Source organism: Camelus dromedarius, chromosome 33, assembly GCF_036321535.1.
Source record: "Camelus dromedarius isolate mCamDro1 chromosome 33, mCamDro1.pat, whole genome shotgun sequence".
In the NCBI taxonomy this organism is placed as follows: Eukaryota; Metazoa; Chordata; class Mammalia; order Artiodactyla; family Camelidae; genus Camelus; species Camelus dromedarius.
Genome location: NC_087468.1, coordinates 13803524 through 13864471, shown reverse-complemented (window position 1 = coordinate 13864471; position 60948 = coordinate 13803524). Strand labels below are relative to the sequence as shown.

Here is a 60948-nt window from a genome sequence, read left to right as displayed (position 1 = left end):
TGCTTCCCAGACACATAACCTGTCATGCATGGGTCCCAATGCCCGGGCCAGGTTAATTTCATCCTTTGCCCCTTGTTGAAGGCCTGGTCAATTCCATTTCTCCATTTCTCCGTGTGTATGCCCCTGGTTAGCCAGAGGGAGGAGGAGTCTCTGTTTGACCCTCTATTCTGTGTAGCATCGTAAGCACTAGAAGACAGAATTGTGTAGGTGTCAAAAAAGCAGACTTAGGCAGGTCGGGATTTGATCCTGGGCCCACCACTTACCAGCTGTGTGGCCTTGGCCTCCTCTTAGCCTCTCTGATCTGTAAATTGGGTGGAGGATATTTCTTTATGTGAGCTTATCTTGAAATAGAAAACGCAAACAAGAAAGTGTACTGAGCATAATTGGACAGCTCAATACATTTTCACAAAGTGGCACACTCATTACATAACCAGAACCTCAGAAGTGTGCTAGGCACCACCTCACCCCCACCCCAGCCAAAAATAACTTCTATCCCAGTTTCTAATTGTATATTTCCTGGTTTTGAGCTTCATATGGATGAAAATAATCGGAGATATCTTTCGTGCTCGGTTCCTTTTGCTTTTTGTCATGTTGATGACATTCATCTATGCTCTTGGGTAGAGCTGTGGTTTATAGGTTCTCCTGATGGAACAGTATTCCAATGTGCAAATGTGTTACAGTGTAATGATCCACCCTGCTGTTGGTGGACACTTGGATTGTTCCTAGTTTTTGGCTTTTATAAATGAAGCTACTCTGAAAATTCTTGCGTAAGTTTTTTCGATGGACAGGGACACAGCCGTTCAGGGGTAGGATTGCTGAGTTATACAGTGTGAACATCTCTCAGCTTTGTAGCCCCTGACCAGCATTTCAATGAACGTTTTTAACCTGGCAGTGCAGTGAGAATTAAATTAGGTTGTGAAAAGAACTCAGTGTGGTCCTTGGCAAATAGGAGGCCCTCACTACGTACATATTGTGTTTAAAATGGAATGAAGACATCATATAGTCCCTTAAGTTGAAGCACTGTACTGGCCCCAAACACGTCCCTGCTGCTTGTTCACGGCTGTTGTCACTGTTCTGTTCTTTTACACAGTGTTGCAATGAATGACTCTCTTTCTTAGCTGTTCCCTTCTTTTGAAAGATTTGCTTTGGGGTAACTGGATTCAACTGGATCAAAGAATATGTGACCGTAAGAACTGTCACCCTTCAAAGGACTCTGAGGGCTGGCTGAGGGGGGAAATCAAAGAAGCGATTGGCCTGGGAGAGGGGGGTGAAGGTAGGTGCCTTGTGGGTTCCTTGTAGAGGACAGCAGGGCAGGGGAGAACGGAGGAGGAGGATTTTTATAACTGATGGTGTACTTTTTAGCAACTCAGGGTTTGGTTCCTTGGAAGATGAACTAGGTAATTAGAAAAACAACGTATAAGAACCTGAAATGAGGAAGGAGAGAGAAATCACAGGTGCAAAGATTCACTTTATTTATTCACCCCCCCAACATTAGCATGATTAAAGCCAAAGGGGGGAGGGGGAGGGGCGGGGAGAGGGGCTGGTGGATTGTCACAGGGGAGGGTCTCCAGTGGGGAAAGGGCCTGAGGAGGCCCGAGGGAGGGAGCTGGCGGAGGCTGGGGCGGAGCCCGGTGCCGGAGCCCGTGGGCGCTGGCTCAGCAGTGTCTCCGGTCGAAGCTCCTGACCTCGGCGGAGGACAGGGTCCTGTGGGTGACCTCGCAGGCGTAGAGGTTGTGCTGTTGGTACTCCGAGCTGGGCAGCGTCAGGTAGCTGCTGAGGCTGTAGGTGTTGTCCTTGCTGTCCTGGTCCGAGATGCTCGTCTGGACGCCGCTGCTCTGGCTCACCCCGTCCACTCTCCACTTGACGCTGATGTCTTTGGGGTAGAAGTTAGACACCATGCACACGATGGTGGCACTTTCGGTCTCTAACTGTTCTTTAGCCGGTGGGAAGATGGAGGCGGATGGCTTGGCATCAGCCCCTGAGGAAGGAAGCAGGGAGAATGGTGATTAAGTGACAGGGAGGTTCGCCCCTGGGGTGCGGGGTTTGTGGCCCATCCCGGAGCCCGCGGGCAGACGCACAGAGAGCAGCTTGCTTGTTCTATAGGATTGAGGGAGCAACTAGGAAGCGTATTTCTAATCGCCAGGATTTTGAGTTCTTCCCTCTCCCCTGCCCCTTAGGAAAGTTCTAGATTGTTTTATTGGAACTCTTTGCAGCCATTCTGAGGCCTCTTTGTGTGCTTTTCTGAGCTCACCTTTCTTTCCTTCATCTATGGTCCCTGCCTCTGCAATAAACACAGTGCTTCAGGCAAAGAAACAAAGAGCATTTCATCGGGCGCCCTCAGAGTTGAGAAGCAAGAGCAGGTCCTGCACAGATCATTTCCTCCGTGCCTCTCCTAGGACTGTGCAGTGATGGCAGGCTGCCTTTCCCTTCCTGGCCGTCCTTTGGCTGTTTTGGGGCGAGACTCAGCCTGCAGAATGAGCCCCAAGCCCTGAGTCTGTGTCGGGGTCGGGGTCGGCCCCTTCGCCCTCTGTGACCAGGGCAGCAATTCTCCCACGGCTCACAAAGGGAGACCCGGGCCCTGGCATGATGACTGTCACCGTATGGGGAAATATTCAGCCAGACCAGGAGGGGTCAACTGTAATTAGGCCACCTGCCTGAGAGGAACTGGCTAGTGTCACTTGTGACCTTGAGCAGCTGCCAGATGGCCTGCTGGAAATCCCCTTTGTGGGACTTCAGAGCCTCGGTTGGGAGAGCAAGGGTTAAGTAACAAGTCTCCTTTGCTGGGAGAAGTCAGCAGACGGCGAGCAGGTTTTTTATAAAGCTATACACCTTTATAGAGCCATAAACCTCCATGTTAACCAAGCAGTTCAACATAAGCTACTGAATTTTTAATGTTTCCGTATTTTCTTCTCTTTTAACCTTCATTATTATTTTTTTTTCCGAGAGTGTTATAAAATAGCCTTGGCAGCAAAATAATACGAATTCTAGAGGAAAACGAGGGGAAATAATAAAGAAAGATAACTTCTATTTGGGTCATTCCTTGATAGCTTTAAATTTTCTATCCTGCGTTAAAATAGTAAACAATGAACATACTGCATATAGAAATTCTTGCCGGACATTAGCTTTTAATATGGTTTAACATTCATTCAAGAGTTTTAGAATAGTTAAAAATACTGAAATAGTTTAAATAGTTTGAAAAGAGTTTTAAAATGGCCCTAAAACAGTCCTGTCAGGCTGTTGCAAACCAAAAATAATCTTTTTTAAGCATCACGTTTGAAATTAGCTGGAATAAACACCAATGGCAATAACAAATCACTCAACTATTTCGGAGGGTGTGCGGTTAAAATACCCAGATTGAAAGTTTCCTATCACAGGATGAAGGACTGCAAAATATATTTACATTAGGTTTTATTAATGGCATCTAAATATGTTTAGATATTTTGTACACCTGAAATATAATCCTACCGAAGCCATTACATTTCTGAAAATTAAAAACATGTTACAAATTTATCTTTTTTTTTTCTATCAGCTAATATACCTTAATGGTATTTACTTTGAACTTAGCAAAAATTAATTGACTAAAAGCTGAGCAGCCAGGCTGCTGGCCTTCAATTAGATTTTTGCTGATGAGGATTTTGCCCTGCAAGAGTTTATATATACATGTATTTCTATATATATTTCTTTCTATACACATATATGCCTTTTGGATTGAGCTTTAAGTACTTAAATAACATTTGATGAGAGGATATCAAAATTATTACATATCACTGAAAACAAAATAGCTTTAAGTTCTTACAGTCCCCTAATGGAAATTTTTATTAAGAGGATATGATAACATGAATTTTATTTATGCAATCTCTTATAAAAATCAGGCTTTTCTGTTTTCCCCATGGTAGCTCCTGTCCATTTCTATTTCCCTTCTGTTAGCGACATTGTTTGAATCACTGTGGCAGGAAGGAGGCCACAGCGCAGTTGAACGGGCGATCGCGGGGCTGCCGCGGCCTTTAGCGGCCAAGGGCGCGACCCCCGGAGCCCTGGGGCCTGGCGGCCAAGGTCGTTCTATCACGAAAAAGACCGCGGTGAGGTCTACATACCCCGCTAGCCGTGCCGCGGCCTCTGGCGGTATAAAAGCACCGCCAAGGAACAACAAGCAAGTAAAAGAACATGCTCATTAAAATATCTCCTATTTTTCTACAAGCCTGTGGCCATTTAAAAATTCAATTATTTTATTTTCTTTCATTTAAACAAATTTTTTTCAAAACTGAGATTTTGGGGGGCAACGATCTTTTCTCCGTTACAAGAAGATCATTTCAAGCTCAGTCTAATAATAGAAATTGGATTAAAAAAAGAGATCTCTGTCAAGATCATTCCTAGTTTAGACTCAAATAGAAATTAGACTTTTAAAAAAGGAGCTATCTGTCAAGAATCTGTGTAGATTTTCTGAATAGTGACAATTGATCACATTTTAGACTAAAAATGACATTGCTATACTTTTCCAACTTCTGATTTTTTAGTGCATCCTACTGATTCTATTGTTACCTTATAAAATAATAACAGAAGACAGAAAACAGACTAAGAAATACATTTGTCTTCTTTTCTGTACTATACTTACAAGCAAAAATCAATACAATATTTGGCCAAGCTCAGTAAAAATTAATTCACTTTTGATCTTTAGAGCTGCAAGGATTCCTTTTTCATCTACACTAATTTTTTTTCCTTTGAATCATTCAATTTGGATGACATTAATCTTTTTGTCTGCAAATCCAGTTTTGGAGCTGAGTTTAACTTATTAAGCTGATAATAAATCTGAAATGCTTCATTCATCCATCTCCACAAAAACTCATACTGAAGCCTCTAAAAGCCAACACTGGCATTTAGACCCAAATTTCAGAAGGTGGTAGAAAAAAATTACTTACATTTAATCTCCAGATGTGTCCCCTTGCCAAAGGTGATCCACAGTATTAACTTAACTACTTGCCTCTCAGCAGAAACCTCTTTTTGCTGCTTACCTCATTAGATTGTCAGATACAGAGAAAATCTGGCGGTTTAGATGCCATGTCAACTAACTAGCTCTTTGCTCCTCCTTGAGACAAATGGATGTTCTGTCCCGTACTCATCTGATTTTCAGACGAGTCCCATTCTCTCCAGAATCGACCTTAACTCATATCACAAACATAAAACCCCTCAAATTTCACAACTCTATAAGAAAAAGGAGTAGAAAAGTGCACTTACGTTTGAGTTCCAGCTTGGTCCCCTGGCCGAACGTAACCCACAGTGAGGGCTCTAATACACTCCCCTCGACAAAAACCTCCTTGAGAAGCCAATTACATAAGAAAGGCTAATTTGGAGAAAAATCTGGCTATTTCTTCCTTTTTGTCTCCATACCTTATGCTCCTCGCAAACTCGACAATTTGTTTGCTCAGCTTAAAAACTGGCTCTTTTCTGGTTTTCTGCCATGTACTTTTGGGTCACCGGGCATGGCTTATTTAACCAAAATGCCATAAACTTGCACAAATGATACAATAGGACAAAAAACTTCACAAATTATTGCATGAAGATGTACTTACGTTTGATCTCCAGTTTGGTCCCTGAGCCAAAATTGAACCACAGTGATTCACCCTTAACTCCCATGCCTATAAAAATCTACCTTGAATAGGAAGCAAGCCATCTCCCCCAATTTAGTGATTTTAATCTGGAAATCTTAAAAATTAGTCATCAGCTAGCCTTCCATGGAACAATTTTTCCCTCCTTAGCACCTGATCTGGGAATGGAATTTGCTTTATCCCTGACACCTAATTAATGAAAACATGCAAAAAAGAGCAAAAAGCAAGCCAAGTAGACAGAAACAGCAAAGAATCAGCTGAAAGAAGTACTCACGTTTGATTTCCAGCCTGGTCCCACTGCCGAAACTATACACACTACAGTTCCTCTTAACCTCTCTCCTGTACAAAAACCGGTTCCCTTCCTGACCATCGATCAAAGCTCTGTTCAGAACATAGGCTTTGCTCCCCAGGCAATTTCTGAAAAACTATCACTCTGACCAATTATTCTCACCCAACGCCTGGCTCTTGTTCATCACAGAAAATGTGCTACGAGCTCTCCAGTTGGGCTACAGACTTAGCTCTAGCTTTGCCCTGGAGGATGTCAGTCCGGGTTCAAAGAGTCAGCTTGTGGATCACATCAGAGACACAGGGACCATGAGACACAGGCAACAGAGCAAGGAAAGTTTGGATTTTACTCACGTTTGATTTCCAGCTTGGTTCCCTGGCCTAACGTCCTCCACAGTGATGGCTCTCTGTTGACTGGCTGTGCAAAAACTCGTCTCACCCAAGGGGAACAGAGCCTCGGGTCAGCTACTGAAGCTTAACTCCCTTTTCAAGCAGGTGTGGAAGCCCTGGGCCTTCTCTGACAGACAACGTTTGTCTTCTTAGGCAAAACCTAAAATCCTAAAAGATGATTTATTTATGCCTATGGTCTAATGGTCCCCCCCACTTTTTTTTTTTTTTCCAGGCAATCTACCACATCTGGACAGCTGCTTTTTATTTACTTAGTTTTTGGAAAGTAGGTTGAATGTAAATTACACAGAAAGACAAGAACATGAAAAAAATTTTGCAAATTATCATGATAATAACCCTGAACATCATTCGGTGTCATTAGAGGAAACCTTAGCTTCTCTGAGTTAGTAATCAGTAAAGAACGTTTTCCTATTTGAGCCTTGCTTTGTCACAATGTTGTTTCACAAAAAGATAGACTAAATGTGTATCCAATCAAGGCCCATGTCTGACTTTGAAATCTACTGCGGAATGAAGCTATCACTGACGTGTGAAACAAAACCAAAGACCAACAGAGAAGAAAAGCAGACTTGACTTGGTTGGTTGTCTGTGGTCACAGGACAGGTACCCCCCAGGGGTACCCACCGTGTCTCATTGAACTGAACCGGGTGCATGAAGTTTTTGGAGCTGCCAGGGAATCACTGTGTGCCTTGGTGTTTCCATAGTAACCCCATCAAGGACGTTGAAGACCTCATTCTGCTGTGAGTCCAGCTTCATTTATTGAAGTTCTGTTTGCCTCTTAACCTTCCATCCTCACCTCAGCATCCGTTGTTCCCACCACCCGAAAACCCTTACAGTCCTTCACCTTTTACAAAACTCTCCATCTGCTTGGAAACACCTTTGCTCACCTGGATTAACTTGTGAACAACTAATTGTTTTTCAGGACTCAACTCAAGAGAGACCTTTTTGTGGATCGTCCCCCAGCAAGTGACATTGTGTTGAGTACAGAGGCAGGTCACTGGGCCTAGAACACCTAACTGCTCTTCTCTGCTTTAAGATTCTTGTTACGCTCCTGGACTGTAAGCTGTTTGATGTTTCATTGTCTTATATTTGGAAGACCCAGGCCAGGTTCTTAACTTGGCAAATGCTCAGCAAACATTTGCTGGAAAAAAGAAAAAAAAAAAGCCCCAACAGCAAATAATTGAAAATCAATAATAGATCGGAGCTGATAAAGGGCGGATGCTGACTGCTGTGATAGTGAGGTTTACAAGAGAAACTGTGATTATAATTCTGAAGATTAGAGTCGGCCTGGAGAGCTTTGCTAGTTGCCTCGAATAGCAAAGTCAGCAGTGGGTCTCACCCGAAGATGAGGAAAGCGAGACATCAATTTGGAGGTAGAGAGAAGAGGGTGGAAATTAAGTGTGCAAAATAGTTGCCCGAGGACACAGTCAACATGAATAGTAAAGAGGATAGAAAGTGGCTTTCTCTGCAGAGATGCAAGCAACACCAATTGTAATAGTTGAAATTTATTGAGCATTTACAAAGGGCCAGACATTGTACATGGATCGCTATTGAATTATCCCCCCAAATCTAGGAACTGGAAGCTAATATTATCCTTTATTTTGTAGATGAGGAACCTTGAGTGCAGAAAGGTTAAGTCACTTGCTCATGGCGGAGAGTGGTAGGGCTGGGATTTGAACTCAGGGCTCAAGCACTTAATTGCACCGTTCTGTAGACCAGACTCTGGGGGTGAAGTCCCCCAGGGGAAGCAGTACACATGGTAGGAAGCACCGGGGTGAGGGGAGAAAAAGGAAACTCCTTAGACTGTCCTAGGGTTGGAAATGAGTAGAAAAGTAGGCTCAAGTGTATACACAAGACTGCTCATTAAAGTGTCGCTTAAAAGGTAAAAAAATAGAAAAATAACTGAAATCTTCATCATAAACTAATTATCATAGACAGAGCTTTGCAACGGAGCACAAGGCAGCCAATAAGAAGATGGAGTGGGTTTCTCTATAGTCACATGGAAGGTGATTGTTAAGATACAGGCTGAGTGGCATATATTGTATGATGTTATGAATCCATTTTAATTGAATATATATGGATGTAAATACAGGCTAATGGTTGAAGGAATTACGACAAACTGCTCAGCGGTTATCTCCTGAAGACAATTACAGAGGCGTGTTGTTGTGGAAGAAAAAGGAACGATGCCTTGTTCCCTTCCTACTGTTCTGTATATTGTAGCTTAGATTTTTAAGGTTACGTGAGTACATTCATTTTGTGGTTTTCAGAAACAATAAGGCTGTACCAATTCTGATAAAAAATAAACACTGATATTGCCTAATAGAATTCTCAATATTCATGAGCAATGTATAAATACAATTTTAAATGATGTATACATATGCTTACGTTTTCTTTGGTGTGACCGTACAAAGGATGTATGCTCCTAAGTGAGTAAACTGGACATTGGAGAGCACAAGTAAATGACTATTTTAAAGTAGTATTTGCTACTGCTTTAAGTAAAAGATGATTATCAGAAAATCACACACAGTAGGATCATAAGGGATGGTTGCTGTGATGTTTGCTGTAACATAACACAGTCACAAAGCGGTGGTTGAGACATCCTTTGCCCTCAGATACAATGAACAACATACATATTAAGGATCTCTGCACTCAGGGTTCCTCATCTACAAACTCATCACTGAAGCAGCTTCCCATGTGGCCTCTGGCAAAGTTAGATCTTTGAATAAATTCTAAACTGCTTGTGGGGGAGAGAGAGAGAGAAAGAGATAGGAGGAGAGAGAGAGAGTGGGAGAGAGAGAGAGACAAAGTGCACATCTATAAGTCATCCTGAAAGCGATTGATATGCAATCTTATCAATGTTCCTTAGGTCTAACATTTCAAGAAGCATCATTTTTGCTTTTTATTTGACATAATTAATCAGCATATTTGAGAGGTTAGCCTCCCACCATTAACATACAGTAAATCACCCAGCGTGTCAAGGATGCAATGGCCCAATGTGGCTCTTGGCAAGGTTTGAAGAATAGGGGTTTCCCTACCTGGATCCCGAACATTTGTGTATTCTCATCCATCCTGAAGTCTGTGGTTCAGTATTTTTTCCAGCTCATCAGTCACAGTGGAGTCCAAGGCAGGTGATTCTTTTGATTTCAGCTTGATTCCCCCATTAGGATCATTTCATTCATCATTTGTCCTTGACTTAAGCTGAAATCCCACAAGAGGAAGAGGAAATTCTGGAGTCTACACTCAGTGGTGCTCAGAACCTGATCAATTGCTGGTCTTCGGGCCGAGTGCCACAAAAGGACATCTGTCCTGATCCCGAGGGGCAAGGCTGGCCCCACTGGCCCGGAAGGATGGAGATGGAGAGGGTCACTTGAGAATACTCACTGCTTCTTTGCTGCTTTGAAGCTGTGTCTGTCTGTACTCATCTCTCAAAAAGAGATACTGGGAGAAGCCAAGTCCTTTGGCCGACCACGTGCAAATATGAGAGCCGTAAACATGACCCAAGATTCTGGTCCCGTTCTGGAAAATGTAGACATTCATCTTGTTGCCAAGAAGACATTAAGGCTACAGGTACTTTTGACTTTCTAGAGTGAATGGAAAGACAGCAGCCAAGTGCCAGGGCTTATGAACCCTTGGAGAGCCTCAGCCAACGAGATTTGCATGTTGAGTGTTGTGGTTTCCAGCTGGCTTTAAACAAGCAATGATCTCTTCGAGCTCTGCCTTGGAGTTCCTCAGCCCCCTGTATGTCTGCTTGGCATCCAGCCCTGTGTCCTCTCTCATCCTACTGCAGAGAAGCCCCTCGTGGACAACGACTGTGATTGGACTGGCCCTGCAGCAGACGTGGAGTCCATGAATTCAGGCTTGGTTCGCCACACTTTTTGCCTCTGTTGTCAAAATCCTCTGGTCCTTTATGGACACTCTCCTCTGCTTCCTGCTGGCTCAGGGCCCAGCACTGAGTGCCCCTTCCCACGCCTCTGACCACCGGTACACAGCCCCCCATCCTGCCCCCGACCCCGGTCTTGCTCATCTTGGGTAAGGGACCTGGGCTCTGGTTCTTTCCTGCCCGCTGCACGACATTGTCTCACACCCTCAATAGGAGGATCCTGATCCCATCTCGGAAGGATTTCAATCTTTCTGCTTTCTAGTTCCACCAGCTCTTCTGTTCAGCTCCGAGGGTCAGTTAAGCTCATCATTACTCAGCCTAGTTATTTTGCTGCTATTGTCTCTGCCCTGTTCTTCCCGTCCTTGTGTGCTTATTTCTTGGAAACAGTCTTCTTAAAAACCTTTTCCCCCCATTTTAGATCTTACTATTTGTGTTTTTTAAAAAGGGGGTATTGTGATTGATTGTGTGTGTAACCCATCATCTTATTTCATTCTTTTCATGGTTGAGTAATATTCCATTGTATATTTATACCAAATCTTTTTTATCCAGTCATCTGTCGATAGACATTCAGGTTATTTCCAGATCTTGGCTGTTGTGAATAGTGCTGCTATGAACGCTGGGGGGCATGTGTCTTTTTGGATTATAGTTGTCTCCAGATATATGCCCAGGAGTGGGATTGCTGGATCTTATGGTAAGTCTATTTTTAGTTTTTTAAGGAACCTCCATACTGTCCTCCATAGCGGCTGCACCAATTTACATTCCTACCAACAGTGTAGGAGGGTTCCCTTTTCCCCACACCCTCTCCAGCATTTATTATTTGTAGACTTTTGACGATGGCCAGTCTGACTGGTGTGAGGTGATCCCTCATTGTAGTTTTGATTTGCATTTCTCTAATAATTAGTGACACTGAGCATCCTTTCATGTGCCTGTTGACCATCTGGAGGTCTTCTTTGGAGAAATGTCTATTTAGAACTTCTGCATAGTTTTTGATTGGGTTGTGTTTTTTAAATAATTTTTTTTATATTAAGCTATATGACCTGTTTGTATATTTTGGAAATTAACCCCCTGTTGGTCGCATCATTGGCAAATATTTTCTCTCATTCTGTAGGTTGTCTTTTCATTTTGTTTATGGTTTTCTTTGCTAAGCAAAAGCTTTTAAGTTTAAGTAGGTCCCATTTGTTTATTTTTGCTTTTCATTTATCTAGGAGACAGATAGAAAAAAAATTGCTGCAATTTATGTTAAAGAATATTCTGCCTATGTTTTCCTCCAGGAGTTTTATAGTATCAGGTCTTACATTTAGGTCTTTAATCCATTTCGAGTTTATTTTTGTATATAGTGTTATAGAATGAGCTGCCCTGTCTTCATTCCCTCTGTCTCTCCAGGAGGGGGCGCCACTAACACCCGCCCGTCCAGTCACAGGTCACCAGCAATAGGTCCACAATCACCGTATAAAGTAGCAATGAGAGAAACAAGTTCATAAGCTCCTGATTCATTTGGCCCCCAAGAACATCTCTGGGGTCTCTGTCACGTCTGTGGGAGGTGGTCTGGGGCACATTTCGTCTTCACAGTCAGAGCTGGGGAGGCAGGAGATGCTCAAATTCACTGTCATTAGCAGAGCATAAAAGCCTCTCCTGGGACTCTGGCCCCAAACAACACGTTTCCCTTCCCACCGTGGGGAGGGGTTTGGGCTGCTCAAGGTCCGAGACTTCCTACTCCGTTGCCCTTTCTGCACCAGCTTTCACTGCAGGATGCTCTCCTGTGACAATGACATCTCAGCACCAGTCTCATCACCTTTATAGCAGCCCATTCACGAGAAAGGATTACTCAGTGATGTTCATAAGACTGTCCTTCATTTAGCTTCTCTTCTCTTTTCTTGCAAGAACGACAAGGAAGAAAAATTGCAAAAAGGAGGCACCGTCCCACAGAGTCCTTCTGAAGGCTTTCAAAGATGTGTGAGGTCACTGCAAAAGGAGGTGGACAATCTGAATTCTACAGCAGCTGACAGGCCTCAGAGGCAGCCCTGGAGATGCCTCTCCAGTTCTATGTCTGACAACTGTAAAGAATTTAGGTTCCAAGATGGTTAAGATATCTCTGTATTTTCTGTGAGGAAGAACCGATCTTTTCTCACCCCCCGGGCTCTACCATGAAGATTTACCTTGTACCCAGTCTCACTGCATAGACCTCGACTCATTCATGAGTGTGGAAAGTGGCTTGCACGCTTATTGGCATGTAGTCACTTTTCTTCTTTCTTAAATATCATCATATTTTACACTTTCCACCCCTACCAGTTTCTTGGGATTCAGGGCAAACTGATACAACCCCGAGTTCAGTGGATGGATTCTGACTACGGGAGAGCAGTGCATGCAATGATTTTTGCTTGTCTCATGCTGCTGCAGTTGTGGGCTGCCCGGTAGGACTGAAAGAAAGAACTTAAAAATGGTATCCCTTACTCCAGGGAGAGGATAGTGTCCCCCTCCTGCTGGCTGCCACCCTGTTGCTGGGAATGACTTTCCGATCCGGAAAGAGGCTGTTAATTGACTAGACTGAGGAAGGCAGAGCAAAGGGGTGGAAACCATTTGATCTGACATTAAGTCATGGACTTGACCAACCTTGAAACCCACATTTTCTCTAATCTTCTGTTAAGTATATGACAGAATTCCACGGGAAACTGTGTTTGCTTCTCAATGATCCGGTAACCTGAATGGGGCTGTGGACTGGGGGTAAACCGGCGTCCTTGCTATTTTTGGGTGATTGTAGATGGTCTCAGTGACATCAGCCAAAGTGGGCGTTTTCATGCCATACTCCATCTCAGAAATCAGGAGCGACAGCTCCTCTCAGAGGCAAACAGCTTCACGCTGAGACTCGTCACCTTCCCTTTCATGTCACACAGCTTTCAACAAGCGAGTGTAGCCGCGTCTGACGTAGGTACCAGGGGAAAGGGGAGGGCTGGCACAGAAGAGCCTCTCTGCCCAGCTGGCCTGAAGGGGAACTGGAGATGGTTTTACAGGGCAGGAAAGTACGAGAAGGCAGCCTCCCCACAGTTAATGAAAGTACAGACAGTGTCAGGACTTCTGAGCCTCTGCGTGCACACTGGGCTGGGACCGTTGGGTCGGAAGTCTGTCTGTGCAACTGTCATATTACGTACATCTTAGTATGTTTTCATTTTCTCCCTCCCAAATGGCCCCTGGGCCAAGGACCTTAAATACGGAAGCTTCCCTGGGTAATCCTTCCCTGTGACCAGCATCAGACAGCTCCCTCAACGTGATGCTTTCAGCCTAACTTCTCATGTTCCTTCCCAAGTGAGGAAATAGTCAATGTTTTCCTCAGGCTAGTGGTAAATTTGTAACAAATTGATAGACAAATAATACGAGAAATAGAAACCTAAAAATGCTTGAATTAGAAAAAAAATAGGAAAGATTTCAAATGAATGACCTGAACTTCTACAGGAAGAACCTTGAAAAAGAAACGCAAACAAAATTCAAGGATGTAGAATGAAGGGATGTTTAATTTAATTTTTAATAAAAATTAAAGTGGAAATCAATAAACTGTGTATTATAGCTCCTGAAGGCCCAGGCTCCTTCAAAACCAGCATGAGGTCAAGCGCTGGATGTTCTGAGGTCCCAATGAGCCAATAGTTGAGCGTCCTTTGGTTTCAGACAGAACAGTTTATTTTGCGATGCCTCACATGTAGATTCTCTTCTCTGGATGGGACTAGTGCCTACCTTTCATGGAAATATCCCTGAGGATTATCTATATTTCAGATCACACACTGGGGCGCTAGTTTCTCCAGTGCTTTGGGGGTTCCTAGGTGTTTGAGGAGACCTCGAATAACCAGCAAGGCCTTAGTTGAGGAGTTCCCAGGGAACAAGGAGCTGGGATTCTCCGATGGACATCATGTGCATACACAGCTTAGAGAAGCGCTGAGAACCTCCCTTCTTCGTATACCCGTTTAAAATTATGCAAGTAAGTGGAAGAAGCACGTGGACTTATAAGCTGGGACCTCCTCACCTACACCCTCTTGATTTGCATCTCTCTTCCGCTGAGACCATAAAACTCCCAGAGTTGTTTCCAAGTAGGGTTCTTATAAGAAGAGGTGTGTTTAGTCTGTGACAGCCTCGGACAACATCATGGATTTTCAGGCTCACATTCTCAGCTTCCTGCTGCTCAGTATCACAGGTAAGAGACAGAGTGTAGAACTCAGGACCCTGTTTCCCATGGGAGTTTGGGTCTATGATAAGTTTTGCTTTATTTTAGGTTGGAATCTTAGAGTAACTCTGCACATTGCATGGTATGAAGACATTCTTGCATCCCGATTTTTGCTAACTTCTGTTTCTTTTCATCTCTCCTATGTGACAGTGGTATCCAGGGCAGAAATTGTGCTGACCCCGTCTCCGGCCTCCAAGGCTGTTTCCCAAGGGGAGAGAGTCACCATCACCTGCAGTGCCAGCTCAAGTGTAAGCACCTGCTACTTAACACTGTTACCAACAGAAGCCCGGAGCCCCTCCCAGGCTCCTTATTTATAGCACATCCAGCCTGGCCTCTGGGGTCCCATCCCACTTCAGTGGCAGTGGATCTGGGACCTCTTACTCTCTCACCATCAGCAGCGTGGAGGCTGAAGATGCTGCAGACTATTACTGTCAGCAGTCGAGCAGCTCCACACCCACAATGTTGCAGACGGGAACAAAAACTTCCCGCAGCAGCAACTCAGGGACCAGCTGCTTCCCCCAGAGGCTGTGAGGAGGGTCTTGGGCTCTGCTTTCTGACGGGGAGACGTCAGAGCGCCCTCTGGTGGAGTGTGGACATAGCGGACTCTAGGGGTCATCAGAGGCAAGGATTAAACAAAGTTCCGGGCAGAAATAAATTCTCAGTGGGCGTCAGCTGGTGGCAGCCTGTGCAACTTAGGAAAAGATGCAGGTGTGATGCAGTTCCTCGAAATTAAGCATGAAATCTTTAATAATATTTAGGTGGATTATGTCTTACGATTTGAGTTCAAAAATGGGATCAGGAGGGCAGGACTAGGAGTTGAATGCGCCCCCCCTCCCCCATATGAAAGGAATATGATTAGGTGTAGCCACCACACTGGTCCTGGATCCTCTGGGCCATTTGATGGAAATGAGACGTTAACCTGTGTGAAAGTCCGCTGAATGAAAACCCACCCCTCCTCCTCTATTATGAACGCTAAGATTGAATTTATTTGTTTTTATTTGAAATTAATGAAATGAACATTATTTGAAATTAACGTTAGGACTGAATGATTGAAAATATTTTTTGAATACTTGATCAAATCTGAATCCTTGTAGAAGGTGATTTAACCAAAAAGAAAACTATGGAGATGTTATAAATTTCTTACAGGCTTATATCTGCTCTGTTGTTCCTACTTCCTCTCCAGAGGTGATAAAACCCACTGATCGCAAGTGGGGACATCAATTATCTATGACCCACTGTTTCAGAATAATCAAGGCCTGATAGTCCCCAGCACCTCTACGCAGAAGGCCAGAATTCAGGTCCGCTCTCTGAACGTTGTTCACTACTTTTGTGTATGAGGTTCATGGACCTAGGGAAAAGCTTCTGTAAAGCATGAGCTTTAAACAGTCCCTGTGCATTATTGTAAGTCACAGAGGCATACGTGATACTTTAGTGGATATAGAAAGAAGGGCAGTAAGAATGCAGGGGTGGAAACAGAAAAAAGAAAAGTGCAAGTAACAATTATAACCTGTATGGCTTCAGCGCTGTGCTAGTAAAAAACAGCCAGCATTTCAGAAAAATCAAAGCCCTGGTTTGTAGCGTTAACCAATTTCTGTTCTACTTCGTTAGATTCCTGATGTACATCTTTCACCTCCTGATAGAACGAGATTTAAAACAACAGCAACCAGAAAACTTGACTAATTGCTCAAAAACGGTGAACCACAAAGTGGAAGAATATGCATTCTGTTCAGGAGCATATGGGACATTCACCAGGATAAACCGCAGTCTGCACCATACAACCAGCCTAAGTAGACTTAAAGGTGTGGAGAGCCTGCAGAGAATGTTTCCTGATCACAAAAATTCTTAAATTAGAAGCAGTTACAATAAATCACGCAGAATATGAAAAATATTTTAAAAAAAAAACCCTTCTATATAACATAAATAATGTCATAATGCAAAAGTTAATATTAGGTAATACCAAAGAATAACTGAACAACAAGGAAAACACAGCTTATCAGAATTTGTGGTATGCATTTAAAACAATACTTAGCAGGAAATTTATAGCTTTAAATGTCTTAAAAAGAAGAAAAGCGTAAAATCAACGATCTAAATTGTTACCTTAAGAATCTAATTAAAATATACATGTTAAACCCAAACTAGGTAGAAAGAAGAAAATAACTAAACACAAGCACAAAAATTAATGTTATGAAAAACAGACAAATAATAAAATAAGCAAATAAAATCAAGTTATTTAAAGAAATCAATAAATCTGATAAAATTCTATTTAGACTAACCAAGAAATAAGCAAAAATATTAATTACCAAGATAAAGACAAAAAGTGGACATCTTTAGAGATATGACTAATCTTATGACCATACATTCTACAACTTAAATAAAATAGATAAGTCCTTTTCAAAACAGAAATTAGCAAAATCAACACAATAAATTCATTTAAATCGTCCTAAGTCCATGAAACATGCTGAATTTGGTATTTCCATGAGGAGCTCCAGGGACGGAAAACTTCTCTGGTGACTTCTGTTCATCTGAATATTGCCAGATATTTCTCCAGCAAAAGTAGCAGAGAATTGCAATCTGGGCTCTGCAACCATGAAGACGTATGTAGGACTCCACCCTGCATGGAAAGGAGAATTCTTTCATAGGGAGAAAGAGGAGGTTGGGTGGGTTAGAATAAACAAAGAGTCCATGGCTTTTCTTTTTTCTTTCTTTTTTTTTTAAATTGAGTTATAGTCAGTTTACAATGTTGTGTCAATTTCCAGTGTAGAGCACAATTTTTCGGTTACACATGAACATACATACATTCATTGTCACATTCTATTTTGCTGTGAGCTACCACAAGATCTTGTATATATTTCCCTGTGCTACACAGTATAATCTTGTTTATCTGTTCTACATATGCCTGTCAGTATCTACAAATTTCTAACTCCCAGTCTGTCCCCTCTCACCCTCCTCCCCTCTGGCAACCACAAGTTTGTATTCTGTGTCTATAAGTCTGTTTCTGTTTTGTATTTATGTTCTTTTTTTTTTTTTTTTAGATACCACATAAAAGCGATCTCATATGGTATTTTTCTTTCTTTTTCTAAGAGTCCATGGCTTTTCTCTGACTGATTCCTTGCTGAGAAAGTTCTACTATCACCCGGTGTGAGAGCTCCCCCTTCTGGTCCTCCAGCCCTTTTTGATTGAGGTTTTTGTTTGTTAATTTTTTTTTTACACTTCTTTAACCATTTAAGAAAGAGATAATAATTCCGATCCTGTCCTCCCAGAAAATAGGGGAGGGTGGGACAGTTCCAAAATAATTTCACAGGGAGAGAATTACCTTCATATCACACCAGACAAGGCCACATAAAAAGAGAGAGCTGTCTACACACAAAATCTGTAATAAATAGGCAAAAAAAAAAAAAAAAAGCAAGCCTTAGCAAAACATTAGCTAATGGAATCCAACAATTAATGAGACAGAGTTCTACGGGATGCCACGTGGATGTATCTCAAGAACGCAGTTACGTCATAAGGTTAATTGAGGAAATAGCTTGCAGACTATTTGTATAGATGAATCTATATTGAAAAAACACTAACCAAGGTTCCCATGCATTCCTTTAGGGTAGAAATGGACTTCTGTGTCACCCGTGTAAACATCTGTATAGGGCAGCGCAGAGGAGGGGAATTTCATGTCGTATTTCCTGGTCAGAATTTTCACTAAGACCTGCTAGTTTCATCTTACATAGGGAGACTCAAGAAAGGTTCATAAACATTAGTAGTTTTATTTAGAGCTAAGTACTGAATAATCCACACACTGACTACCTTATATACACACACACCATCTTTGAGATTAATCATCCAATTTACTGGTCTTATTGGTGTCTTTTCCAGAAAAAGGGAGAGATATTACTTCAGTTTTATTTTTTTGGAGGAGGGGGGAGGTAGTCAGGTTTATTTATTATTTATTAATTATCATTTTTTTAATGGAGTCACTGGGGATTGAACCCAGGGCCTCGTGCATGCTAAGCACACGCTCCACCACTGAGCTCCACCCTCCCCCTGGGAGATATTACTTTAGGCAAGGATGATGCTTGAGTTGGTTCTAAAAACTGACAAACACCAATGTTTCTATTCACCTCCTAAGGGTAGAAAGTCGTAGTTATATCACTTTTATGTTGTGCTGACTACGTTATGTCCTCAGAAGAGGGTAAAGAAATCGCAGTAGAAGAGAACTGGCGGAGTGAATGAGGCTCTGTACCTAAGCTTCTTGGTTTTCTCTTTAGGAAGCGGAAAATCTCTGAAACGGCATTTTCCAAAGATGTCTGCCCTTATGCTCAAAGTTTTGATCATCACTCATCCACCCTGACCTCCAGGGCTCTCGCCAGGTTCAGTGGCAGTGGGTTTGGGAAAGAATTTGCTTCCGTTCTGGTGCATATTATTTCTAGGTGTGAGGTCCCTTGCTAGCCTTCACCACACAAGAACCATAAAGAAGATGACCGTGTTTGCGATTCAGTTATCTCTTTCCTTAATAGTGTTGTTGCAGCCGACGCTGCCCTTGTCTGGCGGTTATTAAGTACTAACCTGAGGGCTCAGTAGAAGTTGCACAGTCTGGTATGATTTCAGCCGGACCTTGAAGTTGACCTGGGAGCCACAAGTTTTACAAGGATACACTAACCTCCTCCCACTGGTGGCTGCCGTGGAACAGGAGCACAAAAGCTGCCACAGGCTGAGAATGACAAGGTCAAAACGTGGATTTTAGTTTGGTTCTATGGTTGCTTTTCCTTCAGATCCAAGCAAAATGCCTTTAAACAACAAATGCTTGATGACAGAGCATTGCCTCAACGTCTGAGGGCGAAGGTACAGAGCGTCTCTCGGGTATTCACCATATAAGGTGATCTCTTTGACCTTTACGCAGGCTCACCCTTTGGAAAAGTACCTGGGATTTCAGCTGAAATTTGGGCAGTGGGACAAGGGAGTGAAGCCCCAAAGTCACCAGATATTAGCAGATGCCAAGGATATAGGGGATAGCCTTTTAATCTTAGGGTGATGGAACTGAAATGTTTCGAAAAAGAACAAAGATCTTAAAAAATACCAGTTAAGTGACAGCCTAGAGGTCGCTGTTTCAAGAGCAAACGAGGGGAAAGAGTGGAAGGACAAATTTTGGGAATCTAAAGAGAGACTGTGGATTCAGGGCTCTGCGCCCAGGGTAAGCTGAGTTCCTGTATCGACCACTTGCTTTCCCTGTATCATTGGAAATACTGAAGAGGAGCTGGTGAAAACGAAGTCGGTAGAGAAGAGTCTAAATGAGCATGTGGATGCATGTGAACATGTTTAGGGGGGAGGGAAGATCGCTTTTCCTGCTGTAATTTGGAACCTAAGCTGGATCCATCTTCGCCTTTGCTTTTTCCTGGAGGTGGAAATGATAGTTGTGACAAAGGCTAGGGACATGGCCATGTGAACTTATCTCTGCCTCAGAGTGAGACCACTGAAACAGCGGACAATGTGATCAAAGGCTGTTATAGTCTCGACTGTATTAAGTGTGTCAGGCATAGCATTGGAGGCGGCAGAAAATAAAGAAACACACAGAAAAAGGAAATAGGTATGCATGTGCTTGAAGAAACCTTATAAATCCCAGTGGGTCACCTCGTTCCACAGACTGAACATTTTCAGTAGCAGCTGAGGTCACCCGACTCGGGGCATTTGGAAGTTTTTGTAACAGGGTGTATCACTGTGAGAGGTGTATTATCATCTTGTTGACAGAAATAGTATGCAGCATCTTCAGATTTCATGTTATCAATTGTCAGGTTAAAGTCTGTTCCGTACCCACTGCCACTGAACCGGGATGGAACCCCAGAGATGAGAGTAGAAACATATTTAATAATAAGCCTGGGAGCTTGTCCTGGTTTCTGTTGATACCACATTATGTCATCATCAATGTCTTGGCTGGCTTTGCAGGTGAGCGTGACTTTGTCTCCTGGAGTCGCTGACACTAATGCTGGAGATTGGGTGAGGACTGTTTCTGCCCTGGTATCTGTTTAGGGAGGAAAACAGAAAAGATAAACCAGCTTGTTTGGAGAGAATGACAAAAATCAATGTCTTATACAAATGTAAATTTTTTTTTAGCCAAGATTCAGAGGTCTTATATGCCATGAGAAGAGGAAATATTTCTCTTACCAGAAATGCAGAGGAGCAGAAGGCTGAGGAGGTGAGCCTGGGAGCCCATAGTCTTGGCCCGAGCTTCACGTGTGGTCAGTATCCTTATCGGTTGCACAACATACATTATATGGCTTCAGAGATGTTGAGGGGCTTATGCAGACAGGAGAGATATGCAAATTGTGTGGTATGTGGGATGGGGAGACAGTGTTTAAATGGCAGAGAGTGAAACTTCATGCATGAGCTTCACATGGTGCGATCACAGCTTTGCTTCCTCTCAGTAGGACTGTGAATAAAATCTGAACTCCTGGGCGAGTGTCATTATCTTTCCTTTCCTTTGCTTTTCCGCCACCAGACTTTTTGTTATTCTGCAGGACTCAGTGTCCCATCTTCTGCCATTCTGGCGCTAAATAAACGGGGGTGGAATATCCCACGGCAATAGTCCTAATATGAGCAGCGATGGTGTCTCTTTGGGTTGCACACTCAGGACCACGTTCCAATACTTCGCTCACGGCTGAATACAGGATCCAGAGAAGTGTCTCTTTAACACTGTTTCCAACTGCACACTTGGTTCCATGATTACTTTTCCAATATGTGCACACCTATTAGTTATACCAAACCATAATTTATTATTTTTTTGGGGGGGGTTGGAGGTAATTAGGTTTATTTAATTATTTTTTTAATGGAAGTACTGGGGATTGAACCCAGGGCCTTGTGCATGCTAAGTGTGCGCTCTACGACTTGTGCTATTCCCCCTCCTCCACAAACCATAATTTCTTATGCTGAGTTTTTTTTTTTTTTACATTAAAAAACTTTTATTTTCTTTTGACTCAAGTGAATTAATGTCTACTCAACGATACTGGGGAGAACCTGAAATAATTTTCTTTGTACACCATAAACCTACCTTTAAGAAAAATTACATGCATCCTTTGAAAATGGAGACTTGGGAATTATAGCTAAATAGGAAAGTAAAAAGATGAAGGGAAATTGGACCGCTACTGTCAGTTTGAAAGGAAAGTAAGATAACTGCCTTTCTATTCCTTGATGGAATTCCGTTTACCTGATTTCATTTGCTAAGAAAGAAATGGCAGTAATGGAGCTGGGGTATTCCTTGCCGATGAAACTGAAGCTTCTGTTTTGCATCCCTGGCCATACGACCTTTGATAACGAAAGCTGCTTTTGGTAACTAGAGGTAGGGCCACTGGGGCAGAGGCATTACAGAGTGAAGAGAGGACTTATGCGGGGTGGAAACAGCCTGCAAGTACTACTCAGTTGCAAACACTTGTTCCTTTTTATAAAAAAGAAAGGGTGCCCTGGAGGGCAGAACTCAAAGCTAAGCCAGCATCCCTGGCGAATTATTCCCAGCACTTGAAACCTGATCAAGCATCTTCCAGCGTCTGCCTGGCTGGGCTACATGGCTGCTGTGGGCCAGAGAGTCCTTCGTGCCACCTACATCCTCTCTTTTCTGAACAGGGACAATTACGGGTTTATCATATGCCTGTCTTACCGTTGTAGGTTAGGCATGTGTAGGAAGGTATCTTGTGTTTTTATCCACGTATCTACAAATTGAAAAGAACTGTATTTGAGGATCTGTGTTTTGGAACCACAACCAAGGAGCCTCGTCTGCACCTCGATCTGATCTACAAGATGAGATTCTGGACTTGGAGCTGATGCTGTAATGGCATGAGACTTTTGGGGGTCTTTGGAATGGTTGAGTGTATTTTGTGTATGAAACAATATAAACCACTGGGGGCCAGATGTCAGTTACATTAGCTGCAGGTGAAACGCTCACTGGCTTCATAATATGTATTTGGGGAAAGATTTTCCAGCATTATTTTAGTAGCATACCAATTTACTCTTTTATAACATACAGAATGGTGACAAAAGATTACATTGATTTAAATTTAATTTTAATTTTAATTAATAAACAAAATTAAATTTAAATTTAAATACCACCAAGTACCTCCTTTTGATCATGCAATAATTTATCTGGCTGTGACATGAACTTTGAAGTAACCTCATACTCTTTGTCTGTTCTGGGCATTAAATAGTATGATTTTCTTTTTTATTCTTCTGTGAATCTTAGTTATGTTTCGTAGACATTTCCCACATTTTATTTATTGTTTTATTACACAAAAACATAACAATGGACAGATCAGAAGCTTGCTTATTGCTTACAGATATGAAAAAGTTAAGGAGACCCTATAAACAATTTTAGGCCCAAAATATAAAAATCTACAGGGAAAAGAGAGTAACGTACATGCACATGCAAAATTTGCCGAAAATAGACATACGAAACATTGAAAATGGAAAATGTCCTGTGTTTATTAAAGAAACTGGGCCTACAGCTAACAGAGGATAGAAACATAATAATGAAAGTCAATAGAGGTAAAAATGCATAGTAATTTCATAATCCATACTATGCAGACTGAGAAGTGATGGTCAATTTTAAATAAGCAGCTTTTATCAGACATGGTATCTGGCAGATATTGGGCAAAGTTAGAGAACTTACACTGCTGGGAAAATGTGGCTCTTTTCCTTTCCCTAGGTCACATTTGCCTGAGCAAATTGCCCTGAGTTCCTTTAGGGACATATTGGAGCAAGTGTTCTCCACACACCCATGGCAAACTTTCAGGGGCTCCTTTCTCAAGGGGACAGGTCCTCACCCTCAAACAGCGATGCTGGCACTGTGACCTCTCAGATGGAATGCTCTGTAAATATCAACTACGTCCATTTGGCCTACTGTTCAGAACTTCAAGATTTCCAAATCGAGGTAGATGTGCTAAAACTGAACAACCACCCCAGCAGCTGCTTATGAAGGAAACAGACCGGCATAATCAAAAACCCTCAAAGGTTTGTGGAGGTTTTTGTTTCATGTTGAATCACCGCAGAATGCTGATAGCAGGGATAATCTGCAAAAATCTTCAGGCTCCAGGCTGCTGATGGTCAGAGTAAACTCTGTTCCAGACCTACTGCCACTGAACCGGGCTGGGATGCTGGTGGCCCTGATGGATAGGAAATAAAATAGAAAAGTCATTCAGATCATCTAGATCATATCTGTTGTCTTCCCAACAGCGCTAGGATTGGCGATCTACGTTGAGCTTTAATTATCGTGCTTGCTGAGCAAAAGCGCAGGACCCAACGGCATGCGCAAAGATCTTGCGGACGTGCAGAACCAGCCCGTGCTCCTCTCACCCGGGAGCCAGAGTATCAGGAGGCAGAGAAGCTGAGCTGGGGCTTCCATGACCCACTCGGAGGCAGATCTGAGGCACTGACTCAAGCATAGATACGTGCTCTGGACAGCAGGGTGGGCTGGGAGACGCAGGCAAAGCAGCTGGGGCCGGGGAGCTGGGCTTCTAGCTGCAGAGAACACGTGCCTCCTCTTCTCTGCACTTGAGCACCCACCCCCAGGCGGCCATGTCAGAAAAGCCTGCTGACTCCATCTGAGGGGTGAGTTTTTCTCCTTTGGTCACCGAATTTCCTTCCTGTGTCCTCCCACTTCATTATTCCCCTAGATTCAGAGATACGGTGTTTGCTATAAGCCTGTTGGAAACAAAATTAGATATCCATGGTTCTGTTTTCCTCTTTCTATCAACAAGGTGGGCTAGCTGTCTCCCTTGATGCATGATTGAATCAACGGATTGGAGGTGTTTATCAGAACTTTATCTTTCAGATACACCTTTCATTTGCTGCTTAGTGATATTTTCCGAGGGCACTTCCCAAGAAGTCACCTTATTCTTTGTTCGAATTAGCAAAGAATAACACCAAGTTAGGCCAGACAGCATGGTTGGGAAGATGACCACAGCTGCATAGATGAGCAGGACCCTGGCTCTGACCCCCATGGTACTGCTGCCACATCATGAAGACAGACAATGGCACTGTTCATGCAGGCAGAGAACTCTTCTTTGGGTGAGTCTGTATTCTCTACCCCACACCATTCTGCCCAAAGCATCCATCTAACCCAGACTCAGGTCCTTCTCTCCTTAACAATGTAGGAAACCTATGTTCACACCCCTGATCTACATGGAGTCCAACCTGGATATCCTTGCGTTCCTCTGAACTGTGCACATGGGGTAGTGAGTGCCTGGTCCGGGAATGTTGCCTTGTATAGACTGAGCAGCTCTTTAGGTTACATTCTCTAGTTCTGATTCTTATTTCCTATAAATCTGCTCCTTTCCCTAAAGGAGTTAAATTCTATGGCTTTCCCAACCTTTCTCTACATTTCGAGGGAACAGCTGTATTAATGCCACACAGAGATCTACATGAATCTTCATCGTTCAGAAATCATAGCTGGATCCACAGCAAGATGCTATCCACCCAATGGTCCAGACATTCTCACAGCAGAATAGAAAACACAGGGCATGTCACGTGGACTAAAAGTACTGCTTCATAGATTGGATATCCTGAAGTCAGGGAACCTGATTCCTCCGGCTCTGTTCCTTCTCAAGATTGCTTTGACTATTAAGGGTCTTTTGTGTTTCCATACAAATTTAAAAATTTTTTGTTCTAGTTCTGTGAAAAATGCCATTGGTAATTTGATAGGGATTGTGTTCACTCTGTAAATTGTCTTGGGCAGTATAGTCATTTTAACAGTATTGATCTTCCAATCCTAGAACATGGTGTATATTTCCATCTGTTCATATGTCTTCAATTTCTTTCATCAGTGCCTTATAGTTTTCTTTTTCACCGTGACCTACTACAAGATACTGAATATATTTCCCTGTGCTGTACAGTATAAACTTGTTTATGTATTATATATGTATATACCAGTCAGTATCTGCAAATCTCGAACTCCCTGTTTATTCCTTCCCACCCTACTGCCTACGTGCTTCTCGATCGTAAGTGATGTCCATTCCTCACATTCCATCAGATATCTGAGATTCCCTCCCTGTGGTTAAGCTTAGGAAATGAGCATCCTTTGACAGGTCACTGCAGATCATTGCAGTCAAGTAAACGGCTTCTCTGAGAGGCTAGTCTGCTGTACATTGGCTTGCAATCGGCATTTCTAAAAGCAGCTGACCAGATAGCAGTTGAAAGCTTTGAAAAGGTAAAATAGATGCTTTAGAGGAAAAAACACACGCATGAACTCTGTCACCCATAATCAAAGAGCTGAGCTAGGATTATAGGAGGAAAAGATAAAGAGCTTCAGAGACTAGTCACTGTAAATCCAAGGGGCGTAAAGGCTAAATGCTCCCTTCTGCCCCTTAGTTCAGGAAAACTTCATTTTCCAAGGAAAACTGGAGAAGTGTAAAGCAAAAGAAAATGAGTCACTAAAAATAGAGCTGTTAATAAAACTATTAAAACTGGGCACATTGATTTTTCTATACAGTGCCAGAATATCTACTCTTGTTACTGACCTGTGCTTTGGGTGGTTTCATGCTGCAGGGACAGGATGCATTGAAAGGCCATTGTTCATCCTTAAAAAAAGATGATTTGAATACCTGGCAATTGATGAGACTACAATGGACTGATTTTTTTCCAGGAAATGTAAGTTTTCAACCAGTTGCGCCGATTTGTTCCCTATTCTTCTGACTCCATTTATTTTGAGGGATGAATATACACTGAATGAACTTAGACTCCCATTGCCCCGATCGTCTTGAATAATGACGTTGCTTCAGGGGGAGGGATCTCAGACGGAGTGAGTAGGGGCAGGAGGAAGAATGTTACTTATTTCTTTATTATCTGACTATTCCATTAAACTGAAAGCTCTCTGAGGCCAGAGGTTCTGTTCGATTCGTTCAAAATGTGCTCTGCCTAGGAAAGTTTATGCTACAGTTACTGGCATAATTCTATAAATATTTTTGATTTTATGTGAGAGTGAATGACAACGAACTGCTTTAGCAGAGCTCAGGAACTGAAGCTTTTTCACCAACTACCACCAGGAGGTGCTGTTACACCGTAGGTCTGTTAGTGACAGAGCTACTTTTGGGAGGACTTGGCATGTAGTCTGAGAGACTGGTCGACCAAAAGAACAGCGACCAGGCTGATTCACAAGGACCTAGTGCCTCATTTTCTGAGAGAGCATTTGTGTTGCGGGAAATAGGGGAGGTTTGGTTTTGAATATATTGAGATGCCTAAGCGCTGTACAACAGGAACTTCTAATACTTAATTTAAAATGCAAAAGAGAGTCTGAGATAGAGATAGAAATCTGTGCACTATATCCTCATTCTATTTGGTGGCGTAAATATATTCCACGTTTTTACACCATATTTATATGTTTCCATTAGGTTCTGAAATTACATGCTCAAAATACAAGATACGTCCCATTATGACAGTAAACTTACGTTTTCATGTTGACTGCATCTGATTTGAAAGAAAAGAGTGGATACTAAGAATATTTTACGATTTGAAAACTTGCTGGACTGTATTGAAAGTTGTAATTTTTTTCTTTTAGTTTTATTGTGATATAATTCACAGAGCCCTGGGTAAGTTCAAGGTGTACAGCATAATGATTTGACTTGATTACCACAGTAAGTTTAGCGAACACTTATCATCTCATATACATGCAACATTAAAAAAATTTATTAAGGATTTATTCTCTTAGCAATGTTCACATATAATATACTGAAGTGGTAATGATATTAGTCATGATGTACATTACATCCCTAGTACTTGTAACTGGAAGTCTGTGTTTTTTTACCATTTCATCCACTCTCTGCCTCTGGGAACCACAAATCTGATCTCTATTTCTATGAGCTTGTTTGTTTGCTTTTTGAAGTATAATTGACCTACAGTACTATGTTAGTTCCTGGTGTGCAATTGAGTAATTCAGTATTTCTATACATCACTAAACAATGACTAGGACAAGTCTAGTTTTACTCTGTTGCCATACAAAGATACCACATTATTATTGACTATATTCTCTATGCTGTGCATTTCAACCCCGTGATTCATTTGTTTTGTAACTGGAAATTCTTGCTCACCTATTTTACTCTAATTCCCTCACCTATTTCACTAATATTTAAATTATAGTTTTAAGTCGATTTCTTGTAGTCATAAAATCACATTTCCTAAGATAATGATATTCTTGTCTCCTTTCCATTTTTTTGTCTTCACACCTGACCGCACGGGCACTTTTGGTTTCATCCTCTGATGCTTTGCATAGGCCCCCGGAGTCCTAGGCTGGCTGCTCAGAGCTCTTATTAAAGGGGCTTCCTGGAGACGCGGCCTGAGTGCACCAGACAGGTGAGCAGCAGCAAGATGGGGCCACAGCCACGCCTGCTCACCTTCCTGATGCTCTGGGTCTCAGGTGAGAGGTTTAGAGGAGAAATACCTTTATAAAATTGGAAAGTGATTTTTACATGCAGAATAAATATAGCATTTCATCTAAAACTGTCTCATTGCTTTAGATAAGTAAGAAAACCTACATATTTAAGATGTATATTTCAATATATTAATGATGCAATGTATGGTCACTGTCTGTTATGATTGCAGGTGTCTCTGGGGACATCGTGATGACCCAGTCTCCCAGCTCCGTGACTGCGTCTGCAGGAGAGAAGGTCACCATCAATTGTAAGTCCAGCCAGAGTGTGTTATACAGCTCCAACCAGAAAAGCTACTTAGCTTGGTACCAGCAGAGACCTGGACAGTCTCCTAGGCTGCTCATCTACTATGCGTCCACCCGGGAATCGGGGGTCCCTGATCGATTCAGCGGCAGTGGGTCCACAACAGATTTCACTCTCACGATCAGCAGCTTCCAGCCTGAAGACGCGGCAGTGTATTACTGCCAGCAGGCTTATAGTGCTCCCTCACAGTGATTCAGCCTCAAACAAAAACCTCCTCCCCAGGGCCACGGGTCAGTGAGTATTTACTGCACCAGCTGCTTCCTTCCTGTTCACCTTATTTTGTCCTTAGCTGTACGAGGGGCTGTTCCTCCTGGCCGAATCGTGGGAAATGTGCAGATCTCCAAGGAAGATTAAGTGGATTCGTCTGTTCTGTGTCTCTTGCACTAGGAAGTCTTTCTATGAAGTCTGTGTTATGATGTCATGGACCCTTGTCAGCATTGTTCAGCTTATTTTGCATCACTTGAAATTGTGTTGGTCATACAAGCAGGCACATGAAAAAATGCTCGGTATCGCTAATTATCAGAAATGCAAATCAAAACTACAATGAGGTATCACCGCACACCAGTCAGAATAGCCATCGTCAAAAACTCTGCAAATAATAACTGCTGGACGCACTCTTGATAGCTCAGCTGGTAGAGTGGAGTAATACAGAGGTGGTAACTGCTGGAGAAGGTGTGCAGAAAAGGGAAGCTTCCTGCACTGTTGGTGGGAATGTAATTTGGTACAGCCACTACAGAGAACAGTATAAAGTTTCCTTAGAAAACTAAAAATGGAGCTACTGTATGATCCAGCAATCCCATGCCTGAACATATATCCAGAAAAGATGAAAACTTTAATTTAGAAAAATACATACACTTCAGTGCTCATAGCAGCACTATTTACAATAGCCAAGACATGGAAGCAACCTAAATGTCCACCAACAGATGACTAGATAAAGAAATGTGGAATATATACACAATGGAATAATACACAGTCATAAAAAAGAATGCAATATTGCCATTTGCAGCAACATGGATAGACCTAGAGATAATCATACTAAGGGAAGTCAGTCAGACAGAGAAAGACAAATATTATATCATATCACTTATATGTGGAATCTAAAAATAATACAAGTGAATTTATTTACAAAACAGAAACAGACTCACAGACATAGAAAACAAAGTTATGGTTACCAATGGGAAAGGGGAGATGATAAATTAGGAGTATGAGATTAATAGATACACAGTAATAAGTATAACATAGATAAACAACAAGGATTTATTTTATAGCACAGGAGACTATGTTCAGTATCTTGTAATAACCTATAGTGGAAAAGGACCTGAAAAAATATATATAACTGAATCACTTTGCTGTACACCTGAAACTAACACAGTATTGTAAATCAATTATACTTCAGTAAAAACAAACAAACAAACAAACAAAAGATAAATTGTGTTGGTCATACAGATAGATTTATAAAACTGAGACAATCATGGCTTCAATTGCATTCTGAGAAGAAAGGCCAGTGTGCTCATGCACTGATGGATAAACTCTCTCTTCCCTGTGCATGATAACACTAATAAATAAATTTTTGCTTTATAATCTTTAGTGTTTTCTATATGTAGTACCACATTATCTGCAAATAGTGACAGTTTTCCTTCTTCCTTTCTAATTTGGACACCTTTAACTTCTTTTTCTTGTCTGATTGCTGTGGCTACAATTTCCAATACTATGTGACTAAAAGTGGTGATATTGGGCATCCATGTCTTGTTCCTGATCTTAGAGGAAAAAGCTTTTAGCTTTTTACTGTTGAGTATGATGGTAGCTCTTGCTTGTCATATATGACTTTTATTGTATTGAGGTTTATTTCCTCTGCATCCACTTTGTTGGGTTCTTATCATAAGTGAATGTTGAGGATTTTTGCATCTATGTTCATCAGAAATATTGGCCTGTGCAATTTTCTTTTTTTGTAGTGTCTTTATCTGATTTTGGTATCAAGGTAATAATGGCCTTGTTGATTGAGTTTGGAAATGTCCTTCCTCTGCAATTTTTTGGAATGGTTTGAGAAGGATAGGTGTTAACTCTCCTCTAAATGTTCAAAAAATTCACCTTTGAAGCCATCTAGTCTTGGACTTTTGTTTGTTGGAAGGTTTTTTTTTTTTTTAATTACTGATTCAATTTCATTACTGGTAATGAGTCTCTTCATATTTTCTATTTCTTCCTGATTCAGTTTTGAGAGTGTACATTTCTAGAAATTTATCCATTTCTTCTAGGTTTTGAGGCCTATATGTAACTCAGTTCCTACTTTTTTTTTTTTTATAGATGAATACATGGGGGATGGTGGCCATTTCTGTTTTCTCCCTTCAGATTTCACATCCAAAATTCTCTTTTTTTTTTAAACTGAAGTATAGTTGAGTTACAATACTGTATTAGTTTCTGGTAGAAGGGAAGAGCCCAGTATTTCTCAAGTGGATGTCTCTCATTTTCTTGTGGGGTTCATGTAGCCTGCTATCTTCTGCAGGAACCACAAAAAAAGACCCCATGAGAGCTTGGGCCTGACCCACTTGGGAAGTCTTGAGTCCTTTGCTTGGTATTCATAGCCTGAACACCTAGATCCTACCATGCGAGGGCAGGATGACAAATGATTACTTCACAGTAACTGACATTTTGTGCAGGGACGAGAAAGCTGGAAGATGACTGAGGACATCTACCTGTCTTGATATTTGTCAAGCTCCTCCTCCTTTGATGCTCCCTTCCTCCTGCTTCTCTGATCAGCGATGGCCTCTGAAAAGGCAGAACTGGAGACCAGGAGACTCCTGACTGGGAAGTCTCAGAGAGAAAGAACCCAGTTTTCATGATTCCAGCCTGAGTAGCTGCTAGCTTTTCTGGTGTCCTCAGGGTTGACGATGATGACTTACTTTAGATACCTTGTCAAGGATTTTGCTTGTTGAGTAAAAATAATATTATGCAGAATTAAATAAATTATATGGCAATATATCCATCAGCTGCTCTTTTACATGTAACAATAAGGCAATTTTCCTGGACTGAAATCGTTTTTAAAATTCTAAAAATGCTATTGTATGTATTTGTCCATAAGTACATTAAATAGAATACATTACTAGGTGACCTTCTCAGTTGGAATCTTGTACTCTGAAACTTCCAAGAGTAATTTTTATATATCAATCTCTCTACTCACTTCATAGTCTAAAATCAATCTAATATCAATTACACCACCACTCCCAGTGTCTTTGGGACATCATATCTTGCTGCAGGAGGACGTGGGGCTTCTCAGCTGTAACCTCCGGTGATCGGAAAGCTGTCTGAGTGGGAAGTTAGGGGCTGGTTGTTCTTCACTCTGAATAGGCATGACTCCTCAGCTTGGGAGGGCATCAACGGGGGACACAACATTAGCTTTCTGGACTGAGCTGATGGAGAGTCTCTGTCTTTTCCAGACTAAGACAGGTTCACCGATAGCTTAGGTCCCAGCCTTCGTCATGTGTCCATGCTCAGCTTCCTAATTCTTTCTGGTTTTGATGGCATTTCAGGACTTGGTTTAAAGGCTATTCATTGTAGCCAACTTCCCTTCCCCATCGAAACAGGCCACCCTATTTCACTCTGTTATAATTTCGCTGTTTTCTTGTTTAAATAATGATCACAACTTTAAATGCATTATAATTTGTCATTATGTGAAATTTCAATTTCAGGGTTCACAGGTGTTCCTGAAACAAGTTATATCCTCAGGTTGGGCAGCCCGAGGACCCGCCCCCACATGGCATTTTTAAGGCAGACTAGAAAGTGAAGCTTCAACAAATGGTTTACAAAAATCCCTTGGGACATGCTTGAGCTACACTTGGAAAATTTTGGTGACCTCAAGTCCCGCTGGGTATAATAAGAGCACGTGTCCCCTTGAGGACTAACCCACGCTATTCTGAGCTGATTCGCCACTAGACAATGCTCCAGACTGCTCACGGAGTCCTTGAAGACCTCTTGTCAGGGTCCCTGAGGAGTAGCTTCCAGCTCAGCTCTCAGAGGTCTGGGGCTCCCCCTGCTGTGGATCATGCTGCTCTGGACTTGAGGAGAGAGGGAAATATGGCGAAAATGTTGGACACACTCATGGGGTCGCCAGGCTCTCTATGTCTTTGGGTTCTTGGTCTGGAATTGAAGCATTTGTATGTTTTAAGCTACTCATACTGTTTTCTGGTTACTCCTGACAATGATTACAAGTGTCACCAATGCAATGGGTCTACATTGGGGTGACCTCAGTACATCTGCTAGGTTTAATGTTTATTGTTTATGATCCCAGGCTCCACGAGGAACATTGTACTGACCCGTTTTCTAGCCTCTGTGATAGCATCTCCAGGGGAGTTGGCCACCATATCCTGCAGGGCCAGTCGGAGAGTCAGTGGTATTTTGGGCATTATTATCCTTGTTAACTGGTGTAAACAGAAGCCAGGACAGCCTCCCAAACTCCTGATCTGTGCAGCAACCTGTCGAGAACCTGGAGTCCCAGCCAGGTTCTGTGGCAGCGGTTCTGGGACTGATTTCACCCTCACAATCCATCCCGTGGAGGCTGATGATGCTGAAGAGGATTTCTGCCAGCACAGTAAGGAGGATCCTCCCACAGAGCTCCAGGTCTCAGCCAGCACCTCTCCAGGCGGCTGCTCACTGAGCTCAGCCCTGTCAGATGCTCCTCTCCACCTGGGCACCTCCACCCGGGGTCTCTAGGCTCATTTCAACAAATGAGTAACATACAGAAAAATTTTAAACCCAATTGTGTGTCTCTGTGTGTGCATCTCCCACAGAAGCTGTTTTATAATTAATTAATTATTAAAAAAAAAACTAAATTAGGACCTCTCAGACAGCATGTATTACTCAGTGCATTTCTGGATGCAAAAGGCTTTCTTTCTCCAGAGAAGAGTTTTAAATTTGAAGGAAAAATTCCCAATAATTTCAAAGAAAAAGAGCTCTGAATAGCTGAGATTGTTAGCTGTATATCATTCAGACAAAGGCTCATAGTCTCACCTTAATCTTGATTTTTTTTTAACCACCCTACTTTATTAAACTCGCATAAAAATCCCTTCATAGTTATTTAGAAAACTAAGGATCTTTGTAGTTATCTTTTCTCCTTTGACTCAGATTTCTCCATTTCTGTGTTTTCCAAAAGCATTACTCTTTGATGAATTTTGGGCTGGTATGTTAAGTTACTTGCCCAAAGTCAAACATCTAGCTGAAGGAAGACTCAGAATGTGGAAACTTTAGGTCCACAAATGGTAAATGCTAAGAGGGCTGTGGAGAAAAGGGAACCCTCCTACACTGTTGGTGGGAATGCAGTTTGGTGCAGCCATTATGGAAGAGTATGGGGATTTCCCAAAAAACTAAAAACAGACTTATCATATGATCTAGCCATCCCACTCCTGGGCATATATCCAGAGAACCTTAATTCAAAAAGATACATGCACCCCAATGTTCACAGCAGTACTATTTACAATAGCTGAGACATGGAAACATCCTAAATGTCCATCGAAAGATGACTGGATAAAGAAGTTGTGGTATATTTACACAAGGAATACTACTCAGCCATAAAAAAGAATAAATAATGCCATTTGCAGCAACATGGATAGCCCTGGAGATTGTCATGCTAAGTGAAGTAAGCCAGAAAGAGAAAGGAAAATACCATATGAGATCACTTATATATGAAATCTAAAAAAAAAAAAAAAGACGAACTTCTTTACAAAACAGAAACAGACTCACAGACATAGAAAACAAACTTATGGTTACCAGGAAGGGAATGGGATGGGAAGGGACAAATTGGGAATTCAAGGTTTGCAGATACTAACTACTGTATATAAAATAAACAACAAGTTCATCCTGTGTAGCACATGGAACTATATTCAATATCTTGTAGTAACTTATGGTGAAAAAGAAAGTATATTCATGTGGCATCTCATTTAATGAGACAGATGCTCTTGGCAGGTGACGATTGCTGACCCAGGGACTGTTTTCAGGGATCATTTTAAAATTCTTGCTCATTTAATGGAAGAACCAAATGTAAAGAACCAGGTACATAATCCTCAAAACGACTTTGGGGTGTGATGAAAACTAGAAAATACATCCCTCCAAGCTTCAAGAAGGAGAAACGTGTTCCTGTTAAACACTCACGTGGCCTTGACTCCAGGCGCCGGGTCACAGTCTCTGACCTCTCTCCCTTTATTTAAAAAAATATTCACAGCAACTTCAATTTTAATAACTAAAATCACTAAATAATACAAATGTCCATCAATAGATTAATGGATAATCAAATTGTAGTGTATTATGTAATTTTGTTGATTGAAGTACAGTCTGACCTTCTCTTTTAAACACCCTAAACCAGCCGCCATCTGCCTCCGCGTCTTTCTGCTGCCTTCTCTGCTTTGCGGGTCCTTCTGGGCGCTCACTTCTCCTCCCAGAGCCTCATAAATAGGATGTTCCCTCCGGCCCCGAGGAGCAGCGGGCGGGTCACACAGGGAGCTGTCACCAGTTCTGTTCCTGGGGCTTCTGGGGCTTCTGGGGCTCTGCACCCCAGGTGAGCCTTCAGGACAATGAAATGTGCAGACAGGAGGTTTGTTTTAAGCTGGGAACATTCAATTGTATTTAGTATTAAACACACACGCTGAAGGAGTGTTGTTCATGTTCTCACTGAGAGTCACAGAGCACATTTTACAAAGTCTTACACTTTCAGGGGGAAATGCAGGGAGGGAGAGCCATGGTTTCCTGTTTCCCTCCATTCCCTTCTCTTTTTTGTTTAGTCTCAGGTCCTTACCGTGACACTGGGCTGACCAGTCCCCGGACCCTCTGTCCAGAGCTCCTGGAGGGAGGACCACCGTCACCCGCAGGGTCAGTGACAGTGTCAACACGCGTGGAGCAAACAGCCTGTCTAAACTGGTTCCAGCTGAAACGTGGAAAACCTAAGCCACTCATTTCCCAGCTTCCAAGTCACTAGCTGGGGCGTCACGGCGGTTCAGTGGCAGTGGGTCCCACAGAGATGTCTCCCTCCTCAACAGCAGCCTGGAGGCCGCAGACGCTGCCCTCTAGTGCTGCGGGCAAGTCGCCTCCCTCCCTCCGCAGCGATGCAGCCCCCCCGGGAGCTGCGGGCCCGGCCCCCCCCCCCCCAGCCCCCGGGCCGCTGCTCCCCCTGCGGCGCCTGCCCACCGCAAGGCACGCGTCCTCCTTCGGTGGCCATTTAAACGCAGCAAAGACAGGAGCCCCCAGGTCGAGAAGCCTGCAGTCCTGGGCTTTAGTCAGACCACCCACTGCCATTCTCAACACTCTGGAAATGTTCCTTTTGTTACTGCCTTACATTTACTGTCAGTGGAATGAAGGTGGAAAAAAATCCCTTGTTTCAAAAAGTATCAAGGTGTAAGTTATGTGTAATGCACATGTAGAGGGTGATAAACACATTTTTTTCTAATTTAATAAAGGCTGAAAACAGCAAAGCAAAGATTTTGAGAAACACTTGTTTCCTAGAGACTTTGGGGCACTATTTTTTGTATTTAAAAGTTGATGTAACCCATTCACAGTCACTATGTTTAAATCCCAAACTTGATGTCAGTAGTCATAAGCAAAGAAGGAAATGCTAGGTTTTTGTAGCTAATTGATTTTGTGGTTCAGCATCCAAAATGCTAATTTTCTATCATTTCATTCTTTTGTTGTCTAGTATAACAAAATATATGGAGACAGGGTGGCTTCACCCCTGCTGTACGAGCCCTGATGCCACATCCCAGACGAAACAGGGGTCATAAAATCAGATCATCTCTGATTTTATTAGACAGGAGAGACATTGTCTCGTCTGTGCTGCTGGGGCTGAGGAGGGTGAGGGAGTTAAGGTGACAAGGAGGCTTCTACCAAAACCTTCCAGTGCCCTTCAAACATGGGTGCACCTGAGAAAGGCTTTCAGCAGATGGAGGAACCTGGGGGAGCAGCTGGGGCAGCCCAGCCTCACACGTCTGCCTCCCCTGGTGGTTTGTGTTATGGCTTGTAACACTGTGGGAGGGTAACTGTTATGCTGCAGACAGTAATAAGTTCCGACATCTTCAGCCTCCACACCGCTGATGGTGAGGGTGAAACTTGTCCCTGATCCACTGCCACTGAACCTGGAAGGGACCCCGGTGTGCAAGCTGGATGCACCATAGATCAGGAGCTTAGGAGCTTGCCCTGGTTTCTGCTGATGCCAGGCTAAGTAACTGCTGATGCTCTGACTGGCCTGGCAGGTGATGGCGACTGTGTCTCCCAGAGATGCAGACAGGGAGGAGGGAGACTGGGTCATCTGAGTAGCACACCTGGCACTTGAGATGGGAAACATAAAAACACATATCCACACAATTAATCACGTTATAAGAAGACTTCCCTGAAGGGCCAGGAGGTACTGACCACCCAGAGCTGAGTAAATCCCAGCGTCTCCGTCCTTACCTGGGAGCCGGAGCAGCAGGAGACCGAGGAGATGAGCGGGGGCCCTCATGTCCATGCTAAGACCTGACTGGGACTGGTTCCTGCACAGGGTGCGTTTGGACGATTAATAAGTGTCCTGGGCGGTGGGCTGTGCTCTGGGACCACGCAAATCAGCAGGGGGTGGGGCAGGGCGGGGCACAGCTGCAGAGCTGGCCTCCCCTCAGTGACAGCGCAGGTGCAGGGTCCCCCAGGTGTCTCAGGTCCGACCAGGGCAGCACACATCAGCCTGCAGAGAGTGTGTTTCTTCAGAAGGGCCACAGGATACAATCAGCCTACTGTCCTATGGTTAGAGTAGATTTTTGTTTTTCTCCCTTCAAAGTTTAAAACCTGCTTTTCTTGTTATCTCTCCAGCTGACGAGGGGCTTGCAGGTGTGACCCAACACCAAAGATGCAAGAAATCTTCTAACCCCTTTTGACTTGTAACCTCTGGATATCACTGAGCCCAGAGAGGCTTTCTCTTTGACTCTCTGATGCTCTTGGTGAGGTAAATGATCAGTGTGACCAGCCAGAGGTGCTATGAAGTAGGGGAACGATACATTATGTGCACAACCATGATTTGAAAAGAAAGGACCAGACACTGGGGACCTTTCATCACTAACCTGTCACCTCCAGCTGAGCATTTATGAGCGTGCTGCCCCCCCATTTCCATCAAGGCCAGTCGAGGACAGAACTTTTCTGTCTCCACGTCTGGGAAGTATCAGCCAGCTTCGTAGCTCTGTTTGTCATCACACACATCCCTGCTGGATGTTCCCTGCCCTCCACGCATTATCGCCTGTGTGTTCCACCCCCTCTTAACCCAGGATGTTCTTCTTTAGAAGCTGGCATCCTCCCTGGACCAAATACTCATGTATGTCCTTTTGGTTCCCCAAATCGGCATATTCTACCGACCCACCCCCAACTCTTTCCCAGATCCGAAGAGAACATTGTTTTCAATGGTTGGACTCAGGACATTAGGGCCCAAGCCTGGTGAGGACGCAACCCCGCAGGAAGGTAAAAGCAGAGGAGCTGTGTGGGGTTGGCGCCCACAATATGGAAAGGGCATCTGCGTGGGGTGGGGCTGGACGTGCAGCGAGGGTCACTGGAGCTGGAGCGAGGGGCAGCGGCGCTGGATTCCCAGCTTTGGTGTGTGAGCTTCTGGGGGGTAACGGAGGACCCTCACATGCGTGGGGGCCCCTGGGGCAGGAGTCAGCGCCCAGACGGAGTGAGGAGTGCACCCATGCAGGGGGCACAAGGATGCTGGTGGCTGTGCAAAGGCTATCAGAGCTGGAGCAATGTGTGTGCATTAATAATATTTGGAGTCAAATTGTCACTGTTAGATGACCTGGATAGCTGACAGTTAACAAGACTACAGTTAACTTTCTTTCTCCAAGGAGCACAAGTGTTAAAATGCACTGATATGTCCTCCCCCCGCCCTTCTTTTGAAAGTTTTATTTCTTTCTTTCTTAAACCTCATTTAATATTTTTGGGTGGGAGGAGGTAAGTAGGTTTATTCATTTATCTGTTTATGTATTACTTTGTTTTTAATGAAGTGCTGGGGATTGAACCCAGGACCTTAAGCTAAGCCCTCACTCTACCCCTGAGCTACACCCTCCACCCTGTTCCTCCTTCGCCTGAGTCTGTTCACGATGTGGGACTAGGAAACACACTAAGTGCACCTTCATTCATCGCCCCATGCACCCTGAGTAATGACATTACTTCAGGGGCGGGACCTCAGAGGGAGAAGGGCGGGGACAGCAGCAGCAATCTTGTTTGTTTATCATCTGTCCCTGCCATTAAAATGAAAGCTTTGTGAAGTCAAGGGCTCTAACGGAGTTATTCAGAACGCCCTATGCCTAGGAGAGCTCACCATATTTTTATTTGTGTAATTCTATAACTATTTTTGACTTGGAGAAGGAATAAACTCTTAGCAGGGCTTGAGAATTGAGGCTATTCCACGTGTTACCCCCAGGAGGCGCTGTGACACCTGAGGTCACTTAGAGAAAGAAATTTGAGAGGCTTTAAAATGATATTTGCCTCATAGACAGAGAATACAGGCTTGTGGTTGCCAGGGGGGCGGAGGGTGGGAAGGGATAGACTGGGATTTCAAAATTGTAGAATAGATAAACAAGATTATACCGTATAGCACAGGGAAATATACACAAAATATTATGGTAGCTCACAGAGAAAAAATGTGACAATGAGTGTGTATACGTCTATGTATCATTGAAAAATTGTGCTGAACACAGGACTTTGACACAACATTGTAAAATGATTATAAATCAATAAAAAATGTTAAAAAAAAAAAACAACAACGGTATTTGAGAAACTAACTGATTGACTTAAAGATGAGTGACAAGGTTGATTGGTTTCCTGACACAGCCTTGTGGTGAGGGAAAGATGAGAGGCATGATTTTGGATGTACTAAGGTGTGTATGAGATGTCCAAGAGGGACTACAAAGATGAATTTTAAAATTCAAAAGAGAATCTGAGCTAGAGATACGAATGTGTTCACTCTGCCCTCTTCCTATTCAGTGAATATATTACATATACCGACACCACGTATACATGCTTTAAATAAGTTCTGTACACATACTCACAATTGCATTTTTTTTAATATAAGTTAATTTATATTTTTGAGTCTCCTTGAGCTAGTTTGAAAAATTGGAGTTGATATTAAGAAAATTTTCCATTTCGGAATTTTGCTGAACTGTGTTGAAAACTCATAGTGTCAAGTCGGTTTCTGGCCTCTGGTCGGCATACGCTCACACTTCCTGGGGAGCTGATATTTTTATCTCCTTTTCACTATTTGTCGCCACAGCTCAGTGCTCAGGCACTTTAATTTCATGTCCTGGTGCTTTGCATAGGCCCCCGGAGTCCTAGGCTGGCTGCTCAGAGCTCTTATTAAAGGGGCTTCCAGGAGACGCGGCCTGAGTGCACCAGACAGGTGAGCAGCAGCAAGATGGGGCCACAGCCACACCTGCTCACCTTCCTGATGCTCTGGGTCTCAGGTGAGAGTTGAGAGGAGAGATGTCTTTATAAAACTAAAAAATGATTTTACCATGTACAGTAAATGAGCGATTTAACCTAGAACACTGATTATTTATGATAATAATAAACCCTATGTTTCTTAGACATATATTTTAATATAGTAATAATGCAATGTATGGTCACTGTTATGATTGCAGGTGTCTGTGGGGACATCGTGATGACCCAGTCTCCCAGCTCCGTGACTGCATCTGTAGGAGAGAAGGTCACTATCAACTGTAAGTCCAGCCAGAGTGTGTTTTCCAGCTCCAGCCAGAAAAGCCTCTTAGCTTGGCACCAGCAGAGACCTGGACAGTCTCCTAGAAGGCTCATCTACTATGCGTCCACCCGGGCATCGGGGGTCCCTGATCGATTCAGCGGCAGTGGGTCCACAACAGATTTCACTCTCACGATCAGCAGCGTCCAGCCTGAAGACGCGGCAGTGTATTACTGCCAGCAGGGTTATAGTGCTCCACCCACAGTGATTCAGCCTCAAACAAAAACCTCCTCCCCAGGGCCACGGGTCAGTGAGTGTTTGCCCCACCGCACCAGCTGCTGCTTTCTTGCTCAGCCCTGCGTCTCTCTTAGCTGTAGGAGAGGCTGTGTCTCCTCTACGTTGTTCAAGAATTTTTGCGTCACCTAAGTCTGTGTCGCTGTCCATACAGATAGATTTATATTATTGAGCCAATCACAGCTTCTACTGTGTCTTGCGGAGAAGGGACAAGTGTGCTTCACACCCTGAGGCATCAGGTCTCAGCCCTGGGCCTTGTAACCTTGAATTTTATTCTATCTCCCTGTGCCCATCGCTTTCTTGCCTTGGGAGCCGCTCAAGGTTCACTGCTCAGTTTCCTGTTATCAGTCGCTTCCCCATCAGACCTTCGTCTGCTTGTCTGAGTCGTCTTCTCCCACCTGGCTGTTTGCTCAGCATCTCGTGTTCTGATTTTCTGCATTTTGAGCTCATGGTTTTTGTCTCAGAACTGGGTTCTCCCCTCCCTTCCAGGGCTCTAGGTCACACTTGCTTTCCCAACGCCATGCTCACGTTCTGTGTCCTCTTTGTCCGTCTTTTCTCCACTTACAGCCCACGGTGCTTTACATCCCCGACAGCGGCCATCCTTGGTAACTCTGCAAATGTGAGCAGCCAGCTCTGTGGCTTTGATCCCGTAGTCACTGATTATCTACTGAGTTTAAAAAATAAACCCCAGTGGACAGCCTTCCACCCTTGTCCTGTGTGGCCACGGTCCCTCTCCGTTGCCTGGCTGTGGGGCCTTTGATTTACAGCTGCACACCCGTCAGGGAGAATTAGGGTGGTTTGAACTCACCTCTCCCTTCTGCCGTGTCTGGCTGCTCAGAGCTCACTGGAATCCTATATTTTTCCTGCTCCTTATGTCACGACAAGGCTATTGTGGGAGACACAGCCACACCCGGGAGGTACCCCGGGGGCCCGGGCAGTGACGGGACAGATCCTTCCGCAGCAACCTAGTCCCCTGAGATCCCCAGCGCCTCCTCTTGCACAGACTCAGGGAATCTGCTGTGCCTCCTTTCCAGACAATCAACACGTGTGGGCAGCTGGGCCATCCCACAGAGGGAGGTGTGTGTTGAGGGCTGGACCATTTCGGGAGGATCATGTGTACCTTGCATGCAGTAACAAACTCCAACATCCCCAGTCTGTGCCCTGCTGATTTTAAGCATAAAATCTCTCCCTGACCCACTGCCCCTGAACCTGTCTGGGACCCCAGAGACCCGTTTGTAGACAAATGTGGAGTCTGTGGCTAGATGACACGCTTGTGAGATTTAAATTTCTTCCCTGTCTTATGTTTTTCAAACTGTGATTGTTTTCCACCTTCAAGATAGTGGGTGGAGTGATTCAGCTTGTGATGGTCTGAGGATTTCTACCAGAGAGACCAGGGAAAGACGGCTTTCTCTGGCCCACAGATCACCCTCTTCTTGAGAACCGGACACTGTGTACAGGCAGTGGGACCTGCAATGAGGCTGTGAGCTCAGCAGTGAGATGAGGGCAAGGGCAGGCCTATGGGCTTGCTTCCTGGAGAAGAAGTGGCCATTCTTCCAGGGACCAGGGATGCTGAGAGCTGCGGGGAGGGTCAGCGTGGAGGCATCTGTGAGCCGCATCAGTCATGGTGACCATGGCACTGGTTACCCAACAACTGTACACGGATGCCTGTGTGTGGTCCAGTCATGGAGACAGAGGGCAGGGCCACGATCTGAGGATGGCTAGCATGCGGTTCACTTGGCACTCTGCAGTTTCAAGTATGATCCTAGCGGATCCATATTAGAAGAGAAAAGGGGCCCAAGCTTATGATTCTTAATTTGATATTGAAAGACATCTCTTCTGTTAATTTTTCTATCCTGGATGTAGCTACGGGTATAAATCTAGCCAAAGCCATTGTTTTCATTTGTCCTGTTAGTCACTGACATTCTGTGTCCACAAAGCTTGACAAGTTGGAAAGTTAGACCACACCGATCCTTTCTGTTAAGCCAGGTGGTGACTGCAGACGTGAGCACATGTCAAATCCCGTCTACAGGCCTTCAAACTATGACCGCTGCCTGGGGAGACCTGCAGGTTTGTACTGATGCCTTTCTGCAAGAGGGGGCACCTTGATCTAGGTCCCCTGATGCCGGTCAATGACTGGATCACATTCTTTCCCTTGGTACAGGGACCTCTCACCACAGCCCTTTTGAACACACTTTCTTGGTGTGAATTATTTCCCCAGACCTGTACTCTGCTTGGGACAGTATGTGACAGAGGGAACTTGCTCTCAGCTGAATAAGCATCAGTTGTGTCATTTGTGAGTCTTGCACTTGTGTATTTGCCCGGTGACCCTGGAGACTGCTGGGAGAAGGGGCAGCAGGAGGAGCTGTGAAGTGATTCCTGGATGCTAAGGGCAAGCAATGAGATGGGTACGGAAGTGATGATGGTGTTGGTGGGTGGTGCCTGGCATCTGGCTGAGCTCCTGGCCGTTATCAGCAGAGACATAGTCAGAGCCCCTCCTGACATCTCAGTGGTGTGTGTGCTCCTTTTGTGGCCACGGGTGGAGAAAACATCCTGAGGTTTTTTCCTGTTATTTGACAGTGTCATTTCCATACTCATCTGTCCGTCTTTCTTGCACGTTTTCAAACATGTTTTACTTCTGACACCTGTAAGGGGTCATCACTGGTTTCCAGGTTCTATGCAAGAGTGGGGCCACATTCAACATGACGTCTGGTTTCCAGTCCGATGTCAGTGCTCTTTGAATTGGGATTTCCCCACCATCTCTGGAATCTAAAGCCTGTGGAGGTTAAACAATACTTTGCTGCTCAAAACTCCATTTAGTGCTGGGCAGTATCTGTCTCCAACAAAACACACACATGCACACATGCACACACAAGAGAAAAATCCTATAAATTAGACTACAAATATCAAGAATCTCTTTGCAAAGACATCATTAAGAACTAAGTAGGCGTGCCACACACTGGGAGGTGATGTTCCAAGGACTGTTTCTGACAAAAGATTTATTTTAAAAATATGTAAACAGCTCCTCAAAAAAGGCAAAGTATAACTGGAACAAGCACGTCCCAAGAAAGAATGTCTCCAAATAGCTGCGAGGAAATGAGGAGCATACGGGGAGGTCCTCACTGTCATCACACACCAGGGAAACGTAAGTTCTACCACAACAGCACTTCAAGACCTACCGACACGAACACGAAATAGGAGCCTGACAGTGCCAAGTACTGAAAAGGGTTGGAAGCAACTGGAACTTTTATGCGAGGTTGGTCGGGTGTAAGATGTTCATCGTTTTGGAAAACTATTTGACATTGTTTATTAAAGGCCAACCTATGCCAACCTGAGGTCACTTCCATTCCTAGGAAAGTACCTAAGAAAACTGAGGTCCTAAGTGCACAACACCGATTGCAAGGATGGCCTTTAAAACTTTGTTAATAGGAGCCTCAAAATGAAAACAACTCACTAATTGAAGAATGATAAATTGTGATATATATATATATATATATATATATATAGTGATTATTTTGCACTAAAAAGGAACAAATTATGGCCACACTGACAACACAGATGAAGTGAAAAAAATATGCTGATGAAAAGAAGCAAGACATCAACCGGTATATACTGTATGATTCCATTTATACGAAGTTCGGGGACAGAGAAAATCAGATCGACATGGATAGAAAACGGAGCAGTGATGGTCTTTGATGGTCATGGATGGGGCATGGAACTGACAGGAAAGGAGGATGATGGAGCCTCTGGGATGCTGGAGACAGTCTGTATCTTGAGCTGGGAGGTGGTTGAGGAGTAATGTGTATATGTTTCTATTCACCCAGGTATACACTAGAAATTCACTTTATATCCAGCAAATGCACTTTACTGGGTTTAGTTGTACGGACTTTTTTTTTAAATGAATGAATGAATTAGTGATGGAGTCAGATTAACCGATTCTTTTTCCATCTTCTTCCTTTATAAGCCCTGGGACCTTGAGTAACGTAAGCTCTGAATACATCTGGTTTCTCATCGTTAGATAATTGTGAGACCGATCGCACTAGGGGAGTGAGCTGTAAGTACAGTGTTCAACACAGTCAGCCCTTATGACTCATTAACTGGCAGTTGGCAGCACAGTTGCTGGTGGCGCCTGTTATTGCTATTAGCCGTAGCGTCAGGAGCAGCGGTCACAGTCAGAGCGCCGTGAATACGCACTCTCATTTGTTTGGCTTCAGCTCTTTGTCTTTAAAAACATTTCTCAGAGAAGAGATTCAGAGGCCGTGTTGTGGATAAACTCCTTTGCAGACCTGAAGTAGAAATCTCAGTTTTAGAATTCATTGAGTTGAAGTTTGGGGCTTTTATGTTGTCAACAAAGGATGCCTTCCAAGGCCTGAAGTCCCAGTGCAAGGCATCATCCTCCCTGCAGACCCTCCTCACAGTAAACCCCGCCCCCTGAGCAGAGCGCAGGGCGAGGGCAGCTGTGGAAGCCCCGCCCGCAGCACACACCCGGCCTGGGAGGCGGTTTTTGTTCAGGGCTGTAACACTGTGGGAGGAACCGTGTAACCCTGCTGGCAGTAATAACTGGCAGCGTCATCAGCCTCTACCTTGTTGATTGTGAGAATGAACTGTGTCCCAGACTGAAGCCCAACGAACCTGTCTGGGACACCAGGATAACGATCATCAGCGTCATAGATGAGCAGCCTAGGAGCCTGTCCTGGTTTCTGCTGATACCAGCTCACGTAATCACTGACGCTCTCATTGGCCGTGCAGGTGATGGAGATGCTCTCCCTTAGGGACACAGAGAGGATGGCTGGAGTCTGGGTCAGCACAGCGCTCCCGCTGGCAGCTGAGAAGGAAGCAAAATGTCAAGTTACCATCGTTACATAAACTCCAAGCCACAGTCCTCCCAGCAGGTTTAGCTGCACTTGGGTGTCCGAGGGGAGATTAAGGGCAGAGACCCGCAGAGACCCTGGGGAGGATCTGCCCGTTAGGGGCTGAGGACTCCCATCGTGTCGGGGGTGCTCCCTGCACGCCCCTCCTCACCTGGGAGCCAGAGGAACAGAAGGCAGGAGAGCTGAGTCAGGACACCCATGTTCAATGCAGGTCCTCCCTGAGGCTCTTTCTTGTTTTCTTCCCCCCAGAGTCACTAAGCAGCCTACTTATGAGGACCACGAAGAGCAGAAATGGTCTCTGGGGACAGACATGCAAATCAGCACGGGGATGGATGCTCGTGGCCTTGCAGGTGCAGAAGCAGGCCTCCTGGAGGGTGGAGTGCCTCCTGGGAGGTCACTCCAGTGCGGCTTCAGTCAGTCCCAGAGGAGTTTCTCCCTGGTGTCTCTGAGATAAAACCATCTCTGTATTTTGTGGACCTTAGTTGTCCTCAGGGTCTAAAAGCTTCTAATTGTAATAGGGTTTCTTCCTTCTAAAAATGTGGAAAGAAGTTAGATGACTCTCCAAGACTTAAACTGTAATACGCACATACCACGGTCCCTGTGAATTTCAGGAAATGTCACGCTCTGGAGATGGGTGTGGAGTATGGGTTCCATCTTGATTTGTTACTTAGAGTAGACAGCGTCGTCCACGCGGAAATGAAAAGAAGGAAAACCTGTCTTTGGAGGAAATCCATGCACGGCCCCGCTGGGCGCTGTGCAACAGAGAAGGCTCACAGTGTGTTGGACACATTTCCCTGCCGGTTTTAGTCTTTATTTTGGAGATCCGTGTATTTTGTACACTAACTTTTTTATTTCACACATTACCTTTGTTCTTGTTTCTTCTTCTGACTTTCTCTCATTATATTGTCATATCTGAGGGTAACTAAGGTTTTTTCTTGTTTGTTTTTTGCCTGATACAGTTGCAGTTTTATCATTAACTGCATCACCTTTTTATTCTCGCAAGTGATCCAATTTTGGTGAAAATTTATATGGTCACTCTCTATTCTGACTCTATTCCTAGCACACAAAGATGCTTTCTTAATGGAAAATTAGTAAGAGGCCTGTTTCCTTATGGGCCCAACTGAATGTACTTTCTGATGGAAAAATGCTGCTTTCTCTTTGCATGAGAACTGGGATCAAGCCGTCCAGCAGAGGGCGCACCCCAAGCCCAGGTCACTAGAGCCAATGCCTGAGCCCAAAGGCACCTGTCACTGACGTTGGTCATCTGTTTAAAAAACTGTAATTGTCACTCAGGAGGGGATAAGTTCATTGATAAATATTCTGGCTTACAGGGAGCTCAGAGAAGGCTCTGGGAATGTGTTCATTACCTGAGCTGATGGGAACATGTCTTTACAGCCCTGATCTTTCTGTTTTCTCAAGACCATACTCTCCCTTTGCCAAATCTGAATAAATAGCAATAAATCAAATGAAATCCTATTAATTATGGGCTAGTTTGAGCAGTCATAGGACATAATTGTAAAATTTAATAAAGAGAACCTGTGGTTTCTTCACAGGAACTGACTTGGGCAGACCTTACTCATCTTTCTTGTCCTGTGCCGTTGGAATTAAGAACCTCTACTGTCCAGAAGCTGTTTGGCTCTCTTTTATTCCGGTACCTTAGCAGCTCTGGCTGAAATTCAAAAACAACTGTAAGAATTTATGTTACTGATCTACGCAAGGGTAAACAAATGCACCAGGTCTCCCTGTGTGAGGCAAAGCAAGCAGGAGAGTCTCGTGACGACATGGAGACTCTGAAGTGCGTATTTCATGGTTAGTGAAGTTTCTGGCTTAATGCTAAGGTTCTAGGGCTAGTAAACTAGTTTGCCTTAGATTTGTGATACCCTCAGAACCCACAGAACAAAATGAAGAGATAAGGAGCGCTAGTAACAAAATTTGTTGCAGGTTAATAGATCCTGGTACTGGTGACGTGGAAGTCAGCCATGTTATCTCCAAACTTAATTTTATCTCCGAACTTAATTAATTCTGAAACAGAAGGAAACATTTGGAGTAACCCGGAATTGTAACATATCCAGGATTTCCCTCGATGCCTAGGTGGCTGACGGGTGAATTTTTCTCTCTCAGGAAATGCATGTGTTTCACTTTCTCTGTCTTTACGTGTAAATGGCGGTCAGTGCGGTACCTGGGCTACTTCCCAGTGGTTGACACGATGCACCCTGTTAAAGGTCACGAGGACACGAGCTGACTTAGGGCTCATCCTTGCTACGCTCCTGGTCACTGCTGGGCAGCAGGTAACCTGCTAATTTGGGCCCATGGTTCTTCAAGTTGTCCTGAATCAATAATCTATAAAATGTTAGTTATGGGTGCCTGAGGAACAATCTAAAGACAAATCTTGACATACGAGCACACATTTCTAAAGTGCAGTTTTGTCCCCCCATCTGCCCAGAGGGCCAGGGGAGTCCCTCCCCCAGTATTTGTGAGACAGGACAACGGTTGGTAAAGCAAACAAATTACGTGCAAGTGTAACATCTGTAGGATGAAAAGGGGACTTGAACATCCACTTTTAAATAAATCAAGTCAATACATTGTAACTATCTCGTCCTGAAATTCTGATGTGCTTCCGTCCTTAGGCTAAGTGTTGTCCCATAAACATTTGAAGACATGTGATTTTATCCAGGTACTTCATTTTTCAGCTTTTCAGCCTTATATTTGTTTATTGGTCAGTTTGTTTCATAACTATCATTTGTATAAATCAACATGTGGAACGAAAATGTTTGACTTTTCCACCCTCCCTTGTGCTCTCAGCTACCAGAGTAACAATGAGCCAGGATGTGGGGGAGGAACAAGTGTCTAGACGTTGAGGACGAGGACACGTGTGTGTAACATAAGGATGAACTCGAGGCAGTGAATTCAGAACAGGAGGTTGGACAAACAATGAAGCACTTCGCTCAGTGATGTAGACGAGATGCCCGAGTGGTGCACCATAGAGGAGACGGGAAGGGAGTGTCAGGAGGAGAGGGGATGCGATGTCAGAGCTTCTGGCTGAACCCTGTTCCCCTGAGAAAGCCCAAGAGACTATAAGAGCCCCAGGGCTGAAGATGCAGCTGGGTGAGCTTTGTGCCCAGAGTGGTGAGAGGAGGGGGGTCCCATGTTCCTGAAAGGCAGCTCTGCTGCCAATGGTGAGAGCGATGTCTGTCCAGACTGCTGCCCTTGACCGGGCAGGCACCGTGTCCAGGGGGCAGCGTGAGCGAGCAGGAGCTCAGGAGCTGGTCCTGGGCTCTGCTGCTTTCAGGCTGTGACAGTGTGAATATTCTGGCTGACCTGTAGGTGACAGTGACCCTCTCTCCTGGGACACAGGGGAGGAGGCTGGAGATGGTGTCCACACAGTGTCCCCACTGGCTTCTAAGTGGGAAGAAAACATGAACTTCTCCAAACATTAACAACAAGCATGTAGCTCACTCAGTCCGATGTAACGCTGACCAGGAAAACAAACAAACTCGAACAAAAACTTCATCTTCAAGGAAATGACAGTGTTTAATGCAGGCAAACCAAGGGTGAAGCTACCTTCTCACTTGTTCACTGACTTGATACGTGCAATCTTTGCAGAAAAGAATCTAAATGGGGAAATTGGGGATTCTTGATTTTAACCTCCCCCGGCTGGGAACCCTCGAGTGCTCCCAATATTTACAACAAGGGGCTCAGATTCCTCCCCTTGTTCCAACTAAGCATCCTCTCTGGGAGAGGCTGCTTTCTCCGAGAGCTAGCTAGCTGTCTATAGTCCTGTTGCCCATGGACCCGTCTTCATATGTGCGGAGCTCACTGTCTAGAGCCTTCTGGATTCTCAGTCAAAATGCTCCACTTGTCAAGTGAATCTTAACGCTCATCTGACTTGACAAATATCCAGGCTTCAGGGTCTGCCTCCTCACTGGCCTTATCTGTCTCTCCTCTGACCCAGGATACACAAAACCTGAATCCCTGGGCTCTCCCATCATTTACGTTTCAAGCCCTATCTTGGTTATTTCAGGATCTTCCCCCATTTAATTCCCTTTAGACCCAAATGAATAACGGTAGCCCACGAAGAAGGGATAAAAAAAATTTTTTTTACCAGCTTGGAAAGAATAATTTATGTAGGCATGTAGACAGATGAAAAGAGATCGATCTTCAAATTTTTTCATCTAACGGGACAAATTACTGTGGGTGAAGGTGAAACCAAGTCAGGAGCAGACGTGTTGGGCGTCAGCCTCAGGGTGGGGGGGGGTGAGCCGCACGTAGGGTGCAGGGCAGGGCGGCACCCCACTGCGCCTGCAGGGGGCAGAGCTACACGGTACTGCCTAGTTTTCTGTTCACTCAGGCTGAGCGTGTTTTTGCTCTAGGTTGTAGCACTGTGGGAGAAGAACTGTAGCTCTGCTGACAGTAATACTTTGCAGCGTCTTCGGCTTCCAGGCTGCTGATGGTGAGGGTGAAATCTGTCCCAGATCCGCTGCCGATGAACCGGGCGGGGACCCCTGAGATGGTCTGGGAAGCGTACTGTATAAGGAGCTTGGGAGGCTGATTTGGTTTCTGCTGGTACCAGCGCAAGTAGTTGCTGACGCTTTGGCTGGCCCGGCAGGTGATGGTGGCTTTGTCCCCTGGAGCCTTAGACAGGAGGGCTGGGGACTGGGTCAGCACGGTCGCCCCACTGGAGCCTGAAAGCACACGGGAGACGTTAGCAGAACACAACTTATGTATGTGGAAGTTGCCGTTCTTCTAGTTAGATGGGGAAGAAGATTATTTTTTTTTTTAATTCTTACTTAATCAGTAAGCCTACTTCAAGTGGTAAAGAAAGCAAATCAGTCATTGAAATAATGTCCCCCTTTTATCTTTGTCTCGATATTCTCACCTGGAACCCAGAGGAGCAGCAGCCTCAGGAGCTGGGATGGAAACACCGTCTTGCTGCTGTTGACTTGTCTCTGCCGCTCAGACCGCATCTCAAGACAAGGAGCTTCTTATAAGATTCTGAGAGGCAGGGTCACTTCAGATGTGAGAGGAAGGATATATGCAAATTATGGACGTTTCATGTGGGTTTAAATCCTCAGATGTTTGTCAGGAGAGCTGGGGCTCTGGTCCCTTCTCAGAGTGTGTCCTATCTCCCCCTGCTGGTGATCTAGAGTCAAGAAAGATGGGCATGTGTTTTTTTTTACACCTAGATGTACAATAAACTGTGTGCATTTGGTGTTTACAATTTGATGAGCTTGCTCATATGCAGACACCCATGAAGTCATCTCCTCAGTGTGTTAGACATGTTGTCCTGCTTCCAAAGATGCCTCACATCCCATTGGGCACTTTGTTATTGTTGTTGCTTGGATTTTTAATTTTATTTAATATACTCCTTTTTTGTTTGATAATAGTAAAATCTACCCTCTTAACAAATATTGAAGTTCATAAAATGGTACCGTTAGCTGCAGGCACTACGCTGCACAGCGGATCACTGATCACTAGACGTTATCATATTTCACAGCTGAAATGTTGTATTCATTATTTTGAAATGGTTTGTCCACGCTCGGTCATGTACAGAACTGAGCAGTAAAGACGCACCAACTAATGCAGTCTCTGGTACAGTTTACATTCACCCAGAATAAAAAGTAGCTCACGTCCTCAGTCTTGGCCCAGGACAGTGGTAACGCTCTGGTGTCTGTCACAGTAGAGGCTGAAGAAACTCTGATTGTGTAGACATTTCACAGTGCGTCACATAATGCGAGGCTGGATTGATGCCATCATGGCCATTAGCCTGACGGACCAGGAATTGCAGGGACTCTAGACGACTTGTAGAAATATACGTGCTCCTGAGGACAGGATGTAAATCCCACAGAAATTCCTGGACTTCCAATCAGTGGCTGTGGCAGGGGTCCAGACGCCTGAGACATGCTGCCACATGCTACTCACGGTAAAGAACCAGGAACAGTATCTTGAACCTCCTGCCACTTAGAATGAATACATACATTTATATGCCATATACTTCTTATCCGTATATACACCGCAGACTTCTTTATCCAGTCATCTGTTGATGGACATTTAGATTGTTTCCATGTCTTGGCTGTTGTACATAGCGCTGCTATGAACATGGGCGCATGTGTCTTCCTCATTACAGTTGTCTCTGGATATGAGCCAAAGACTTGGTTTGCTGGATCATATAGTAAGTCGACTTCCAGTTTTTTAGGGAACCTCCACCCTGTCCTCCGTAGTGGCTGCACCAATTTCCATTCCCACCACGGGAGGGCTCCTCCTCCTCCACATCCTCTCCAGCGTTTAGTATTTGTAGACTTTTTGACGTCAGCCATTCTGATTGTAGTTTTAATTCGCATTTCTCGAATAATTAGCAATATTAAGCATCTTCTTGTGCTTGTAGGACACACACATGTCTTCTTGAAAAAATATCTATTTAGATCTTCTGCCCAGTTTTTGATTGGGTTATGAGTCTGTTTGGTTGGTTTTTGATATTAAGCTGTGTGAGCCGCTGTGTACTTTGGAAATGAGCCCCTTGATGGTTGCTTCCTTTACAAATATTTCCTCGCAGTCTGTAGGTTGTCTTTTCATTTTGTTGATGGTTTCCTTTGCTGTGCAAAAGCTTTTAAGCTTAATTAGGTCCCATTTGTTTATTTTTGCTTTTATTTCCATTACTCTACGAGATGGACCCAGGAAAATATTGCTGAGATTTTTATCAAAGAGTGTTCTGCCTATGTTTTCCTTTAGGAGTTTTACAGTATCTGGTCCTACACTTAGGGCTTTAATCCATTTCGAGTTTATTTTTGTACATGGTTAGAGAATGCTTTGCTTCATTCTTTTACAGGTAGCTGTCCAGTTTTCCTAGAAGCCTTTACTGAAGAGATGGTCTTTTCTCCATTGTATATTCTTGCCTCCTTCGTCGTAGGTTAATTGACCATAAGTGCCTGGGTTTATTTCTGGACTTTCTATCCTGTGGAAGTACATTTAAAAAACCGCTTTTTTCTTTACGGCTTCCGGGAGAGTTGTTCGATGATGGGCCCTCCAATGGGGAGATCAGAAGAGCAAGACTCCATGTGTATCAGGACCTGTTGAGAGGAGCATGGACGTAGGCAAGAACTTGAGAATCCCCTGGGGTGCTGCCGGCTTGCAACATCCGCACCCGGGCCCTGGGCTTCATCGACAGGACCATGTTAGGCAGCCTCTGCCCGGCGGAAAACATGTCCTGGCTTCTGTGGGGCCCAGAGAGTCACTGAGGTCTAGCACCAATTCACTCAGTATCACACTCCCCAGAACTTAAAAGGTTGTAGTTTAGACCCACATTTCATGTAATTTAAAAAAATCCCTGCTTGGACTGTATAGAATGGCTTTTCTTTTGCTGTATGAACCCTGCCTGGTACCGTACGCTAGACTTCTCAGACGTAATCATCCGTCCTTTATAAAAGCAGAAGAGGCACTGTCATGTCTGTGCAGCTGGCACTGAGGAGGGGCAAAGGGCGTTAGGGTGCGAGGGACCTCCCTGTCGCTTCTACCGAAGCCTTCCAGTGACCTTGACAAAGTGGGTGCAGCAGAGAAAGGCTCTCAGCAGACGGAGGCGCCAGGAGCAGCAGCTGGGGGGCCCAGCCTCACACGTCTGCCTCCCCGGGTGGCTTTTGCTCTGGCCTGGAACACTGTGGGAGGCGCTCTGTAATACTGCTGACTGTAGTAAGTTCCGGCATCTTCAGCCTCCACGCCGCTGATGGTGAGGGTGAAACTTGTCCCTGATCCACTGCCACTGAACTTGGAAGGGACCCCAGTGTGCAAACTGGATGCATCATAGATCAGGAGCTTAGGAGCTTGCCCTGGTTTCTGCTGATACCAGGATAACTCATTGCTGATGCTCTGACTGGCCCGGCAGGTGATGGTGACTGTGTCTCCCAGAGACGCAGACAGGGAGGAGGGAGACTGGGTCACCTGGGTAGCACACCTGGCACCTGAGATGGGAAACATAGAAAACAAATATCCCTGTTATTGCTAATGTGATAAGAGGACTTCCCTGAAGGGCCAGACAGCACTGAGCACCCAGGGCTGAGTAAATCCCAGCGTCTCCGTCCTTACCTGGGAGCCAGAGCAGCAGGGGGCCGAGGAGCTGAGCGGGGGCCCTCATGTTCCCTCTGTGTCCTGCCTGGGATTGAGTCTTGCCCAAGATATAACCAGACAGTTGATGAAGTCTCCTCTGACATGCGAATCAGCAGGGGACGGGGCCGAGGTGGGCACAGCTGCAGGGCCGGCCAAGCTCCGTAACACAGCCCAGGTGCAGCGTCTCCCCAGTCTGAGCGGCGCTGTGCAAACCTGCCCGCAGACAGCATGCCTCTGTCTGGAGGCCACAGGATTGAATCAGTCTACTGTCCCTTTAGCACAGTGTCCTTTCGCTCTTTTCAATGTTCATAACATGGTTTTCTTGCTACATTCCCATCTTAGACACTTTCTACTGGTTTGTGTTCAGGGCTGTACCACTGTGGGAGGAGAGGAGACTGTGTAGCTTGAGCACAGTAATGCACTCCAGCATCCTCAGCCTTCACCCCGCTGATTTTCAGGGTGAAATCTGTCCCTGACCCGCTGCCAGTGAACCTGTCTGGGACCCCAGAGCCACGTTTGGAAACTTGATAGATCAGTCACTGTGGAGATTGGCCAGGCTTCTGTCGGAGCCAATACAAATAGGTCTTTCCATCACTGTGTACGAGGCTCTGACTAGCCTTGCAGGAGATGGAGGCTGACTCTCCAGGGACGACAGACAGGGAGCCTGGGGTCTGGGTCAGCACAACGTCCCCACTGGACCCTAAAGCAATGACAGAGAAGTACCAAGTTACATACAAATAGTAGCAGCCTATTTCATTGTTTCCAATTTCCTATTTATTTTATCAAAATGTTTTTCAAAATATTTTATCAAAATACTTTTATCAAAACTACGACTTTGTTTTAGTCTCATTTTTTGTGCCCTTGATGCATACAACAATACTGCACAAGCACAGTAATGAACCTGACGTCTGTGAGTGAAAAGAGGCCTCTAAACGTCGCCAACCCCACTTCCCCTGTCACAGTCCTCATTTAATGTTATTGGGTGGGAGGAAGTAATTAGCTTTCTTTATTTATCTGTTTATGTATTACTTTGTTTTTAATGAAGTACTGGGGATTGAACCCAGGACCTTATGCATGCTAAGCCCTCACTCTACCCCTGAGCTACACCCTCTACCCTGTTCCTCCTTCGCCTGAGTCTGTTCACGATGTGGGACTAGGAAACACACTAAGTGCACCTTCATTCATCACCCCATTCACCTTGAGTAATGACATTACTTCAGGGGCGGGACCTCAGAGGGAGAAGGGTGGGGACAGCAGCAGCAATCTTGTTTGTTTATCATCTGTCCCTGCCATTAAAATGAAAGCTGTGCGAGGTCAAGGGGTTTGAAAGAGTTATTCAGAACGCCCTATGCCTAGGAGAGCTCACCATATTTTTATTTGTGTAATTCTATAACTATTTTTGACTTGGAGAAGGAATAAACTCTTAGCAGGGCTTGAGAATTGAGGCTATTCCACGTGTTACCCCCAGGAGGCGCTGTGACACCTGAGGTCACTTAGAGAAAGAAATTTGAGAGGCTTTAAAATGGTATTTGCCTCATAGACAGAGAATACAGACTTGTGGTTGCCAGGGGGGCGGAGGGTGGGAAGGGATAGACTGGGATTTCAAAATTGTAGAATAGATAAACAAGATTATACCGTATAGCACAGGGAAATATACACAAAATATTATGGTAGCTCACAGAGAAAAAATGTGACAATGAGTGTGTATATGTCTATGTATCATTGAAAAATTGTGCTGAACACAGGACTTTGACACAACATTGTAAAATGATTATAAATCAATAAAAAATGTTAAAAAAAAAAAAACAACAACGGTATTTGAGAAACTAACTAATTGACTTAAAGATGAGTGACAAGGTTGATTGGTTTCCTGACACAGCCTTGTGGTGAGGGAAAGATGAGAGGCATGATTTTGGATGTACTGAGGTGTGTATGAGATGTCCAAGAGGGACTACAAAGATGAATTTTAAAATTCAAAAGAGAATCTGAGCTAGAGATACGAATGCGTTCACTCTGCCCTCCTCCTATTCAGTGAATATATTGCATATAATGACACCACGTATACATGCTTTAAATAAGTTCTGTACACATACTCACAATTACATTTTTTTTAATATAAGTTAATTTATGTTTTTGAGTCTCCTTGAGCTAGTTTGAAAAATTGGAGTTGATATTAAGAAAATTTTCCATTTCGGAATTTTGCTGAACTGTGTTGAAAACTCATAGTGTCAAGTCGGTTTCTGGCCTCTGGTCGGCATACGCTCACACTTCCTGGGGAGCTGATATTTTTGTCTCCTTTTCACTATTTGTCGCCACAGCTCAGTGCTCAGGCACTTTAATTTCATGCCCTGGTGCTTTGCATAGGCCCCCGGAGTCCTACGCTGGCTGCTCAGAGCTCTTATTAAAGGGGCTTCCAGGAGACGCGGCCTGAGTGCACCAGACAGGTGAGCAGCAGCAAGATGGGGCCACAGCCACGCCTGCTCACCTTCCTGATGCTCTGGGTCTCAGGTGAGAGTTGAGAGGAGAGATGTCTTTATAAAACTAAAAAATGATTTTACCATGTACAGTAAATGAGCGATTTAACCTAGAACACTGATTATTTATGATAATAATAAACCCTATGTTTCTTAGACATATATTTTAATATAGTAATAATGCAATGTATGGTCACTGTTATGATTGCAGGTGTCTGTGGGGACATCGTGATGACCCAGTCTCCCAGCTCCGTGACTGCATCTGTAGGAGAGAAGGTCACTATCAACTGTAAGTCCAGCCAGAGTGTGTTATCCAGCTCCAACCAGAAAAGCTACTTAAACTGGTACCAGCAGAGACCTGGACAGTCTCCTAGGCTGCTCATCTACTATGCGTCCACCCGGGAATCGGGGATCCCTGATCGATTCAGCGGCAGTGGGTCCACAACAGATTTCACTCTCACGATCAGCAGCGTCCAGCCTGAAGACGCGGCAGTGTATTACTGCCAGCAGGCTTATAGTGCTCCCTCACAGTGATTCAGCCTCGAACAAAAACCTCCTCCCCAGGGCCACGGGTCAGTGAGTGTTTGCCCCACCGCACCAGCTGCTGCTTTCTTGCTCAGCCCTGCATCTCTCTTAGCTGTAGGAGAGGCTGTGTCTCCTCTACGTTGTTCAAGAATTTTCGCATCACCTAAGTCTGTGTCGCTGTCCATACAGATAGATTTATATTATTGAGCCAATCACAGCTTCTACTGTGTCTTGCGGAGAAGGGACAAGTGTGCTTCACACCCTGAGGCATCAGGTCTCAGCCCTGGGCCTTGTAACCTTGAATTTTATTCTATCTCCCTGCGCCCATCAGTTTCTGGCCTTGGGAGTGGCTCAAGGTTCACTGCTCAGTTTCCTGTTATCAGTCGCTTCCCCATCAGACCTTCGTCTGCTTGTCTGAGTCGTCTTCTCCCACCTGGCTGTTTGCTCAGCATCTCGTGTTCTGATTTTCTGCATTTTGAGCTCATGGTTTTTGTCTCAGAACTGGGTTCTCCCCTCCCTTCCAGGGCTCTAGGTCACACTTGCTTTCCCAACGCCATGCTCACGTTCTGTGTCCTCTTTGTCCGTCTTTTCTCCACTTACAGCCCACGGTGCTTTACATCCCCGACAGCGGCCATCCTTGGTAACTCTGCAAATGTGAGCAGCCAGCTCTGTGGCTTTGATCCCGTAGTCATTGATTATCTACACTTTAAAAAATAAAATCCAATGGATAGCTTTCCACCCTTACCCTGTATTGCTGCGGTCCCCCTCCATTGTCTGGCTATGGAACCTGAATGGAACTCAAAAAGAATTCAAATGATAATAGCTGACTGGTGAAGTTTGATGTCTAAGGAATGCATGTCTCTTGGTTTTCCTGTGTTTATGTGTAAAAGTAGGTGGCCTGCTCCCCAGGGGTTGATTCAGCGCATCTCTGTGAAAGGTCATTAGGACCCAGGTTGACTCAGGGTTCATCCTTGCTGCACTCTTGGTCCCTGCTGGTCAGGGCGTGACCTGATCAAGCCGAGCCCATTTTCTTCAAATTGGGCAGCATCAGCAATCCACGTAGTGTTAGCGATGCTGCCTCCAGAGCAACGTAAAGCGCAGCCTTGCCGTAGGAGCATGCGTTTCAGACTGCAGCTTTGTCCGGTCACCTGCTCAAAGGCCAGGGGAGTCACTCACCCCGTGTCAGTGAGACAGACTGTGAGTCGGTAAAGGCAACAAGGTCTATGCGAGTGTAATATTTGTAGCATGAAACTGGGATTTTAGCACCGACTGTTGGATAAACCAGATCGATACTTAGTAGCTGTCTCTCCCTGGGAGTCTGATGTGTCCCCTGTCTTCAGGCTGAGCGCTGTCTTTTGTTCCATATTCGAAGACATGTGATTTCATCAGGTAATTCAGTTTTCAGCCAATCCGACTTCTGTTTGTGTATTGGTCAGTTTGTTTAATTGCTACGATCTTTATACATCACAAATGCTACCTGGGTGATGAGATTGTCAATCAGATTTCTACTTAAATGAAAAAAAACTTAATAAGTAACATCTCAGACCCAGGACTTTCATCATTGTGATATATATACACACATATTAAAATGTGATAAACTATATATACATATTTTATGTATTCATTTTGCCCATATGCATGTGTTGTAGGTGTGTGTATATATATATATATATATATATATATATATAGTCACAGAAACTTTTTTACACATAAACATGTGTATATACATTTATTTGGGAATAACATATCAAGTGAACATTAATGTACATTTAGGCCTGAGATCCACGGGAGTTTACTTTTGTGAAGGGTGTAAGGTGTGTGTCTACATCAGCTTTTTGCATGTGGTTGTTCTGTTCTTACAGCGCCATCTGTTGACGAAACTGTCTTCTCTCCATTGAATACTTTCACTGCTTTATCGAACAGTTGACTTTGACATTCATGTGGGTCTATTCCTAGGCTCTGTATTCCGTTTCATTGAGCTGTTTGTCTATTTGTCACAAGTAATGCACTCTCTTGATCTACTGAGGTTTCATAGCAAGCCTCGAAGTCAGGTGTGTTTATACAATTTTGATGAATTCTTTCATCTTGAATAATTCTCAAGGTTTAAAACATTTACAGGATTTAATGATCAAGGTATTTGATCATATCTATGACAAATAATTATGTTTTTATCCTTTATTGTCTTTATAAAATTGAGATATAATTGACCTATAACACTGTGTAAGTCTAAGGTTTACAGCATGTTGATCTGATACCTTTGTAGGTTGCAAGATAGTCACCCCATTTCGGGAGCCAACAGCACAATCACATCACGGAATGATCACTTTTGTATGATAAGAATAATTAAGATCCAGTTTCTCGTTAACCTCGAAGTTTAGATTCCAGTATTGTTGATTATAGTCACTATGCTGTGCATTAGATCTCTAGGACTTTCGTGTCTCCTGCTTACGGTTTTGAACTCTCAGAAACCATTTCCCTAATTCCTTCACCCCACGTCTCCCTTTGCCTCTCACCCGTTGACAGACATATGATATGGGCTGTTTCCATATCTTGGCTATTGTGCACAGTGCTGCTAAGAACATGGGAGGGTGGGTACGTCTTTGAGACACTGAGTTCACAGCATTTGGATGCACACCCAGGAGTGTGAAGGCTGGATCACCTGGTGGTTCTACTGCTAATTGTTCTGAGGACCATCTGTGCTGTTTTCCACAGTAGCCGGACCGATTTACATTCCCAGCAACAGTGCACAAGGGCAACCTCCTCTCCAGTCTTTGCCAGCCCTTGTTGTGGCTTAATTTCTTGATGATACTCATTGTAATAGGTGTCAGGTAATAGCTCATTGTAATTTTGACTTGCATTTCCCGGATGTTAGGGACGCTGAGCATCTTTTCACATACCTGTCGGTCACTTATACGTCTTCTTTGGAAACATGCCTATCAGTTTGTCTGCCCTTTTTTAAATTGAGCTGTTTCTTATTGCTTCATGTGGGTTCTTTGCATTATTTCGGATATTGCCCCTTATGCGATGTATGGTTTGCAAATATTTTCTTCCACGGTGCATTTTGCCTTTACATTTTGTTGATTATTCCTTTGCTGTGCAGAAGCTTTTTAGTTTGATGTAGCCTGGCTAAATTTTTGCATTTTTCACTTGTGCTTTGTTATGATATCCAAAAAACCATTGCCAAAACCAATTCCAAGCAATTTTTATCTATTTTTTTTAAAGTTTTGTGGTATCAGGTCTTACAGTTAAGTTTTTGATCCATTTCAAGTTAATATATGTGAACAGTGTCAGGAAGGGGCCAAATTTCATTTTTCTTCACGTGATTATAAACTTTCTCCACAGTCATTTGTTGAAGACACTCTCCTTTCCCAGTTGAATGTTTGGCTCTCTTTTCACATATTAGTTGATCGAATACATGTGAACTTACTTCTAGGCAACTGACTCTGTATCACTGGCCTGTATGTCCATTTTTTGTACTATTCCGTTTTAATTCTATAACGTTTTAATGTAGTTGGAAATTAGGAGATGTGATGCCTTCAGTTTTGTTCTTCTTTGTCTAGGTTGCTTTGGAAATTAAGGTTCTCTTGTGGTTCCATACACATTTTAGGACTGTTTCTGCTATTTCTGTGGAAAACGGCATTGGAATTCTGGTATCGATTGCATTGATGCTATAGACAGCTTTGGGTGTATAAATATTTGAGAAATATTACTTCTTTGAATCCATGACCTGATGATATCTCTCTGTTTCTCTTCTTCAATTGCTTTCATTCAACATCTTATAGTTTTAATTATACAAATATTTTACCCCCTGGGGTACATTTATTATGAAGTACTTTCTTGTGTTGGGTGTATTGTGCTTGACTGGGATAGTTTTGTTTATTTCTTTTTCAGATGTTTTGTTGTTAATGTTTGGAAAACCTCCGATTTCTTTGTCCTGGTTTTGTATGCTGCAGATTTACCAAATTTGTTGATTCGTTCCAAGAGTTTTTGTGAAGAATCTTTAGGATTTTCTTTATATAAGATCCTATCATTTATAAATAAGGACAGTTTTACTTTGTGACTTCCTGGCTTTCATTTCTCTATCTTGCCTACTTGCTCTGGGTATGACTTCTTGCACTACCTTGAGTCAAACTGGTGAACACCCTTACCTTGTACCTGATCTTAGAAGAAAAGCTTTTAATCTTTCACTATTGAGTATGATGTTAGCTGTGAGTTTGTCATATGTATTCTTCATCATATTCAAATGATCCTTATATGCCCAATTTGTTGATGGTTTTAATCATGAAAGGGTGTTGTATTTTGTCAAACACTTTTTCTGCATCATTTGAAATGACAGTATGATTATCTTTTGTTCTATTCCTGTGGTGTATCAGATTTACTGAGTTGTGTGCATAGAACCATCCTTGCATTTCTGAGATAAATCCCATTGGTCAGGGTGTATAATCCTCTTAATGTATTGTTGGATTTTGTTTGCTAATATTTTGGTGAGAATTTCTGCATCTATGGTCATCTGGAATATTGGTTTATAGTTTTGTTTTATGGTGGTGTCCTTATTTAATATTGGTATCAGGGTAATGATGGTCTTGCAAAATGAATTTGAAAGTGTTCTCTTCAATTTTTGCAAGAGTTTTAGAAGGATTGGTATTAACTCTTCACATGTTTAGTTGAATACACCAGTAAAGCCATCTGGTCTTTGCCCATTCTGTGTTGGGTCGTCTCTGATTATTGATTCAATCTCCTAACCCATTACTGGTGTTTTCAGATTTTCCTTTTCATGGTAGCTTGTGTGTTTCTAGAAACTGATCCATTTCTTCTAGGTGCTGCAGTTCATCAGTATATGGTTGTTCCTAGTAATCTCTTATGATTCTATGCATGTACGTACTGTTACTTGTAATGTCTCCTCTTTCTCTTCTAATTTTGAGTCTTTTCTTTTCTTAGT

The 60948-nt window shown here is 43.8% G+C and overlaps 1 protein-coding gene, 2 long non-coding RNA genes and 2 gene segments (V, D, J or C); 3 read left to right on the top strand and 2 right to left on the bottom strand.

Annotated features, from left to right (window-relative positions):
* Positions 1–1448: 1448 nt before the first annotated feature.
* LOC116149497 (immunoglobulin kappa light chain-like) lies at positions 1449–49885 on the bottom strand. Its single transcript, XM_064481714.1, has 6 exons — positions 49793–49885; positions 49263–49598; positions 45068–45160; positions 44576–44870; positions 5878–5915; positions 1449–1978 (listed from the first exon to the last, which is right to left on the bottom strand). The coding sequence occupies exons 1-6, from the start codon at positions 49878–49880 to the stop codon at positions 1656–1658; spliced, it is 1173 nt and encodes a 390-aa protein (XP_064337784.1). The 5' UTR covers positions 49881–49885; the 3' UTR covers positions 1449–1655.
* LOC135319869 (uncharacterized) lies at positions 14309–20599 on the top strand. The gene is made up of 3 exons (XR_010378861.1): positions 14309–14350; positions 14531–14628; positions 20477–20599. It is a non-coding gene; the product is annotated as an uncharacterized LOC135319869 (long non-coding RNA).
* LOC135319870 (uncharacterized) lies at positions 24192–26828 on the top strand. The gene is made up of 3 exons (XR_010378862.1): positions 24192–24415; positions 25892–25993; positions 26734–26828. It is a non-coding gene; the product is annotated as an uncharacterized LOC135319870 (long non-coding RNA).
* LOC135319868 (immunoglobulin kappa variable 1D-13-like) lies at positions 35944–36550 on the bottom strand. The segment is given in 2 exon segments: positions 35944–36372; positions 36496–36550. Coding segments are annotated over 2 exon segments (477 nt in total).
* Positions 49886–55469: 5584 nt separating the features above from the next.
* Positions 55470–56018, top strand: LOC135319834 (immunoglobulin kappa variable 4-1-like). The segment is given in 2 exon segments: positions 55470–55518; positions 55696–56018. Coding segments are annotated over 2 exon segments (372 nt in total).
* The last annotated feature ends 4930 nt before the right edge of the window (positions 56019–60948 follow it).

Coding starts and splice junctions, on each gene's coding strand:
- LOC116149497 (XM_064481714.1), bottom strand. CDS start 49,880: ATGCGGTCTGAGCGGCAGAGACAAGTCAACAGCAGCAAGACGGTGTTT. Junction 45,161..49,262: donor AGCAAAAACACGCTCAGCCT/GAGTGAACAGAA, acceptor AGTGACTCTGGG/GGGAAGAAAACAAGAAAGAG. Junction 5,916..44,575: donor CAGCAGGGTTACACGGTTCC/TCCCACAGTGTT, acceptor GAACTGTAGTGT/GTATAGTTTCGGCAGTGGGA.